Source organism: Tamandua tetradactyla, chromosome 10 (assembly GCF_023851605.1).
Source record: "Tamandua tetradactyla isolate mTamTet1 chromosome 10, mTamTet1.pri, whole genome shotgun sequence".
In the NCBI taxonomy this organism is placed as follows: Eukaryota; Metazoa; Chordata; class Mammalia; order Pilosa; family Myrmecophagidae; genus Tamandua; species Tamandua tetradactyla.
The window spans coordinates 89,821,971-89,894,059 of NC_135336.1; the positions used below are offsets into that span (position 1 = coordinate 89,821,971).

The window sequence follows — 72,089 nt, forward strand, 5'->3', positions numbered from 1 at the left end:
ACCAGAAATGGAATGGCTTTTAAAAGGGGAATTTATGGCATTACAAGTTCACAGTTTTAAAGCCATGAGAATGTCCAAATTAAGGCACCAAGAGAAGATCATCTACACTCAAAAAAAAAAGGCTGATGCTGTCAAGAACATCTCTCTTATCTGGGAATGCATATGCTGATGTGTGCTAGCTTTCTTTCCTGGCTTCTCATTTTCCCAGGGGTGTTTTCCTCCTGCATCTCCAAAGGTGTCTCTCTGTGTGGGCTCTGTCAGCTTTTATGCAACTGTTTTCCACGTTTCTGCATTGGTTAACATCTTTGTCAGTTCTTCCAAATCTTTCCCCTTTTAAAGAACTCCAGTAAACTAATCAAGGCCCATTTAGAATGGAAAGAATCACATCTCCATCTAATCAAAAGGTCACATCCACAATTGGGCATGGCACATCTCCATAGAGATAATCTAATAAAAATTGCTCAGCCTACAATATTAAATCAGGATTAAAATAAATGGCTATCCCTTCAAAACTAAGCCAGGATTCATGCATGGCTTTTCTGAACTACAGAATAAATTCAAACTGGCATAGTCTCCATACATCCAGTAAAACCACTGGGGCAGCCAGGAAGTAAGTATACAAGCACACCTATGACCTTAGCTCCTTATAAGCAAAATGAACAACTAAGTGCAATGTTTGAAGTTTTGCCCATTGAGAGAAATTCCCTTCACTACTATCCTTCAGTGATATCCAGGACAGGGACTCTTGTGCTGCAGCTGTCCACTTTTGCATGGACTTGTATATCATGCAAACCCATTGTAAATCAGGCCTTAGTTTCTTCTTCCTCAGTTAATTCTTCTCTTTCTCAGTCAACTAAGTGTGAGGAATTTCTAAAAAGATCATAGCTGTGGGCTGGGAAAGAGAAGGGAAAGTAGTAGGTGTGGAGGTCATGGGCTTTTGGGCTAAATTCTCATGTACCTTATGTGTGCCTTCAGGACCTGCTCAAATCATTTTTCATATATTACACTACCATTTTATGATGAAATGCTCCCATGTATCTCCAACTTTATGGCTTGATGGGTCAAGCAACACCCAGGTCGTGATAAACAACTCAGGTTTCATGGTGGCCATAACTTGGTGGCCCATGGTTAAATGTTCATTCTCTACTATGGCCCAGTAGTAGGCCAAAAGCTCTTTCTCAAAAGGAAAGCAGTTGTCTGCTGAGGATGACAAGAATTTGCTCCAAAATCCTAAGAGTTAATGGTGTGAGTCTCCTATTCCTATCAAGGACTGCTAAAGGTTCCAAACAGCATGTTCCTTTGCCAGTGACACTTTAATCCATAAAATATACTTACAGTAATAATTAGGCCCATGCTTTCTTGACCAAACAACTGGACATCACTTCCTGGCCAAGTTGATGCATGAACTCAACTGTCAAACTCTGGAAAACTTTCCATGACCCCTAAGACAAAGTAAGACCTTTAGTGTGAGTTATTTTGCCATCAAAAACTTCTCATTCCCAGCAAATAATTATTTTAATTTAATAATTTTCTGTTTAATATTCATTTTCTTTGTTTCCTTCTCAGCCAAAGGCAAAACGGAGACCACACATTTTCTTAATATAGCTTTCATTAAGGAGTAATAAACAAATACACTGTCCTTTAAAAATCTATCAATCAGTATACTACCATAGCACAGATCCAGGCTCATGATAAATGTTCCATGAATATTTGTGGAAAATGATGTTATTGACAGAATGTTTGACAGTGTGTTCTGAGACATGACTAAGAATAAACATTGAGAACAGGAAGTAGGGCAGACAATGCTGCTCTCCATATTAGCTAATGAGACAGAAAATAAATAAGATTTGTTGAAATCAAGTGCACAGAAATGATTCAGGAGAACACTTTCTGGAAAGCTGATTACATTAATTCTTGGAAATTAGAACTCCAAACTGGTTGGTAGACAGATAATCGAGAGCTGCTGGAATCATATATGTATGGACACTAAACTTGGCACTGGACCCTTGGATTCTAAAACTACAATGTTATGCGTCTGTCAGAGAATGCAATGGAAGTGACCTGGAAAATAGGAAGCCAATTGACATGAGCCATGTAAGTGATAGCTATCCTCCCTTTAGTCATGTAGATTGGGACTAACTTGGTAGGGCCTGGAATAGAAATAGAATACAATATGTATTCTGGAAAATTCAGAGTGTTGCTAGAGACTTGGAATGGGGGAGGCCGACAGTTTCCTAAGTGGTAATCAGAAGAGATCAGCTCAGGGGACATTATATTCCCGTTTAAAATAAAAAGGTGTCCTTATCTTTACTTTCAACTTTGTTAAGTAATATAAAATGGCCACCCGCATTGGAAGTTGCCAGGATCAATCCTTTTTGAAATTACAAGAAACATTTCAAAAGATAAGAACTGTCCAAGGACATATAGTGGTCCCAAAAAAGTTATAATTTTTCCACAATTAGTGATTAGCTGATCTTTCTCTGGTTGGGAAAGTCTATTCAAAATAGGCAAATATGCCATAGTAACCAACATATATGTTTCCTGCTTTGCAAAACCCTCATATGTAATGGCAAATTTAAATGTCAACCAATCACGGTAACATCCCACTTAGAGAGAAGTCCCCTAGTTGCATTTACAGACCACTATAACCTACTGTCCATTTTGAGAATTTCATTCTACTCTCCCCACTTTGAGATTTCCTTGTTCAAGAAGTCTTTCAATAAATCTGCAGCTTTGATTATGCTGATGACTTTGTGTCTTTTGACAACATGAAATGAGATATTATATAAAAATTCATGTACAGTTTATGTATTACAAGTTGTTGACCCAACAATGAATTTCATTATGTATTTGTGAGCCCTTCATCAATTATAATGTCTAATTTGAATGAAATAAATATCTGAATTATTTTTTTACACATTTGCTTGTTTAACAGTGTAACTGGCAGAAAAATGCCCTCTCTAAGACATCCATGCTTTAAAAGCTGGAAACTGTGACTATGTTACCTTTTATTGAAAAGGGGAATTGAGGTTGAAGATGGATGTAAGACTGCTAATCAGCTGGCCTTAAAATAGGGAGATGTTCATGGATGAACTGGGTAGGCTTAATTTAATCACAATTGTCCTTAAATGTGGAAGAGGAAGGCAGAAGTATGGATTAGAGAGATGTGATATGAGAATAACTAAATCCATGTTGCTATCTTTGGAGATGGAGGAAGGGATTCATGAACAAAGGAATGCAGGTGGCTTCTAGAGGATGAAAAAGACAAGGAAACAAGTCCTCTCATAAAACCTATAAAAGGAAACATAACCATGCCAACAACTTGATTTTAACCCAGTGAGACCATGTCAGACTTTTGGCCTCAAAACAATTTAATTGTGATATAATACTCTATGGCATCAATAGGAAACTAAGAGACCAGTGTATTCCTGAAAAGCCAGAAAAACACTCCTGTTTATGAAATCTTGATGTCAAAAGACACAAAATCACAAGCATAATCAGTGTTGCAGATTTATTGAAAGACTTCTTGAATAGGGAGATCTCAAACTGCCGAAGTTAGAACGAGATTCTCAAAATGGCCAGTAGGTATAGTACTTAGGTTCAGGTGTCCACTTGGCCAGGTGATGGTGTAGAGTTGATCTGTTGCTGTGGACTTAAATCATCAGCATGTGAATTATGTCTATGGCTGAATACATCTGTGGTTGGCCAAGGGGAGTGCCTACTTCAATGAATGAGACTTAAAAGGAGAGGTCAGAAGAGAGAGAAGGTGCTCAGCAGCCCAAGACACCTCAGCTCAGTACTCAGAACAGCTCAGACCCAGATGTTAGAGATGCAGAGAGGAATCAATCCTGAGAAAGCCATTTGAACCCAGAAGCCTGAAGGGAAGGCAAGCAGACATTGCTGTGTGCCTTCCCATGCGACAGAGAAAGTCAGAGGGAAGCCAGTTGCCTTTTCTCTGAAAAACTGTAAATTTTTAGCTAAATAAATCCCCTTTATTAAACTCAGCCCATTTCTTATGTATTGCATTCTGGAAGCATTGGCAAACTAAAGCAGACTTTGGTACCAGAGGAGTGGGCTGCTGCTACATTAGTAAATACCAAACATTTGTATTTGAAACAGCTTTTTAAAAGAATAAGGAGGAGATTCTAGAAGAATTGTGAGGAGCTTGGCAGAGAAAGCCTAGATTGCTTTGAAGACACTGTGGGTAGAAACATGAACTCTGCAGATACTTCCATTGAAGCCTTAGAGGAATGTATTGTTGAAAATGGGAAGGAGGTGACCCTTGTTTTAAAATGGCAAGGAATTTGGCAAAATTGAATCCTGCTGCTGGATGGAAAGGAGAATTTGAATGTGATGATCTGGCTGATTATCTTGGCTGAGGAAATTTCCAAGCTAAACGTGGAGGATGCAGCCTGGTTTCTCCTTGCAGCTTGTAGTACCATGGCACAAGAAAGGGATAGACTTTCAGTTTTTTGAACTTTTGAGTGCAAAAAACCAGAAATTGATGTACTGAAAATTCTCGACTTCTGAAAATTGAGACCCCAGAAAATAGTGCTCCACATGAACATTTAACCAAACATGGCACTAGTCAGCTATTACAAGGCAAGCCAGGATTGGATCATTAAAATGAAAAAAAAAAATTCAATGAAGTTTTGCAACAAGGAGGATTGAGTTAACAGAGGACTATACTATTTATCATTAAATATTTATAGTGCGATAGCTAATTTTTCCAAATTAAAAAAAATCCTTTAATATTTCTTCTAGCTGTATAGATACGTGACTAATTCCTAAATATAGTGGAGGAGGAGGAGGAGAATAAAGGAGATAGACAAAGGAAAGGAGGAGAATAGGGAAGAGGAGATAAAAGAGAATGTCACAGTGAATATAACAAAATAACTTCTTATAGCTCAACAAATGCTGAGTAATTAATCTTGCTTTGAGAATTCTATGTAACACCTCTGTGTTAGAATTTCCACCTCTGTAGAATAAGTAGGTTGAAATTGATGAGCCCTGTAACTCCTTTTAAAATTCATATTATTACATTGGGAATAGAGGAGGTCAGAGGATATTACAAGATGACTGTGATAAAAGACTGGGGCTTTTTCCAAATCTCTAATACTCTTTGAATTCCATTTCCAAATTTCAGGGAGTTTCAAGGATCTTACAGAATAAAGAATAGGAAAAACATTTGAACACTTACATATGTAAATATGTCCCCAACTACTGTCACACTACCGTAGTACTTTCTTTCATCACTTGGATATAAAAAAGCATAATGGTATACACAGTTCAAGTTATAACTGAAACAGTCATTTTAAATGATATACAAGGTTTGTTTTCAGTTAAATTCAGTTTATATGTTGGTAAAGTACCCTGGTGTAACCCTGCTGAAACTAGTTCCTCACATCTCAGTTTTGTTTCCTTCCTTTTTATACAAATGGGAATAATTTGAGCAGATTCAAAATACTGGTTTGGGTCCAGGGATTTAGCCAGTGAAAAAAATATGTGAACATATTGGACTATGATTACCTAACAATCACAAGCACTATTTTCTGAAAACTTTCACCAAACACTAGTCTCCCATTTTAATTTTCTTCCTGTATAGGCCTTCATACAAATCAAAATTTTGTTCCCTTTATCAAGGAATTGTCTGTTCATAGAAATGCATGGTACATATTCATTGAGTGAACAAATTCTGCTTAAGAGAAATGCTGTAATCGAAAACTATGGACATGCAGAAAATTTTTTCTTAAAGAATGGAAAAGAATAGACCAAGCCCTTTACATCTCAACATTACAAATTCCAAAAGGAACAATACCAGAAATCATAGCCAGTGCATTAGTGGTGAATAAGATTACCAACAGGATATTTGTTTACAGAATGGAGAGTTTATTAGAGTAAAATTATTTGACTTCCCATTTATTTTTGTGAGAAATGCCAAAACATAAATTCCATCAGACATGCAATTTGGGTTAGCCATTAATTTTGTAGATAGACAGAGTGAGCCTTCCAGACAGTGTTTCTGGGTCAGAGGGAAAAGAGAAGCTGATAATCAAGGAATATTAGGATAACTTTTAGTGGAGAAAACTAAGACAATAGATAATGTTAGTACAGAATATAAGAGCATTGCCCCAATCGGCTTGGCCAGTCAGCAGATTGATCAGTAGAAACGGAATCTACAGACTGGTCAGTAACAAGGTGACTGGCAACTTCTAGAAGCAAAGTAAGGTGGGCAGTAAAATCCAGATCGATATCCCAGGAGAGGGAAACTGCGGGTTCCACAACCCAGTGATCTGAAACCAGTGGTTCCACAACCCAGTGAGTAGCAGCTTCTTGCTCCATAGTCAAGAGTACAGGTGCTCCTCGGCCCACAGTCCAGCGGCCTCAGGTAAGTCGGCTGGCAGGGACTGCAGAGCACAGAGGTCCTGGGGCGGTAGCAGGATGTCTGGCAGGGGTTGGACACCACACAGGACACCCCACAGCTGCTGGGCTTGTAGCAGGTCTCCTGACAGCCACTGTAGAGAGAGGTGCTGGGAGAGCACAGGTCAGTGCTGTAGACCAGGTTGCTGGGGTAGGAAGAAACACAGGTGGAGCCTAGTTGCCGCAGAGAGCTCCCAAGGGAACAGGAGGAGAAGTTTCCAGAGCAGTATTTGGAATACATGTTGATGGGAGAAGTGAATTCAGCTGACTTCCAGTGAGAAGATCTGTGTTTTAATGTTACATTGTGGACCAGGGCATTTATATACTCTCTAAAATATGTGTGGAATCCTACAGGTTCATACTTTCCATGTTTATGCTCCCTCATTAATATATGTGCAACTAAATAATCTCTTTGTAAGTGCATTTGTCTAATTTCTCATAAATTATATTAATGGATGCTATAATTTTGTTGTTACATCACAAAGCCAATAAACTTCTCTTATGCCAGAAATGCTATGACTATTATACACTAATACTCATCTATCATGCCAGTATCTCCTTTTCCTCTTAGTATATGCTCCATATGTCATGTTTCTGGATATGCTGGTTGAAGATCTTTAATTAAAGGTGGGGAATTGATGCAATATCTTCCTTGAGTATCACTGGATTAGATGCATAACTTCTACCCTAATGAGGAACCAACTAAAGATTGACCCTACTTGTCACTATTCTTTCTCATTCTCCAAAATAATTGTTCTTTGATTATATTTTACCAAGTGTCTCATGCCCATTGGTAGAGAAACATATTAGTCAAGACAAATTGAAGGTTGGTGATGACCAGGATCTGAGACTATTCTGCACAAATACATGGTTATAGGAAGGGACTGAACTGTAATAGTCACAAATGGAAGCCAACTGGATCCTTTTGAAGAGCATCAAAGATCCTGATACAACTGAAATGAAGGAAAGAGAGAATTGAACATATCTGATTAAGTTTGTGGCCCAATCATGTTATCATCTGTACTTATGCCAAACCTGAGAATATATATCATAGTTCTTTAACTACTAGAGGTTTAACTGATCTGGCATGGTCTGAAATGTAATGATGCATTTGTGCTTGAGTATACTTTACACTGGCAGCTTCCAGGTAATGATTGAGTACAGCAAAGATAACAAGAAGCTTTTTCCTGGGACACAAAGAACTCTTTGACAGTCAACTTTGGCTGTAGCAATCCTTGATGACCTTAGACTGCCTGACAATCTCAGGCACTTCCTTTCATCCCTCCTTCGCTTGGTCAGACTTGGAGCACAACCTGAACTTTACTGGCTTTCTTTCATTTCCTAAAATGTTTTCTGAAAGACATTTCCACAATAAAATTATTGTACCTTTAAGTCTGTCTTTGTGTCTGCTTCTCTAAGATCTGGACTTAAACAATAAGTTATAGAGCTAAAATTTACCACCTATGTCATGTCTTGAGATTGCCGTCCTTTTGTTACTAAGAAAGCTGATCATTCTCTTTCTTAAAGTGAGAAAAGTAGGAAGATGTCTCACATATATGATAAAAAGGACAATAAATTGAATGTCGTGAGATATATTATTTTGAGTTTTTATTATGAAGACACTGAGATTAAGCAAATCATAGTTTAAGAATGTAAAAGAAGAGAAATCTGAAAGTCTTGGGTCTTCTCTGTTTTCCTGGTTCAAAAGTTTCCTCCCCTCATCACACAAGTTTCTTGTTCTTTGACCTTCTACAAATGTGTCCATATCAAACTTCCCTTGACTCCATTTCAATTTAGTCTTGTTTGATTATCTTACCTTTAAATACATGGCAAATTCTCTTTCTTGTTTCTAGCCATCTCTCAGTCTCTATGTTTTAGCTATTATTGATCTCTCTTCACTGAATGTCAGACATGCAGTGTGACAGCAGTAACTGGTATATTAGTTTGTATTGATTTTGTAACAGTTATCACAAACTAATTTTGATTAATGAGAATAAATGGTGGCAAGACAAATCATTTTTTGTGAAGGCTGCCCCTCTTTATGGAAGCCGTGCCTTTGAGCCATCAATCCTGAAGAATATTGATATTGTCTTATTCCTCTCTATTATGAAGACAAATTCCACCTGCAAAGCCTATGTAGGAAGACAGGAAGCATATACCAGAGGAAAAGAATTCACTTTCCTGGAAGGTGAATTAAGATAAAATAGTCATCTTTTCAAACATAGGCGTAGTTCACTGGCTTTGTACTTTAACAAAATTATAGCACCAATAAAATAAACATAATATGTGGGAAATCTAATTAAATGCAACTACAATTAGAGAGATTAGTGAGTTACACAAATATAAATGCATGAGTCAAAGGTAGGAACGAGGACCCTATAGTGCACCACACCCATGGGTGAGAGTATATAAATGCCCCAGTCCACAATGTAACATAAACACAGATCTTCTCACTGGAAGTCAGCTGAATTCACTTCTCCCATCAACATGTATTCCAAATACTGCTCTGGAAACTTCTCCTCCTGCTCTCTTAGGAGCTCTTTGCGGCACCTAGGCTCCACCTGTGTTTCTTCCTACCCCAGCAACCTGGTCTACAGCACTGACCTGTGCTCTCCCAGCACCTCTCTCTACAGTGGCTGTCAGGAGACCTGCTACAAGCCCAGCGGCTGTGGGGTGTCCTGTGCGGTGTCCAAACCCTGCCCGACTTCCTGCTACCGCCCCAGGACCTCCGTGCTCTGCAGTCCCTGCCAGCCGACTTACCCAAGGTCACTGGACTGTGGCACTAGGAGCACCTGTACTCTTGGCTATGGAGCAAGAAGCTGCTACTCGCTGGGCTGTGGAACCACTGGTTTCAGATCATTGGGTTGTGGAATCGGCAGTTTCCCTCTCCTGGGATATCGATCTGGATTTTACTGCCCACCCTACTTTGCTTCTAGAAAATGCTAATCTTTTTGTTATAGATCAACCTGTGCATTGGGCGTCTATCAGTCAGTTTGCTGAGTTTCTAGATTCTTTTGGCTATTGAAGTCAAATTCTGTTTTCATAGCAGCTATACTTTTCATTCACACCAGTTACCACTGTCTTTACTCTCTGGCATCTCCAGCATATTGTCTAGTCTCTGCCAATCAAGCATTGAAGTACTGGCTTTCAGATGACCTCTAATAGGGTCAGAAATTTATGATTAATTCATAATTAATCCTAATAACTGTACTGTTGCTATCTATGCTATACAATTTGCAAAGTCAATCTATGCTATTGAATTTTTCTCCAAGAGCAGCTAAATATCAAAATTTAAAGCTAATAAATTGATTCAGTCTGGAATTGAAATATGTTGTTTGCCTTATTATTTTTAAAATCTTGATTGACTAGTGTTTTGTATTCAATAATTTGGGGGGCTGAAATCAAGTCAATGTAACTATGCAACTGGATATTGGGCACTTACAATTTGAAAGATTTGAAAAACTTTTGTTGACATTAGGTAGATTCTTCATTGAAGTAATCATTTTATGGAAACCCCTGCTTTGTATATACAGACATTTCTCAACAGCAGTGAGGAATGCCTCGAAGTAGAAGACATGCATTTCTGCTGATTAAGAAAAACAAAGAAGTTGGTACATATACTAGGAATGCTTGCAGGAACAATTCGAAATACTTTAAAAGAAGTGCTGAATACATAGAAATTTGTTACATCTCAGATTGTGAGTTTCAGATTGTGAGTTTTTAATTAAGAGAGTAAATGAGGCTTAATACTCAAGGGCAGACAATTTGATCATTGTAGGTGAGGAAAGGTACAAGAATCCCTCCTTCCCTAGGTGAGGAATCCTTTAGTCTTAACTGTAAGCATGTGTGAAGAGACTTACGGTGGCACCAGGTGGGGAGTGACTGGGTGCAGGATGTGTGAGATTCCCTCCTCATGCTTCTCTAAGGCACCACCTGAATCAAGCTAAGAGCAGCATACACATTTTATTTCAGAATAAAATCTTTCAAGTTTATCTAAACAAAAATGTCATTTTTGGCTTTCACAGGTCAAGTGTTTCAGGAAATAATGAAGTACTAAGGATATTACCAAGTAGAAAGTTATAGTTAATCAAATAATAAAACATAACCATTACTATTTTAAATTTCTGAGCAGCATTGAGCAAGTTTTTCATTTGTTTTTCTGTTTTATCCCAATTCTTTCTGAGAGGAGAATTAAAAACAAGTATGTGGTTGCAGGCAATATATTCGGCACATGTTCCCAGGAAGCTTGTTGGGTGTGAGAAGGAAAGAGAAAATCCCATAAAAGTGCATGCTTTAAAAATCGATATACAGTGGACAACCGGAACTCAATCCTTCCAGGACTTTCTGGGAATGTATGCAATCACTCTCAGAATAATCTACTTCAGTATATGATCAACAGAGATAAGCATTTATCCATTAGTTTCTACCACCCATTGCTTGAACATTGTTCCACATGTATATTAACTTCCTGGAACTGCACAACTATGCAATTGAGGAGTCGACAGTGAGCTATTTCTCTTTTCTTAGTTGTGATCTGGGAGATGCACATATAGAAAATGAAAGAGCTCTTACATATGATTGATGAATGCGCAAAGTAAGTTGGAGTCTCCATGAAAGTTCTCACCATAGCTAGTCTTTAATGTTAGGTGAGTGTCTCAAGATTTAAAAGAGAGCCAAAGGAATATCTGGTATACCATTTTCAGTTGTTACTCAAACAGTCCTGTGAGAAAGCAAACATTATGTATTCAGACCTATTCAGACATGAAGAAATGTAGACTCAAGGGAGGATTAGACGCTTGCCAAAGGATAGAGATTAAAGAGCTCGCAGAAACCGTTCTCTTAAATGATCTTGTTTTGGCGTTATTTACAACACTTTTATTTTTAATTTTCAAATCTTATTTTAACCAAAGAGCCCTGAGTACCATTGGTACTACTGAAATTGCTTCATCTGAACAGGTGAAAACTCTTATTTGATCTAGACTCATGAGTGGTATACACAATAAAGAGGTAAAATAAAATGCAATTTAGGGAAAGAAGGTGAAGGAATGGTGAACTCATTTCTTTCCAAAACATTGTATGCATTACAATAACCAATTAGAAGCTGATAGAGAAATAGTTGATGATGGGCGGTTCAAAAGGAAATTTTTAGAGATCCTGAGGGTTATGAAAACTATTGTACTGTTGCTTTTAATTATCATAATTAGTGTTACTTAGTTTACTCAAATTAGGATTCAAGATGATAGGAATCAAGACAATTTCTTCCTCAATAACTAGCAGTATAGATAATTATAGTTAAGAAACCTTGGGCCTCTTTCTCATATCTGCACATTATGTATTCAACACCTGTAACCAAAAAATCTGAAGAGAATCAGCTTCTGGTTAATAAATTAAAATTAAAAAAGTAATCTAAGGAGATAAAGAACATTGTTATGTAACTTGACAGATTTCTTATCTTTCTTCTAAACTTCTAGTACAAAACACCTGTTATCTTAGAAAGGAGTCTCTAGAAAAAAAAACTGAAATTGCCTAACTCATGTGACATATCCCTAAGCCTATAAACTCCATTCTCATTTGTGTGAGAATATCTCTGGAATAGTGGATACCACCTGTAGAATGTCACTGAGAAGTTCTTGAGGAGAGGAATGTAGTAATACAGGAAGAATGAGTAACATAAGGTGTGCAAGAAAGATTGAGAATCTAAAATGGCAACACACACAGCCCCAGCAAGAAACAGGGTGAAATTACTAATAATGACCTAAAATCCACAAAAAACAGGCACAAAGTTATTAATAAAAGAAAAAACAGAAGTGCAAGGAGAAAATAACAAAGTAAGAAAAACATTGATTACCAAAATAGTTTATAATAGATGTTAAATAATGTTTAATTTTTTAAATTACAGCTTCCATTTTGACTGCTAGAATATAGCTTGATTGGATATAATTATGATTTACATGTTTTTCACAATTACAACTGCATTTCCATTCTATAGGAATCTTTCTTATTTGTTAACCATGATATTATCCATAACCAAAGTTTCATTTATTTTATTACTGAGACCACAAATAATTTTATCTTTAACTTTTTAACAGAATTTCATTAGATTCTCAAAATTCCATTTTAAATATTTGATAAATTTACTTTGATTCTTTGAAATGGATATAAAAATCAAACTGTTATTCGAATTAATTCATTTTCTTTTTGAAGTTTTTGACAATACTGACATAACGCTGGCTTCATCTAATTTGCTGTGAGCTTTTCCTTCTGGTAATGGAGGAACACTTCATCAGTGCTCTATTCATTTCTTTAGCTCATGCACAAAAACCTTGGGGTTTTTTTGGTGTGGGGGGAAGTGCAAGGTGCGGGAATTGAACCTGGGTCTCTCATGTGGAAGGCGAGCATTCTACCACTGAACCACCCATGCACTAAACCTTGGAATTTAACATGAGCTAAAATAATCCTGAATAGTTAATTGACCAGAATGAAAATATATGTGAGTGACAAATCAATGCACTCTGTAAAAGTACTAATGATAAATCATCATTTTTGCAAGAAGTATTCTTAAAATTTCAATTATTTGGAAGTAGACATTGATATTTCTTTAGCAAAGTTATGTCTTATGTTTCATGTGGAATGTTATCACTGAACACATTCTGGATAGTAAATACCATCAAATTTTTATATAAGTTATATATTCACCATCAGTATTCTTTAGCAATAGAAACATAGTACTAGAACTTTTCTTTTTGGCTCATTGCACCTGAAAGTACTTTGCAAATTGTTAGGTAGGGATACCTAACAATGAAATGAATGATTATACATGTATGCAATCCAATAAGTAGACAAACCTCCATGGCCATATAATGCAGATAATATTTTATATGTTCTAAAGCAGAAATTCTCATGCTCAATTTCATACATGTATTTCTTATAGTTTTAACCAGTAATTCTCAAATTTTGCACTTATTCTCCCTATTGGTGGCCTCATGACTATTGATACATCATATGGCAGACTATGGAAGTGTCCATAGCTGTACTGGCTAAACTAAGACAGCAAATGACCCACCACTGAAATTTGAAGGTTTAGCTTGTTCAATCCCTTGTAGTAACTGAAGTTAATTTGCTTTTTAGCAATTGTTCTCTAAGTTCTTCTTTAAAGGATGGTGTTAGTGCTCTTTTGTTTAGAAAAGGGGAGGGGAAAATAAAAGAGTAAGAAAGCCTTATCTTCTTTAGCAATTAACAATCCTTTAAAGTGAAAAATGTCTTCATGGTGTGTGTCTTATATCCCATTACATGGAAGGTAAGTGGCTGTTTCCTAAACCATCCATGGCTAATTAATGTAACTACTTCTGATTATAAATAAAAGTGAAAAAAATGTGAGACAATTGCCAAATGGGACAGGGTTCTGGGACAACAGGAATAAACCAAGATATGTGATTGCCTTCGAAGTAAGAATCTTTATCATTTGTAACTTTAGCAATGTTGTATTTGACTTGAGACTAAATATTTGGGGTGGGGGGTGTATTAGCTAGGATTCTCTAGAGAAACAGAATCATAAGGAGATATCCATAGCTATAAAATTTATAAAAGTGTCTCACATAACTGTGGGAATATAGAGTCCAAGATCTGCAGGGTAGGCCGTGAGTTGGTAGCTCCAACGAACTCTCAGGAGAGGCATGCATAGTCACAGAATATATATATAAGAAAATGGCAGCCTTAATATGGTAATGGGCATGATTTTTAGTATTTTAATGAGGTATAGGTCACATATAGTCTAAAGTTTAATCTACTATGCATGCCAGGAAAGCCACTTCTTGTTTGATCCAGTTTCATCTAGTCAGATAGTTTTGGAATTGGAGTGGGTCAGTTTTGGCTGACCCAAGGCCCATGATTAATACACATTAGATGCTGTCTTTAGTGATCATAAGACTCCAAAGTTGAAAAACAGGATAAGAGGGGTACAAGCGGGACCAGTCACAAGGTTTTTACAATCACAAAATAAAAGCTTAATAGATATACAATCATTATCAGAGATCAAGGCAGCTGAATTAAATTTCACTTATTTCAAGCATTTCCCTTTGTCTGTTCTAGTATACAAGAAAGTAAAAAAGAAATATCTATATAATGATTTGGTCATCATAATCAATTACTAATCCTAATTACCATTTACATATTTAAAAATGTTGGAATGTAGGAGAGTGTAAAGGGATACCTAGCACCCTCACCAATTTTTAACTCACTAACATCTAACTTAATGATAGTTTCACTCCAGTTTTTCATATATTCTACAAAATCCTATATATTTTTAAAGAGCAATCATTCTTCCATTATTATTAATAAATAAAATTTAATATTTCTTGTAACTTAATTTTATTTTCCATAAAAATATTGACTTTACTGACTCCTCACAAAACAAAAGCAAAACATTAATTTTTTGTAGCCTTAACAACTGTACTCTTGTTTTTATTTTGCCAAAGTGCTGATTGATAGAGGAAATAGAAAATAGGAAATCATTACTTCCATGTCAATAAGAAAATTGCATAAAAAAGTTAAAAATGGTAAATATAATGTATAGCAAAACTTCAGACAAATACTTGGAAGTAGATTTGAAAACACAAAATGAACATATGATTTTAAAACATGTGTATATGTCATATAACATTTATATTTAAACACAACATTTTTGTCAATTTTAAAGTTGAAAAAAATGTCCTGTGGGAAATGAGCAGAAGATATATTAAAAAGAAATATGCTTCAGTATTTCATATTTGTACTATTAGAGGGAAGCACCTTGTCATCTTTCTCTAAAGAATACATTTTCCATTTACTGTAATTCAGGTTATAACTAACCTATGGTGGTTACCAGTACAAGTCAAATTTACATGCTAATAATAAGAGATAAGGTCAATACATGGGTAGTTCTTGATATGAAGGTATTAGGTTTAAATTTCTGGATTATAAAACTCATGATTACTATAAGCCAGATGCACAAACTGAGTGGTGAAAAAGAAATGGGCAGCCTCTAGAAGAGTAACTTGGGCAGCAAAAAGTAGATCTAAAATTTAGAAACAAAAAGTGTTGGGACAACAACCTCCTGATTGGAAACCACAGGATCCAAGCAAAGTCCAGGTATGGAGAGTCAGAATTAAAAGTCTGAAGTTCAATGGACCAAAGTGTAGAGGCCCAGCGTAAGTCATTTGGCAGGGACTGCACAAGTTGTAGGACCTCTGGTGCTAATTAAGCATCTGGAATGGAAAGGACATGACATGATATGTGGCAACTGCTGAGCTCACAGTTCTCCTGATAATCACTGAAGAGAGAGAAGCCTAGCAAGCAGAGCTTGGAGAGCAGATGTCAGTGCTGTAGATCAGACTGCAGGGAAGGAGGAGCCACAGAAGAAGTCTAGGTAAAACATACAATCCCCAAGAGAGTGAGAAAAGATACATATACATATATAGTGTAGTAGTTGGGTAAATCTCCCATTGAAGTGAATTTCAGCTCAATTACACTAAGAAGATTCTGAGTTTATTGTCATTACCTGGACTGGGCTTTATATACACTCAGCAATAGGTGTGGTACCCTAAGGGGTCAAGTTTTCTATCTTTGTGCTCCTTCATTTGCATATGTGTAACTCACTAATCTCTAATTGCATTTATGTAGTTTCCCATAAATTGCATTAATAGGTCTATAATTTAGTTATTGCCAAACAAAGCTAATGAGCTGCTCTTATGTCAGAAATGCTATGATTATTACACGCTAATGTTCATCCTATCTTGGTCAGGAACGCCTCTTCTTTTCTCCTTGGTGTTTCATGTACCTTGTTTCTGCCTGTGTGGGGTGAAGACGTTTATTTACAGTGTGAGGAATGTGATAACGTATCTTTCTTGATTATCAATGGATTAGATGCAAAACTTCTACTCTAATGAGGAACCAATTAAGATTGACCCTATTTGTCACAATTTCTTCTTATTCTGCAAAATAGTTGTTCATTAATTACACACCATTACCAAGTATCTCATGTCCAATAGGTAAGGAAACATTATCCAAGACAAATTGAAGGCTGTTGATGACCAGGACCTGAGAGAATTCTGGATAGATATTTAAAGACATGGCTACAAGGAAGGGACAGAACTGAGATAGTCACAAATGGAAACCAACTGTGGACCTTATGAATATCATCACAGATCCTGACACTATTGAGGTGAAGGAACGAAACAATTGAACATATCTCATTTGAGCCACGGTCCAATCATGTTATCATGTGTACATGTCCAGCCCTGAGAATGCACTTTTCATATTTTCAACCACAGGGAGTGTGATACCCAAAGATTGGCACTTAGTATGGTCTGAAATGTAATAATGCATTCGTGTGGAACCTCTCAGGCACAGTGCGCTTTGGGGATAGCAAAAATTCCAGGGAAGCATGTTCCTTTGAGACAAGGGACCTCTCTAACAGCAATCTTTAGCTTGACTATTTCCTGAGTTCTCTGAGGGATCTTCTTTAAAGTGCACAGCAGCCTCAAGCACCTTCTCCCATCTCTCCCCCTTTTGGCCAGACTTGTATACATTCTGATAATTCTACTAAGTGCCTCCATATGTAATATGTTCTTTTACCCTTAAGTCCATCTTGGTGTGCATTTCTTGAAGTATCTGAAATAACATAATAATTTATGGAGCTAAATTTTGACAGCCCACTTCTGTTTCTCCATAGATTGTTAATCAATATTTTACCAAGAAGTCTGATTATCATTACTGATCTCGTATTTTAAATGTGGTTTTCTCCACAGTAACTTCTACTCTTACTTCTTTTATAAACTCTTTTTGCTTAATTTGTGTGAATGTACTTACCCATTTTAACTCCTTGATATTGACCTTAGATCATGATGTTCAGACTTTCTTTTTTAAAATGTATGTGTTTAAGGCTATAACTATCTCCTTTAGAATGGTTTCATTGCGTAAACTTTATATTTTCATTGTGCTGTTTCCTTTGATCATGGATGATTTAGAAACACAGTAGTTAATTTTTAAATACATGAGGATTTACTCTTTGATTTTGTTGCTGCTGTTTTGGCTATTGCTTTCTAGCTCAAACCCCTATGATCAGGGAACTTACTCCACTTATGCTTTTCTTTTGAAATTTGGCAAAATGTGTCCTTTGGCCCAGCATAGTATCTAATTTGGTAAATGTTCTGTGGACTTGAAAAGAATGAATACTTTGAAGTAGTTGAGCACAGTATTCTAATCATTTCCATAAGTCAGAAAATCACATTGTTCATATATTTTTTATCCTTATATTTTGTTTGCTTGTAGTTCCCATGTGAGTTGATATCTTTCATCAATTTTGGTGAATTCTCATCCATAGTCACTTCAAATTTTGTTTCTGTTCTCTTATCTCCTTTTTCACTTTCTTAAATTTAAAAGAAAGGTATGTTAACTATGTTCCATGTGCCTCTTAGGCTCTTTATTTTTGTATTTTCAATGATTTTGTTCTTTGTTCTTTACCTTGGGAATTTCCTTCTGTTCCTCTTTTCAGTCACTAATTGTTGTACAATTATGTCTAATCTCTTAAGCCCATCCATTGGGTTTCTGAAATCAGTGATTATAGTTTAAATATCTAAAATTTCTAATCTGTTCCTTTACATTGTATTCAGATTTGTGCCCAAATCTCTAAAATATTTTTAATTCTTTTTTTTTTTTTTTAAACATTTTCTTATTTTATTATATTTTGTGTGTTTGTTTTTTACATGGGCTGGGGCCGGGAATCGAACCGGGGTCCTCTGGCATGGCAGGCAAGCACTCTTGCCCGCTGAGCCACCGCGGCCCGCCCCTATTTTTAATTCTTTAACCATAATTATTTCTTGAAAATAGTATTTTCCTACTTTTAATATTAATTTCATTGATTTTTCATGTCAATTATCTAAACTATCTGCGTAAGATTCTATTTTTTGGTTCTATCCTTTCATATATCTACCACATTTTGAGAGTGCAGTCGATATTTCTTATTGAAAGACTCTGAATGATTTTATCTTCCTCTAGATATGATTTACTTATATTTCTGGAGGGCTGCTAGGATCAGATATTTAGATGCTTTAAACCTGGGCTTCAGTCCTTATAAGGGGTTGTCTATTAGCAATTCAATTTTATTTCTAGGAATTAATCCTCCAAAGTTTAGAATGTTTCCCTGGGCTCCAACTACTTGTTAGGACCTGAATTCCAATTTTTGTCCCCTTTCTATAAATTTCCTATTTACCACTTTCAAAATTAATATGTAACTTTAAGGGGGAAGATAATTCAAAATAGCAGAATGATTTTTTTTTTACTTAAATAGGTTCCTTATAGTATCTTTACAATTCTGATATGCTTTGTTATTACTCAGGTGCTTTCAAAAGAGACATTACTTTTCATTTTTTAACAAACTTTTCTCTGTTCTCAGTGTGAGGATGGGGTTCAGATTTTTAAGCAATGTTGAATTGCCAATATTATATAAATGTGATAGATTTATTTTCATTTCAAAATATATAGAAGTGATTTAACATGTGATTAACTACAATGAGGATGGCCATTTTCATGTCTAAAGGATTTAAATGGTAGTAGATGAAACCTACCAAAAGTTAGGGCATTTAAATGCATTTGTATGACAAGAATCTACCAGTCTAAACCTGCTTCCTATTTCTATATCAAATGTACCTTCTTTAAACTATAACTCAGTATTGCAATATAACCTGATCTCACCACATGCCTTCAAATATTTCTTTGTTTTGCTCATTCCATTTTATCTATTCACTGTGACTTCACCTTATTCTCATCCCTACTGCTTGTATCTTTGCTTTTCAAAGCAATACCACACCCTTTGCCTCTATCTCCTGTATATTCTGAAGGCAGATCACTAAGGACATATGTAAACTCTGCCTAAGGATGGTTTTGCCTCACTAGAGTTTGTGGTACTCCTGTTTAAGGAATTTTCTACTAGAATTGAGCTCCAGTTCTCTGCAGTGGTACCTGACTTAATGCACTCATGTTGTCATTCTTTCATTCCTAGTAACATTTTCCTACTCACCTACTGGCATTTCCTGGGATCACCTAATAAGTACAGGACATGCATTTGAATCTACATTCTCAATCTTTGGTATCTGGATGCATTATAGAAAAACATATGCTACTTGGCTGCTTCATTAAACAGAATTATTCAGAATCTTTAACGTTTCTGAAGCATGAAAAATTTTAACTAAAAATATCACCGTAGAAACTACTAAGAATATATTATAAGAATAAACATGCATATAGCACATTTCAGAAAAATAGCCATGACTTCCTTCTCTAGTGAAAATTATTTCCATAATATCATACTTAAAACCCTCAAATATACGTTGGATAATAGGAAAGATATTTTATGGTAAAGTACATTTTATGGTTACTGATTAGTGATGCATACTAAATAAAGAGGATAATTGGATTTAAGTTATTGAGCTTCTAGCTGAGATGATTAGTAAAAGTGAGATCCTGGCATGTTAGTAGTAAGTTGACTGCAATTTTTTTAGAAGAGAAATGAGTGGGTATTCAAAGTTGTAACTATAAACCATGGATGAGATTCTGTTGATCATACACGCCAAAGATTAAAGACATTCTGATATATAGCCCAGAGATGGAAGTCCATAACCAAAACATCGGAAGCCACTGGGTGCATAGGAAAGTCATAAGTTTTATATAAAATACCACAATTTTGAATACTTGGTAAATAACACTGTTAAAAAATGATGTTGTTGTCCAAATAATATAGAACAAATGACATAATATCTGGTCTCAATTTATCCCAAGGTTGGGGAGCTCACAAACTCTTCTTAAATTTATATCAACTTAAAGTGAATGAAAATTTAGAGATTTAAATGTAAAAGGAAGAGAAAAATGCCTCCTGCCATGTTAACTGGTTCAGATGAGAACCTTGAACAAAGGGTACAGTCAGTCAAGACAAATTCAACTCCCCAGTCTGTTCTGAGCAATTTCTGTTTCCCCTTTACCTCTTAAGTTTTGTCATGGAGATATTTATAAATAACTCTGTTTGAAAGCAGAAAAAATAGGGAAGGGATAGTGTTCATGGTATTGTTTGATCAGACACATACTATATTTGTTAGGCCATAAAGTAAAGAGAAAAGAATTAAGAACAGAAAATACTCACAGAACAGCCATTTGAATTGGGTCCAATTGCTTCTTTCTTCATTCCTGTTCCTTTTAGAAGGTCTACAAAGTATTATTTTTTAAAACTTGAAATACGTTTTCATTGAAGAAAATGAAGGATTTTTAACATTATTGTTGCAAGTTTTACAAAACGTTAAGATTGAGAAAATAAAATATTGCCATTAACAGTTATCATAATTGTTCCTAAATATAATTGATTAAAGTGGTTGTATTTTATCATTGAACATTTTGTGAATGAGCTTAGAAGCAGCTGGTAAAGCTTTATGAAAATAGATACATCTAACTTCGCTCCATCCCTTCAACTGCAAAGCCATTGTTCATCAGGGACAAACCAAAAACAAAAAGAAACCCCATAAGCAAAAGAAGTAAAGGAAAAAGAAAATAAAAATGAAAAACAAAATTAAATCACAAAGCAGAAAAATCTTGGAAAGAAAATGAGAGAGAGAGTGAGAAAAGAAAGAGAGGGAGAATTTCTGGAATTTAGCTTAGGAAATCAGGAAGACAGACATTAAAATAACTGCTATCTGAGGTGGAGAAGTGTATGTCCTATGACTCTTTAGACATACCATCTCTAAGGTTCTTTAGAGAGATCTTGTGAAAGGTAAACAGTCCTTCCTGCAGAAGAAAAGAGGGCTCAGAAAACAGAAACTTCTTATATAGCAAGAAAAATGTCAGATGGTATCTGGGTCTAGAAGTGTCAGAAATTTATTCAAAGCATGGCCGTGTGAAGCTAGAGACATTCTAAGAAGGACTTAACCTCTGAATATTTACAGATACAGATAATAAAAAAGGAAATAAATTGAAATTCATAATATATACTAATTTTGAAAGTTTTGGTTATAAAGATCTCGGGATAAATCAACCATTAATTAAGAGGGCAAGAGAAAGATGTTTGAAACTCCTGGGACTTCTCAGTGTTCTTCATTCAAATGATTCTTCACCTCATCACATAAATGGCAGACTATTTGGAAAATGGACTCAGATTGATCCTCCCCAAGACTCTGTTACAATTGAACCCTGTTTGGTCACTTTGTTTTGAAATACTCAGCAAATTCTCTTTCTGTTTATACTCATCTCTCAGTTTGTTTCAGCTACTATTGCCATCTGCACCTTGGATGTAAGGAGCACTGTGTCACAGCAGTGTGGGATGACATGGGCATTCATGTACAACAGTCATCATTTATGACATAGGTGTAGTTCATTAGCTTTACCCATCACAATAAAATTATAATACCAATAAGCTCAATTTGTGGAAAATCTATTTCAACACAAGTGCAATTTGAGAGGTTGCTGAGTTACACATATGCAAATGAGGGAGTCCAAGGTCAGCACCATGGCCCTGTGTTGTGTCACACCCACCGGTGACAGTATATAAATGCCACGGTCCCGAAGGGAACATGAAAACGCAGATCTTCTCACTGGAACTCAGCTGAACTCCCCTCACCTGTCACCATGTACTCCAACTGCTGCTCTGGAAACTTCTCCTCCTGCTCTCTTGGGAGCTCTCTGCGGTACCCAGGTTACTCCTGCGGCTTTTCTTACCCCAGCAACCTGGTCTACAGCACTGACCTCTGCTCTCCCAGCACCTCTCTCTACAGTGGCTGTCAGGAGACCTGCTACAAGCCCAGCAGCTGTGGGGTGTCCTGTGCGGTGTCCAACCCCTGCCCGACGTCCTGCTACCAGCCCAGGACCTCCGTGCTCTGCAGTCCCTGCCAGCCGGCTTACACAAAGTCTCTGGGCTGTGGCACTAGGAGCACCTGTTCCCTTGGCTATGGAGCACGAAGCTGCTACTCCCTGGGCTGTGGAGTCACTGGTTTCAGATCACTGGGTTGTGGAACCCGTGTCTCCCCTTTCCTGGGATATGGTTCCGGATTATGCTGCCCATCCTACTTTCCTTCTAGGAGCTGCCAGCCTTCTTGCTACAGACCGACCTGTGGATCGGGCTTCTATTGTTCAACTTGCTAAGTGCCAGATTCTAAAGAATCTGTAAGTCAAAATCTATACCCAGGGCAGCCATTCTTTTCATCCACACCCATTACCATTATTCTTACTTTCTTTCATCTCCAGCATATCAACGTGTCATGCATTGAAGCACTGGCTGTCAGGCATCTACTGACAACTCTGAAATTGATTAACCCAAAATCAGGTTCTAAGAATTTCAGTGTTGATAGAATATGTTATTGAAACCTTCTCAAAAAACAGCTGAAAATTAAAATGAACTCAATAAATATTCAATCTTTCATTGAAATACATTGTTTGCATTATTATTTTAAAAATATTTATTTGATTAGTGTTTTGATATTCAAAGATTTGGGAGATTAAATCAAGTCAATATAATTGTGCAACTGGATGTTAGCACTTACAATTTCATTAATTTGAGCAAGTTTTTGTTGAAGCTGGATAGATTCTTGACTGAAATAGTCATTTTATGGAAATCCCTATTTTGTATGTACAGACATTTCTCAATAGCAATAAGGTATGCCTCAAGATACAGGACATGCATTTTTGTTGGTTAAGGAAGACAAACAAGTTAGTACACATACTAGGAATGTTGGTAAAAATAATGCAATTTGAAACGGGTGTTGAATACAGAATTTTTTTTAAATGTCTAGTATTAACTGTGAATTTTCAGTTAACTGAAATTATGAGGCTTGCTCAACTCCCAGTGCATGCGTCTTGCTTATCATAGATGGGGATAAGTTCCAGAATCTCTGTCTTTCCCAGGTTAGGAATCCCTTAGCCTTAACTGAACGCATGTATGAAAAGACTCACAGCGGTACCACCCGTTAGTGACTGGGTTCAGGAGGTTTGAGATTGCCTCCCGAAACTTCTCTAAGAAGCGAGGTGGATCAAGCTAAGAGCAACACACACTTTTGATACAAGAAATATTTTCATGTTAACCTCAAGAAAAATGGATTAAATAATATTTTTTAGCCCTCACTGGTTAAGTGTTTCAGGAAATAAAATATGAAGGATAACAGCAAATACAATGTTGTAATAAATCACATAATAAAACATAAACATTACTATCTTAAATTCCTGAGCAGAGTAGAACAAACAAATATATACTTTAGCCTTAGCCTGATTCCAACAAAAGGCAGAATTAAAAACAAATGTATGGGTACTGGCAGTTTATTGGGCACATGGTCCCAGGAAGCAAGTGTGAGTGTGAGAAGGAAAAAGAAAATCTCATAAAAATGCACGATTATAAGTGGATTATATAATGATGCTCAAATCTGCCAGGACTTTTTTATTTTTTGATTGTGTAGAATGACTCTCAGCATTGTCTACCACAGTATCTGTTCAACAGTGATAAGCATTTAACCATCAGTATCTATCTCTCAGCTCTCGAACCATGTTCCACATATGTATTAATTTCCTGGAACTTTATAACTTGCAAAGGAGAAATCACAGTGACCTACTTCTGTTTTCCCAGTTGTAAACTCAGAGATGCCCAGAAGAAAGTATAATAAATGTTGCATATGATTGACAAAAGATGTTATTGGTGCAAAGTAAGTTGAAGTCTGCATGAAACTTCTCACCACAGCTTGTCTGTGATCTAGGTGAGGCCGTTAAGATTTAAAAGAGTTCAAAACGGATATCCGATATATCATTTTCTTTTGTGACTCAAACAGTCCTGTGTGAAAGCAAACATTAAATACTATAGACCTAGTGAGACAATGAGGAGAGAGAAACTCAATGAGGATTAGAGGTTGGCCAAAGGATTGATAAAAGAGTTTACAGAATCTGTTCTCTTAAATGATCCTGCTTTTGGTGTTCTTTACTAAACTTTTATTTTAATTTTCAAGTCTTATTTTAACCAAAGATCCCTGAGTATCATTGGTACTAAAGAAATTACTTCATCTGAACAGGTGAAAACTCCTGTTGGGTCTAACCTCATAAGTAGCATTCATAATAGAAAGTATAAATAAAAATAATACATAAATCAGGTGAAGGAGCATAAAGAATGGCAAACTCATTTCTTTCCAAAACATATCATATATTATAATAGCCAATTTTCAACCTATAGGGAAATATTTGATGATGAACAATTCACAAGGAAATTTTCAGAGATCCAGAATGTTATAAAAAATCTTATATTGTTAATTTTTATTATCATTATTAGTGTTACTTAGCTTGTTTAGATTAAAGTTTTAGTTGATAGGTGTCAAGACAATATTTTTCTCAAAAACTAATACTATACATAATCATAGTTAAGAAACATAAGCCTTGTTTTCATATCTGCCCAATGCATTCAACACCAGCAATGAAAAAAATGAAGAGAATCAGTTTCTTATTAATAAATTGAAAATAGAAAAGGAACCCAAATAAGTAAAATTATTATGTACTTGATAGATTTCATATATCCTTGCTAAATCTCCCTATAAAAACACTGTTATCCTTAGAATGAATTTTCTTGGGAAAAAAATCAAAACAAAACAGAAGTTTCCAAAATATGTGACCTCTCCCTAAGCCTGTAAACTACATTCCCATTTTTGTGAGTTACATTGTATAATAGTGGAGGAATCCCACAGAATATCACTGAGAATTCCTTGAGTAGATGAAACTAGTATTATAAGATGGAGAAGTAACTTAAGGTGTGGAAGAAGGATTGAATATCTAACATGGAAAAATATATAGCCCTAGGAAGAAACAAGAGAAAATTACCAGTAATGACTTTAAGTCAACAAAAAGTGCTGAAATCCTTAAGGAAAGAACAGATAGAAAATAAAGGGAGATTAACAAAGCAAGGAAAAAGTTTGATTCCCAAAGTAACTCACTCTAAATATTAAAGAATGGTATTATATTTTAAAACTTCAGCTTCCATTTTGACTGGTAGAATACAGTTTGCTTGGATATAATTAAGAATTATGTGTTTATCATAAAACAACTACATTTCTTCCCTATAGGATTCTTACTTATGTTTACCGATGATAATATACATAACCAGAATTTTTATTTATTTTGTTTCCTGGACAACAAATAATTTTACCTTCAATATAAACTTTTCGACTGAGTTTACATTAGAATTCTCAGAATAACATTTTTAACATTTGACAAAACCTCACAGTAAAAAATCTAGCTTACTAGCACCCTCACCAGTTCGTAACTCACTAACATCTAGCTTCTTACTGGATATTCTCATTCCATTTCTCACACATTCTACAAAGTCATATATTTTTTAAGGGCAAACTTTCTTCCATTATTATGACAAATAATTTAATATTTCATGCAACTGGAATTTATTTTCCATAAAAATATTGACTTTTCTGACTCTCTACAAAAAGAAAGGCAAATAATTATCTATTTTTACTCTTAACAATTAGTACTCTTGCTTTTATTTTGCAAAGTAGTGGTAGACTGAGGAAATGTGAAATATGAAATAATTCCTTCCATTTCAATAAGGACATTGGATAAAATTTTACTCTTTAGAGTCAAATATTTAAAATGATTATCATAAGATATAGCAAAATTTCAACCAGGTACTTAGAAGTAGTTTTGAAGACCAAAAATAAACAAAGGCTATTGGTGCACATATGCATAAGTCATTTAACATATTTGTATTTAAACTTATAGCATTGTTTTCAATTTTAAAGTGGAACTAATCTGCTATGGGAAATAACTAGAAGGCACATTAACAAGAATTATGCTTCAGTGTTGTATATAATTAGAGGGAAGTATTTTTAGCATCTTTCTCTAATGAATACACTTTCTAGTTACTGGAATTCAAATTCTACCTAACCTATGGTGGTTTAGAGTAAAAAGATCCAACTTGTAGACTAACAACAAGGCCTGAGGTCAATAGATGGCATAGTTCTTGATGTAAAATGTATTAGTTTAAATTTCAGGATTATAACACTCATTATTAATTGAAGCCAGATGCACAGGCTGGTTGGTGAGAAAGAGATTGGCAGATTTTAGAAGAAAATCAAGTTGGACAACAAAACCTGGATCTACAATATAGGGATGCAAAGTATTGGGTCCACATCGTCTGGAATCTAAAGGATCCAAATAATGTCCAGGTATGGGGATTCACAGCCAAAATCTGAAGGCCTGTGGACCAAAGCTTATAGGCCCAGCATAAGTCATTTGGCATGGATTGCACAAAGCAGAGGTCCTACGGTAGTAACAAACATCTGAAATGGGCAGACATCACAATGGATGTCTGGCAGCTGCTGGGCTCAGCAAAGGTCTCCTGACAGCCATTGAAGAGAGATGAGCCCAAATGGCTAGTGTTTGGAGAGCAGAAATGTGGTGGTGTGAAAAGATTTATACACCCTAGAAAAGTCATGTTTTAATCGTAGTCAATCTTGTGGGAAACAGTTTCTTCTAATCCCTATTCAGTACTATAGGTTGGAAATCTGATTTCATTATCTCCATGGAGATATGATTCAATCAATTCAAGGTATTAAACTTGATTTTATGGCAACAACTTTCCACCCATTGCATGTGGTTCTGATTAGTTAACTAGAATTCTATAAAAGAGGAGACATTTAGGAGACAGGGTTTTTTTGTTTGTTTGTTTGTTTGTTTTTGAGAATGACAAGAAAGAAAGCCCTGAGATTCAGAGAGAGAGTCCACCAGTCAGTGACCTTTGGAGATGAAGGAGAATGCCCCTGGGGAGCTTCATGAAGCAAGAGGCCTACAAACAAAGCTGGCAAATGTCACATTCACCATGTATCTTTCCACTAGAGAGAGAAACCCTGAACTTCATCAGCATTCTTGAATAAGGGTATCTTTCTCTGGGTGCCTTAGATTGGACATTTCTATAGATTTACTTTAATTGGGACATTTTCATGAGCTTAGAACTGTAAATTTGTAACTTCCTAAATTCCCCTTTCTTAAAGCCATTCGGTTCTGGTATATTGCATTCTGGCAGCTAGAAAACTAGACCAAGAGATCAATGCTGTAAACCAGATTTTTGTGGTAGGAAAAGCCACAGAATGGAGCCTGGTTAAGACAGGCAAGCAATAACAGAGTGAAAAAAGACATTTCCAGATTAGAAGTTGGAAGAAATTTGATAGGAGAAGTGAGTTTAAACTGACTTACACAAAGAAGATTCTGGGAGGTTCCAAGATGGTGGTTTAGTGAGGTGTGGAATTTAGTTCATCCTCCAGGGCAGCTAGTAAACAGCTAGGAACAGAACAGAACAACTGCTGGGACCACATTAGTGACAGGACACACAGCAAACTGCAGTATGGACAAGCTGGTCCAGCTGTAATCCTACACAGAACTGTAAGTCCCCCAAGCTGAAGAGGCTGGTACCCTCCCCAACAGGCTGGTTCCCAGAGGGAAAAGGAAAGAGACTTTACTAGCAGCAGGGGCTTAGCTGAACCAAGCTCCAATTATAGAATTAATTAACAAATTCTGACTACTGAAAATAGGTCCCTAGCTCAGATAAATCTCAAATAAGAGCTAAAGGTACTATGAGTTTTTGCCCTGGCACAGAGGGGGCAGGGCTGATGGGAAAACAAACAAACAAACAAAAAAGAGGCTTTTTGGATCAGAGGGCACAAAATACTTGAAAAGGGCTGGACCTTAAAAAAAAAGGGTGCGTGGGTGGGGGGGGAGACACATAGAACCTGGAGATACATAGAGCAATGTACCAACTTAAGCTCTTGATTAACAAACCCGAAGAATAGGGGTCCTGCTCTGAAAATGATTTTTTTTCTGTTTCTATTAATTAATAATTCTTTAGATAGAATTGCAAGATTTCTCAGTCTCCAACTGCCCAAGGCAAGGGCAGAAATGAGGTTGTTTGAGAGACAAAGAGGCTGGTCAGGTGAAAGGAGTTAATTCCTGGAGACTGTGCCTTCCCTAGGAGAGGGATGGGGCCCAGCATGGGTAGAATCCCTCAGGTAATTCAGACACCAGGGACTGGAAAACTAAAGCAATTAAAGTCAGCCTACAACCTCTCCTCTGTCTCAACCACCCACCCAGCAGGGGGAGTCTGCTGAAGTTAAAGACACTGTATTACTTTATATTAGTGGGAAACCACAGGCAGACAAGCACCACATACTGGGCAAGATAGGAAAAACACAGAGTCCAAGGGCTTCACAGGAAACTCTGTCAACATACTGAGTCTCACCCTCAGGGAAAACTGATGCAGCTGACTCTTTCCTCCTGAGAGCAGACCAGTCTGGTCTGGGAAAATCTGACTGGGGTCTACAAGATCTAAGTAGACCCTCCTAAAAATAAACAAACAAACAAACAAACAAACAAGCAAGCAAACAAATAAAGCCTTTATAGGCAAGGCATGAAACAGAAAAACAAGAACTGAACATTTTTTCTGGTATGTTAAACAAACCCTATGCCGGAAGTTCAAAATAAGCTCAACTGAATGTCAAAGAATACATAGAGAACAAAGCCATACAGCAAGGAATTCATAGGTAAAACAATCTCCAGAATAAACTAATTAAGGAAATCAAATGTCTAGATGCCAACAAAAAATAGTGAGGCACACTAGTAAAAATGAAGATATGGCCCAGTCAAAGGAACAAACCAACAATTCAAATGAGATACAAGAGTTGAAACAACTAATTCAGGATGTTCAAACAAATATGGAAAATCTCATAAAAAAAAATCAATGAGTTGAGGGAGGATATAAAAAAAGCAATGGGGGCGGGCCGCGGTGGCTCAGCGGGCAAAGTGCTTGCCTGCTATGCCGGAGGACCTCGGTTCAATTCCCGGCCCCAGCCCATGTAACAAAAACGGAGAAACAAAATACAATAAAACAAGAAAATGTTTAAAAGATGTTTCCCTTTCTTCCTCCCTTCCTTCCTTCTATCCTTCCTTCCTTCTCTCTGTCTTTCCTTTAAAAAAAAAAAAAAAAAGCAATGGGTGAACAAAAAGAAGAAACTAAGTTTGAAAACACAAATTACAGAACTTATGAGAATGAAAGGCGCAGTAGAAGAAATGAAGAAAACAATGGAAAACTACAATGTCATATTTGAAAAGGCAGAAGAAAGGATTAGTGAGCTAGAGGAGCAGAATTCTGAAATCCAACACACAAAACAAAATATAGGGAAAGAATGAAAAAATATGAACAAGGACTCAGGGAATTGAATGACAACATGAAGCACATGAATATATGTATTTCAGGCATCCCAGAAGAAGAGAATGGAAAAGGAGGAGACTATTGGAGGAAATTATTACTGAAAATTTCCTGTCTTTTATGAAAGACATAAAATTACATCTCCAAAAAGTGCAGTGTACCCTAACAGAATAGATCCAAAGGGACATACTCCAAGACACTTACTAATCAGACTGTCAGATGTCAAAGAGAAAGAAAGAAATTTTGAAATCATTAAGAGGAAAGCAATCCATCCAATACAAGGGAGACTACATGTAGATTTCTCAACAGAAGCCATGAAGGTGAGAAGACAGTGGCATGATATATTTAAGATCCTAAAAGAGAAAAAACTGCCAATCAAGAATTCTATATCCAGCAAAATTGTTCTTCAAAAATCAGGGGAAAATGAAAACATTTTTAGATAAAAAATCATTGAGAGAATTTGTAACCAAGAGATCTACTCTGCAAGAAATACTAAAGGGAGCACTAAAGGCAGATAGGAAAAGACAGGAGAGAGAGGTGTGGAGAAAAGTGTAGAAATGAAGACTATCAGTAAAGGTAAAAAGAGAAAACACAAATGTGACATACAAAATCCAAAAAGCAAAATGATAAATAAAAGTACTGCCTTTACAGTAATAATACTAAATATTAATGGATTAAACTCCTAAAAAAAAGACATAGACTAGCAGAATGGATTAAAAACCAGGAGCCATGTGTATGTTCTGGACAGGAGATTCATTTTAGACCCAAGGATAAACATAGGTTGAAAGTGAAAGGTTGGGAAAAGATGTTTCATGAAAAGAACAACCAAAAAAGAGCAGGAATAGCTATACTAATATATGACAAATTGGACTTCAGATGTAAAACAATTAAAAGAGACAAAGAAGGACACTATGCATTGTTAAAAAGAACAATTCAACAAGAAGACATAGCAATCATAAATATTTATACACTGAGCCAAAGTGCTCCAAAATACAGGAAGCGAACACTGAAAAAACTGAAGAGAGAAATAGACATCTTCACCATAATAGTTGAAGACTTCAATTTCCCACGCTCATCAAAGAATAGAACATATAGTTAGAGGATCAATAAAGAAACAGAGAATTTGAATAATGCAATAAACAACCTAGATTTAACAGACATTTCTAGAACATTATACCCCACAACAGCAAGATACAACTTTTTCTCAAGTGCTCATGGATCATTCTCAAGGATAGACTATATGCTAGGTCACAAAGCAAGTCTCAATAAATTTGAAAAGATTGAAATCATACAAAACACTTTCTCAGATCATAAAGGAATGAAGTTGAAAATCAATCACAGGTAGAGGGCCAGAAAATTCACAGATATATGGGGGCTAAACAACACAATCTTAAACAACCAGTGGGTCAGGAAGAAATTACAAGAGAAATCTGTAAATATCTCAAGGCAAATGAAAATGAAAACACAACATATCAAAAAGTATGAGATGCAGCAAAGACAGTGCTAAGAGGGAATTTTATTGCCTTAAATTTCTATATCAAAAACAAGAAAAAAAGAGCAAAATTGAGGAATTAACTGTTCACTTGGAAGAATTAGAGAAAGAACAGCAAACTAACACCAAAGCAAGCAAAGGGAAAGAAATAACGAAGATTAGAGCAGAAATAAATGAAATTGAAAACATGAAACCAATTGAGAAATAAAACCAGAAGTTGGTTCTTTGAGAAAATCAATAAAATTATGACACTTAACAAGGCTGACAAAAAGAAAAAAGAGAGAATATAAATAAATAAAATCAGAAATGGTAGAGGAGACATAACCACTGACCCTGCAGAAATAAAGGAGGCAATGAGAAGATACTATGAACAACTTTATGCTGATAAACTAGGCAATGTAGATGAAATTGAGGATTTTCTAGAAAGGCATGAACAGTCAACACTGACTCAAGAACAAATAGACGACCTCAACAAACCAATCACAAGTAAAGTAATTGAATCAGTCATCAGGAAGCTCCCAAAAAAGAAAAGTCCAGGACCAGGTGGCTTCACTTGCGAATTCTACCAAACATTCAAGAAAGAGTTAGTACCAATCCTGCTCAAACTCTTCAAAAAAGTTGAAGAGGAGAGAAAGCTATCTAACTCTTTGTACGAAGCCAGCATCACCCTCATACCAAAGCCAGACAAAGATATTACAAGAAAAGAAAGCTACAGACCAATCTCTCTTATGAATATAGATGCAAAAATCCTCAAAAAAATACTTGCAAATCGAATCCAGCAGCACATTAAAAAAATTATACACCATGACCAAGTGGAATTTTTTCTAGTAGTTTTATTTTATTTTATTTACATGGAAAGACACCGGGAATCAAACCTGTGTCCTCTGGCATGGCAGGCGAGCATGCTTGCCTGTTGAGCCACCGTGGCCCGCCTGACCAAGTGGAATTTGATCTCAGCTTTGAACCGATGATTCAACCAAAGAAAATCAATTATGTAATACACCATATCAAGAAATCAAACAGAAAACCACATGATCATCTTGATTGATGCAGAAAAGGCATTTGACAAAATTCAACTTACTTTCTTGATGAAAACCCTTCAAAGGACAGGAATAGAAGGGAACTTCCTCAACATGATAAAGGGAATATATGAAAGACCCACAGCCGACATCATCCCCAATGGGGAGAGACTGAAAGCTTTCTCCCTAAGATCAGGAGCAAGGCAAGGATGTCCACTGTCACTATTGTTATTCAACATTGTGTTGGGAGTTATACCCAGAGCAGTTAGATAAGAAAAAGAAATACGAGACATTAAAATTGGTAAGCAAAAAGTAAAACTCTCACTGTTTGCAGATGATATGATATTGTATGTTAAAAACCCCAAAAAGTCCACAGCAAAACTACTAGAGCTAATAAATGAATACAGCAAAGGGGCAGTGTACAAGCTCAACGCTCCCAAATCAGTAGTGTTTCTATACTCTAGTATTAGCAATCTGAAGGGGAAATCAAGAAAAAAATTGCATTTATTATTGCAACTAAAAGAATAAAATATTTAGAAATAAATTGAACTAAGGATACAAAAGTCCTATACATAGAAAACTATAAGAAATATCTAAAAGAAATCACAGAAGACCTAAATAAATGAAAGTGCATATCATGTTCATGGAAGAGTAAATATAGTTAAGATATCAATTCTACCTAAATTGATTTATAGATTCAATGCAATATCAATTAAAACCCCAAAAACTTATTTTGTGGAAATAGAAAAGCCAATAACCAAATGTATTTGGAAGGACAGGGTACCCTGAATAGCTCAAAATATGTTGAGAAAGAAAAACGAAGTTGGAGGTCTCATACTATCTGACTTTAAGGCATATTATGAAGCTACAGTGGTCAAAACATCATGGTGCTGGCATAAAGATAGATATACTGGTCAATGGAATCAAATAGAGTATTCAGATGTGGTCTCTCTCAAGTATGGACAATTGATCTTTGATAAGACAGTCAAGTCAACTCACCTGGGCAGAGCAGTCTCTTCAATAAATGGTGCTTGGAGAACTGGATATCCATATGCAAAAGAATGCAAGAGGATCCATACTGCACACCTTATATAAAATTTAACTCAAAATGGATCAAAGTCTTAAACATTAGCGCTAAGATCATAAAACTTTTAGAAGAAAATGTAGTGAAATAGCTTATAAAACTTTGAATAAAGGTGGGCTACAGTGGCTCAGCAGGTGGAGTTCTTGCCTGCGATGCTTGGAGACACAGGTTCAATCCCCAGTGACTGCCCATGCAAGAAAACAAAAAGCAAAAACAAGAAACACTTGTAATAAGAAGTGGTTTCCTAGATCTTACACTTTACACTCTAAGCACAAGCATTGAAGAATGAAATAGATAAATGGGATCTCCTCAAAATTAAACATTTTTGCGCATCAAAGAACTTTGTCAAGAAAGTAAAGAGGCAGCCTATGTAATGGGAGACAATATTTGGAAGCCATATATCAGATAAAGATCTAGTATCCAGAGTATATAAAAAGATTCTTCAACTCAACAACAAAAAGGCAAACAACCCAATTAAAAAACTGATGCAGGATAGTTTTCAGAAGAGGAAATACAAATGACTAAAATGCACATGGGAAGATCCTCAACTTTACTGACTATTAGGGAACTGCAAATCAAAACCATGATGAGATACCATCTGACACCATTAGAATGGCCATTGTCAAAAAAAAAAGGCAACAACAACAAAAGAAAACAAAACAAAAAAAACAGAAAATAATAAGTGCTGGAAAGGATGTGGAGAAAGAGGCGCACTTATCTACTGTTGGTGGGATTGTAAAATGGTGCAACTGCTGTGGAAGGCAGTTTGGCAGTTCTTCAGGGAGCTAAGTGTAGAATTGCCATGTGAGGCAGCGATATCATTGCTAGGTATCTATTCAGAGGACATGAGGGCAAGGAGACAAAAAGACATTTGCATACCAATGATTATAGCAGCATTATTTACAATTGCAAGAAATAGAAACAGCCCAAATGTCCATCAACAGATAAGTGGCTAAACAAACTGTGGCACATATATGCAATGGAATACTGTGCAGCGGTAAGACAGAATAAAGTCATGAATGTGGATGGACCTTGAGGACATTATCCTGAGTGAAATTAGCCAGAAACAACAGGACAAACACTGTACAGTCCACTGATATGAACTAACATTAATGAGTGAACTTGGAGAATTACAGGCTATCAGGAGATAGAAATAAGGTAGAGATTGGGTAATTGGTGCTGAAGGGATACAGATTGTGCAATAGGACTGACTGTAAACATTCAGAAATGGATAGTACAATACTACCTGATTGTAGCTCAATGATATAAGTAGATTGAATGAAGCTGAATGTGAGAATGATTGAGGAAGAAGGGCTGGGGGCACATGTGAAACCAGAAGGAAAGATAGACAATAAAGACTAAGATGGAATAATTTAGGAATGCTTAGAATGTACAATCATAGTGACTAGTTGTACAAATTAAAAACTGTTTTTGCATGAGGAAGAACAAAGTAATGTCAATATTGCAGAGTGTTGAAAACAGATGGTCACTCATATTTTAAAACTTCAACTTCTGTGTGAGACTAAAGCAAGAAATGTTTATTTGGTGCAAAATTTATATTTTGAGTAGTGCATTTCCTAATTTAACTTATATGGACAGTTTAATTGAACACCATAAGTATGTGGAACCTTGAATACGGCATGAGATTTTTTAGATTGTCCAGGTTAGTGTGATGCCATGATAAATCTCAGAGTGATTTGAACAGTGAATAAAAAAAATATTTGCAAAATTCCCTTGGGGAGATGGGGAGAAAGGGAGAAAAATTCAACTTCCCCATTTGGAGAATTCCCACAAGCAGTGGGAACAACCAAATCAATAGGTAAAGCCCTCAATCTTAGGATTTACCCTATGAAACTCATCCCTGCAAAGGATGGGCTAAGTGTACTTAAAATTAGGCCTAAGAGTCACCCCCAGAGAACTCAGATGTGGCCTCTCATCCTCTCGCTCAGCCAATATGGCAAGCAAACTTACTGCCCTCCCCCCTGTACATAGGACATTACTCCCAAGGGTGTAAATCTCTCTGGCCATGTGGGACAGAAATCCTAGGATGAGCTGGGATATGGCATCAAGGGATTGAGTAAAACTTCTGGACCAAAAGGGGAAGAGGGAAATGAGACAAAATAAAATGTCAGTGGCTGAGAGATTTCAAACAGTCAAGAGGTTATCCTGGAGGTTATTCTTGCAAATTATATAGATAACCCCTTTTTAGTTTAGGGTGTATTATAATGACTAGAGAGAAGTACCTAAAACTGTAGAGCTGTGTTCCAGTAGCCATGTTTCTTGAAGATGACTGTATAATGATATAGTTTTGGCAATGTGACTGTATGATTGTGAAAACCTTGTGTCTGATGCTCCTTTTATCTATGGTATGGATAGACGAGCAAAAATATGTATAAGAAATAAACAAATAATGGGGGAACAAAGGTTAAAATAAATTGAGTAGACAAATACTAGTGGTCAGTGAGAGGGAGGGGTAGTGGGTTTGGTATGTATGCGTTTTTTCTTTTTTCTTTCTTCTTCTAGAGAGATGCAAATGTCCAAAAAAAATGATTATGATGATGAATACACAAATATGTGATGATATTGTGAGCCATTGATTATTACCATGTCAAGAATGTTTGTATGTCAAGAATGTTGGTATGTTTGCTTGTCATTTACAATAAAAATATCTTAAAAAAAGATTTCAAGTTTTAATGTCATTATCTAGATTCAACTTTATATGCACTCAGCTATAGGTGTGGTACCCTAAGGAGTAAAGCTTTCTATCTTTGTGTCCTTCATTGACATATGTGTAACTCAGTAATCTCTGTAGCTACATTTATATTGTTTCCCATAAATTGTATTAATGAGTCTATAATTTTCTTACTGCAAAACAAAGCTAATAAACTGCCCCTGTGTCAGAAATGCTATGAGTATTTTACACAAATGTTTATCCATCATACCAGGAAAGCCTCTTCTCCCCTTGATATATGCTTCACGTGTCTTGTTTCTGGCTATGCTGGGTAAAGACGTTTATATAAAGTGTGGAGAATGTGATATAGTATCTTTCTTCAAACTGTGTCTTTTTAATTTTTTTGGCATGGACAGGCTCCAGGAATTGAATCTGGGTCTATGTCATGATAGGCAAGAATTCTGCCACTGAAGCACCATCGCACCACCCAGTATCTTTCTTTAAATGCAATGGATTAGAGGCATGTCTTCTACTCTAATGAGTAACTTACTAAAGATCAACCCTACTTGTCACAATTTCTTCTTATTCTTAAAAATAATTGTTCATCCATTACATACTATTACCAAGTGTCTCGTGTCCATTGGTAAGGAAACATGTCAGCCAAGTCAAATTGAAGGTTACTGATGACCAGGATCTGAGAGAATTCTGGGCAAATATTTAAAGACATGGTTGCAGGAAGGGACAGAACTGAAAGAGTCACAAAGGAAACCAATTGGGGTCCTTATGAAAAATATCCAAAATCCTGACATAGTGAGTTGAATAAAGAGACAATTGAACATATCTAATCTAAGCCACGATTCAATCATATTATCAACTGTACATGCACCTATCCTGAGAATGTACTCCTCCAATCTTCAACTACAGGAGAATTATTTGACAAAGGGGGACACCTGGTATGGTCTGAATGTCCTGTTACAGTTTTACTGAATCCATGCTTTACACTTGCAGGCACAGTGCTGATTGAGCATAGCAAAGATTTCAGGGAAGTCTGTGCTTGTAAGAAAGGAGACACCTCCTATTTCCAGGGCTATTTGGAATATTTCCTTATAGCCTTTAAGACTATTCTTAGGATGCAGAGCAGTCTCAAGCATTTCCCTTTTTCTATTCCTCTGCCAGTATTGCCCCATCCTCTAGCCATTTTCTCCCATAAGCAGTTCCCTAATATACTTACTTTACCCTCATGTCCATGTTGGTGTCTACTTATTGAAGCATCTGAACTAATATAAAGTGAACTTTTATATAAAAGTTATATAGAGTGAACTTTGCCAGCTGACCTGCATTTCTCTTTAAGCTGACTGTTTTCCCAAGAAGTCTGATTATCTAGTTTTACTGATCTAACATTTTAAATTTAATGCCCTCCCCAAGTAATTTCTACTCTTACCTCTTTCACTTCACTCTTTTTCTTTCTTTTGTTGTGTTAATGTGATTTTCCATTTTAACTCCTTGATATTGACATTAGATCATGATTTTCAGAATCCCTTCTTTTAAAATGTGTGCTCAAGACTGTAACTTTCTCCCTAAGAAAGATTTAATTGTATATATTTTATATTTCACTTTTGCTTTTTCCTTTGATCATGGATAATTTAGAAGCATTGTGTTTAATTTCCAAATATGGGATGATCTCCTAGATAATTTTGTTGTTGCTCTTTTTGTTGTTGTTTTCTAGTTCAAACTACTAAGGTCAGGGAACTTATGCCACCTGTTCTTTTCTTTTGAAATATGGTGAAATTTGTTTCTTGGCCCAGCATAGTTTCGTAGATGCTCCGTAGACTTTTGAAAAGAATGAACATTCTGAAGTTGTTGTGTGTAGCGTTCTAATCATTTCCATTAATCAAAATTTTAACATGCCATTTACATCTTTTATCAATAATTTTGGTAAAACCTCATCACTTCAAATTTTGCTTCTTTCCACTTATCTCCCCATTTTTATTCTTAAATTTCATTAAAAGAAAGACATTTTATGCTCTTCTTTTTTTAATATGCCTTATACTCTTTTTTTTTTTTTTGGTATTTTCAAACTTTTGTTCTTCTTCTTTACTTTGGAAATTTCCTTCTGTCCCATTTTCCAATCACTAACTATCTATTCAGTTATGCCCAATCTCTTCTTCAGCCCATCCATTGAGTTTTCGAAAGGAGTTATTATATTTTTATTTTTCATTTTTTTTTACATAGGCAGGCACCAGAAAGGGAACCCCGAGTCTCCAGAAAGGAAGGCAAGAACTCTGCCATTGAACCACCATTGCCTACCCTATATTTTTATTTTTAAACTTTCAAATAGATTCTTTTATGTGATTTTCAGATTACTGCCAAAATTCTTAAAGTGTTTTTAGTTATTTGAACATAATTATTCTTGAAAATAATACTTCTACTTTCTATCATTAATTTCTTCATTGATTTCATTTATTTTTGGCTGGTCAAGTATCTGTACTGTCTGGATCAGATTTCTATTTGGTGGTATTCTCTTGTGTCTAGTTTTATGCTCTCATATACTGCTTTGGTTTGCTTAATGCTGCCAGAATTCAATCTACCACAAATAGTTTGACTTCTATAAAGGGGATTTATTAAGTTGCAAAAATACAGTTTTAAGGCCATAAGGAAAGTCCAAACTAAGGCATCCAGAGAGAGATACCTTGACTCAAGGAAGGCCAATGCCTGTCACATGGGGAGTCACATGACTGGCATCTCTTGGTCCTTGTTCCTGGTTCTGTTACTTCCAGATTCTGATGCCCATGGTTTCACCTCTAAGTGTCTGTGGTCCTTTATTTAGTGTCTCCAGGGCAAAATTTTGTGTTCTGGCATGCTTGCTCCTCATGGACAGAGCATGGTGATATCTTCTGGGCCTTGTCACTCCAAACCACCTTGTCTAGCTGTCTACTCTCTCTGTTGGCATTTCACACATCTCCAAATATCTGCATTTATGTCTGCTCTAAGCAACTTCAAAATGTTTCCCTTCATAAAGGACTCCAGTAAACTAATCAAGCCCCCTTTGAATGCTAACCTCTTTTTTCCAGTCAATTCTGCCAATGCCCAATGTGCTCATGAAGATAGCGGTCATAGTAGAAGGGATGTAGTTTATGCACAGGTTCAAAGACAAGGGCTTCCATTCCCCAGGGCTGACTTGGCCATAGCTTCTGCTGAGTGCCCAATCTGCCAGCAGCAGAGACCCACACTCAACCCCTGATATGTCACCATTCCCTGAGGTAATCAACCTGTTACTTGATGGTAAGTTGACAACATCAGACCACTTCCATCATGGAAGGGGCCACAATTTATCCTAACTAGAATAGATATATAACCATGATTTCTTCTAGCTAGAATACATACATAATCTGCATATGGATTTGCTTTCCCTTCATGCAATGGTTTTCCAAAAACTACATCCTTGTACTTACAGAATGCCTTATCCATCATCATAGTATTCCGCACACAGCACTGCTTCTGATCAAGTAACCAACTTTATAGCAAATGAAGAGTGGGAATAGGCACATGCTCATGGAATTTTCTGATCTTACTATATTCCCCACAATCCTAAAGCAACTGGATTGATAGAATGGTGGAGTGGCCTTTTGAAGACTCATTTATGGTACCACCTAGGTGGCAATACATTGCAGAACTAGGACAATAATCTCTGGGAGTCTGGGTATGCTCTGAATCAGCTTCCACTAATTGGCGCTTTCTCTCTTAGACAGGATTCACAGGTCCAGGAATCAAGGAAGTTGTGCCATAGGATGATTTTTGCTTCCTGTCCCTGTAACCTTGAGTTCTGCTGGTCTACAGGTCTTACTTCTACAAGGAGTGCCTTCACCAGCAGACACAACCATTATCCCATTGACCTGGAAGACTGTGACTTGGTCATTTTGGGTTCCTCATGCTTCTGAATCAACAGACAAATAAGGGGAATATTGTACTGATTGGGATCATCGAGCCTGATTTTAAAGGGTAAACAGAAGTACATCTACACCATGGAGGTAAAGAAGAGATTTCCTGAAATACAGGAAATCCCCTAGGATGTCTCTTAGTACTACCATGCCCTGTGATTAAAGTCAACAGAAATTGCAACAACCCAAGCCAGGCAGGGCTACCAATGGCCTACAAGCTTCAGAAATGAAGGTTTAGCTCACCCCAACAGACAAAGAACTAAAGGGAAGATTGAGTGGGTAGTGGAAGAAGGTAGTGATAAATATGCACTATGACCACATGACAAGTTACAGAAATGAGGACTGTAATGGTATGAATATTTCTTCCTGGTTTTGTTATGAGTATGTTTGTATTTGTACATAAAGCAAATATATTAGTTATTCTCTAACTTATGTCTTCATTGTATGAAATAAGTTGTATTATTCATGTCACAATATTGATGCCAATAGGATATCAAGTTTAAGAGTGACTATTTCTCAAGGAATTGCACCTTATTCTGGAGAGGTTTAGTACATTGCCAGTTATACACAGGATTCTTGAGTATTGTTAGGTGAAAAAATATGTCTAAATTGTTTTTTATTTAGAGATTAAGCATGGTATAAGCTAATATATATAGCTGCTAATTTGACAAGGGATGGACTGTGATGGTTAGGTTCAGATGTCAACTTTGCCAAGTGATGTTGCCCAGTTTTCTGTTCAAGTAGACACTGGCCTATCTGTTGCTGTGAGGACATTTTGTAGACTTAAACCATCACCACGTTGATTGTACTATGGCTGATTACATCTGCAGTCTGCTAAGGGGAATGTCTTTGGCAATGAATGACATTTAATCTAATCAGTTGAAGACTTTAAAAGAGAAGTCAGAAGAGAGAACTTATCTCTCTCCACTTCAGCCAGCCAGCCTCTCCACGGGTATTCATCAAAAATCTTCATTGGCTTTGGCAGCTCATAGCTTTCGTGATGGAATTTGGACTTGTGCATCCCAACAGATGTGTGAGAAACTTTTATAAAATCTCACATTTACAGATACCTCCTTTTGGTTCTGTTTCCCTCGAGAATGCTGACTATGACAGTGATTATTAATGCACACTAAATAAAGAGAATAGAATGGATTTTACTCATCAAGTTTATGACCGATGAGTAGTAAAAGTGAGATTGATGGCAAGTTAATGATAAATTGACTGATAATTTCTAGAAGTGAAATAAATGTGTTTAAAAAGTAATTATTACTAAAGTACATTCTTTTGGAAATAAACTCCAAAGACAAAAGATCATCTGGTGTATAGCCTGGAGACAGGAATTCATAACTAAAAGATCAGAGGTAACTGGATGCATATGTTTTATATGAACTATTCTAATTTTGAATTCTTGATACATAAAAACAACAATAAGAAAGATGATTATTAAATGAAATATTTTACTTTTTCTTTTTAAATAAAAGAACTCAAAACATCATAATGCTGAAAATTTCATCAAAACAACAAGTAAATGGTGGGTTCTAAATTGTGCAGTAAAAATGACATAATCTCTGGGCTTTATTTAATCTAAGGTGGGAAGTTTATGAACTTGTCTCAAATTTATATCAATTAAGAGTGGATGAAGATTTAGTGATTTAAATGCAAAAAGAAGAGAAAAAAAATCCTCTTGATATACTAACTGGTTCAGAGAAAAAAATCTGAGCAAAAGCTATAGTCACTGAAGACAAATTAACTCCCCAATTTTGTCTGAGCAATCTCTGCCTCCCCTTTAACTCTTAATTTTTATGACAATGATATATATAAAGAACTCTGTTTGAATGCAGAAAAAAATAGGAAGCACATGGTGTCCGTTTTATTCTTTCATGAGACAATTACCATAGTAGCTTGCACATAAGGCAGAGAAATGAATTCTGATTTTCCAGAGTAGAAAATGTATGGGTCACAGAACAGCCATTTAAATTGGATTCAATGCGACTCTCCTCATTCTTCTTCCTTTTCAAAGTTTTACACGGAGTGACTATTTAAAACTGAAATAAACTTTAATTGAGGAAATACAAGATGCTGAGCGTTATCATTGAAAGATTTTAATAAGTTTATTTAAAGAGAAAAAGTAAAAAATTTCCACTAACAGATGTCTTAATTTTACTTAATCATAAGTAAAATTTAATGAAATGTTGTATATATCATTGAATATTTTGTGAATGAACTTAGAAACAGAGGGAAAGCCTTTATGAAATAAATCTATACAAATTTTTTTTCCCAACAGAAAAGCATAGTTGAGCAGAGGCAAAACACAAACAAAAAGAAATGCAATAAAAAACTAAGCAATGGGAAAAGAAAACAAAAGACCCCAACCAATATCAAATTTAAATGCAGAAAAACCTTGCAAAGAAAACAGGAAAGAGATTGAGAAATGGAGGGAAAGAAGGGATTTCTGTCATTTAGCTTAGTAAATCTTTTGTCTTCTTATAATGGATCCAAATAAAAGGTTTAAGGTCCATCTTGAATGAGGTGGATCACATCTCAACTGAAATAACATAATCAAAAGGTCCCACCTACGATAGGTCCGCATGCACAGGAAGGCAATTAACCGTTCTGAACATGACTTTTTCTGGAGTAAACACAGCTTCAAAACATCAAAGGAGAATTGTGTGACCTATGACCCCAAGAGAGAAACTTCATAAGAAGTAAACTGCCTTTGCTGAAGAGGACAAGAGGACACAGGAAAAAAGAACTCAGAAAAAAAGGAACTTCCTATTTAGGAAGGAAGATGTAAGGTTGTACCTAGTTCTAGAAGTGATAAAAGTTTTTCAAACCTTGGCCAGGATGCAGCTAAAGATATTCTATGAAAACTGAACTCCTGGATATATACAAATACAAATGACATAAAATAAAACAAATTGAATTTCAAAAAATACATTACTTTACAAAAGTTGTGATTATAAAGACATGGGGATGAAACAAACTATAGATTAAGAAGGCAATGGAAGAGAGGTGCGGAAGTGCTGGGGCTTCTGCCGTCTTCATTCAAATCATTCTTCCCTCCTCACACAAGCGGCAGATTGGCAGATACGTTCAGATCAATTTTCCCTGAGACTCTATTGCAATTGAACACTTTTTGATCCATTGTTTGTGATCAAGTTCTTCTTCAGTTTATACTCAAATCTCAGTCTCTTAGTTTTAGCTACGATTGCTACCTGCACCTTGGATGTAAGGAGCACTGTGTCACAGCAGTATGGGATGACATGGGCATTCATGTACAACAGTCATCATTTATGACATAGGTGTAGTTCATTAGCTTTGCCTTATCAAAGCACAATTATAACATCAAAGCACAATTATAACATCAATAAACCCAAATTGTTGAAAATCTATTTAAACATAAGTGCAATTAGAGAGGTTGTTGAGTTACACATATGCAAAGGAGGGAGTCCAAGGTCAGCACCATGACCCTGTGTGGTGCCACACCCACTGGTGACAGTATATAAATGCCACGGTCCCGAAGGGAACATGAAAACGCAGATCTTCTCACTGGAACTCAGCTGAACTCCCCTCACCTGTCACCATGTACTCCAACTGCTGCTCTGGAAACTTCTCCTCGTGCTCTCTTGGGAGCTCCCTGCGGTACCCAGGTTACTCCTGCGGCTTTTCCTACCCCAGCAACCTGGTCTACAGCACTGACCTCTGCTCTCCCAGCACCTCTCTCTACAGTGGCTGTCAGGAGACCTGCTACAAGCCCAGCAGCTGTGGGGTGTCCTGTGCGGTGTCCAACCCCTGCCCGACTTCCTGCTACCGCCCCAGGACCTCCGTGCTCTGCAGTCCCTGCCAGCCGGCTTACGCAAGGTCTCAGGACTGTGGCACTAGCAGCACCTGTTCCCTTGGCTTTGGAGCAAGAAGCTGCTACTCTCTGGGCTGTGGAGTCACTGGTTTCAGATCACTGGGTTGTGGAACCCGTGTCTCCCCTTTCCTGGGATATGGTTCCGGATTATGCTGCCCATCCTACTTTCCTTCTAGGAGCTGCCAGCCTTCTTGCTACAGACAGACCTGTGGATCCAGCTTCTATCGTTCCATTTGCTAAGTGCCAGATTCTAAAGAATCTAGGGTCAAAATCTATGCTCAGAGAAGCCATTTGTTTCATTCCCATCTATTACCATTATCCTTATTTTCTCCCTTCTCCAGCATATCAATGTGTCATGCATTGAAGAGTGCTTCTGTCAGGCAGCTTCTGAAACTTTCAAATAAAATAAACTAAAATCAAGTTCTAAGAACTTCAGTGTTGGTAAATATAAGTTATTAGAATTTCCTCAAAAAGAAGTTGAAAATTAAAATTGCATTCTAATAAAATATTTAATCTTACATGGAAATATATTGTTTGCCTTGTTATTTTTAAAATAATAAGTGTTTTGATAGTGTTTGCCATTCAAAGATTTGGGAGGTTAAAATCAAGTCAATATAGCCATGTAACTGGATTTTGGGCACTTAACATTTTATCAATTTCAGCAAGTTTTGGTTGACATTGGTTAGACTCCTAATTGAATTAGTCATTTTATGGAAATCCCTATTTCATATGTACAGACATTTCTCAACAGCAATGAGATATGCTTCAAAATACTGGACATGCATTTCTGCTCATTAAAGAAAACAAAGGAGTTGGTACATACATTAGGAATACTAGAAACAATAATGCAATAAAATTAAAGGGGTGTGAACACATAGAAAGTTTTTACATAGCTCATATCAGATTGTGAGTTTTCCATTAATAGAAAAATTGAGGTTTAAACAACTCCCAGGGCAGACACTCTGCTCTTTGTAGGTGGGAAGAAGTGCCAGAATCCCTACCTACCCCAGGGGAGGAATCTTTAACCATAACTGTGTGCATGTGTGAAGAAAATCGCAGTAGTACCAGGTAGGGAGTGACTGGGTTCAGGAGGTGTGAGATTCCCTCCTGATGCTTCACTAAGATGCAACCTTGGTTAAGCTGAGAGCAACTCACATTTTTGATATCAGAAATATCTTTCAAGTTCATCTCAGCAAAAGTGGGATTAAATAATAATATTCTTAGCTCTCAGCAGTCAAGTGTTTCAGGAAATAATGACATACTAAAGAAATCTGTGTGTACAATGTTTTAATAAGTCAAACAGCAAAACATAACCGTTACCATTTTAAATACCTGAGCAGGTTGGAACAAATGTGCATATCCTTTAGTCTTAGCCTGATTTCTGTCAAAAGCAGAATTAATAATAAGTACAAGGTTGTAAGCAGTTTATTTGGCACATGATCCCAGAAAACAGGCGTGAGGGTAAGAAGGAAAGAGAAAATCCATGACAAGTGCATTTTTCAAAAATTGACTATGTGATGTGCAATTGTGAGACAATCCTATTGGAACCTTTTCTGGAATCTATAGAATGACTTTCAGAATTGTCTACCCCAGTATCTGACCAACAGAGACAAACTTTTAACCATTAATTTTTATTTCATAATGCTTAAACATTGTTCCATATGTGTATTAACTTCTTGTACCTCACAACTGTACAAAGAAGTGGAAGTGAGCTACTTGTTTTCCTAGTACTGATCTCAGAGATGCAAGGTAGAAGGTGAAATATGTTTTCATATGACTGAATGAAGGTGCTTTTTGTGCAAAGCAAGTTGGAGTCTAAGTGAAATTGTTTACCATAGCTTGTCTGTGATCTGGGATGAGGGCATCAAAATTTAAAAGAGGGCAAAAAGGGTATCTGATACACTATTTTCATTTGCTACTCAAACGCCCCCATGAGAAAGCAAACATTATGCATGATAAACATATTCTGACATGAAGACATGGTGACCCAATGAGGATTTGAGGCTTGCCAAAGCATATAGATTAAAGAGCTTTCAGAATTTGTTCTTTAAAATGAGCTTGCTTTGGTATTCTTCACTGCAGTTTTCTTTATAATTTGCATGTCTTAGTTTAACCTAAGAACTCTGAGTACCAGTGATACTATAAAAGTGTTTCATCTGAACAGGTAAAAACTCTTATTAGATCTAGAGTTATGAATGGTATACACAAAAAATGTAAAATAAAAATGAAATACCCAATTACCTATTATCTTACCCTGTTTCTAACTCCTGCTGGTCTCTGTTACCAATGACATATTCCAAGTTTATTCTCGAATGTCGGTTCACATCAGTGGGACCATACAGTATTTGTCCTTTAGTTTTTGGCTAGTCTCACTCAGCATAATGTTCTCTAGGTCCATCCATGTTACTACATGCTTCATAAGTTTATTCTGTCTTAAAGCTGCATAATATTCCATCGTATGTATATACCACGGTTTGTTTAGCCACTCATCTGTTGATGGACATTTTGGCTGTTTCCATCTCTTTGCAATTGTGAATAATGTTGCTATAAACATTGGTATGCAAATGTCCGTTTGTGTCTTTGCCCTTAAGTCCTCTGAGTAGATACCTAGCAATGGTATTGCTGGGTCGTATGGCAATTCTATATTCAGCTTTTTGAGGAACCGCCAAACTGCCTTCCACAGTGGTTGCACCATTTGACATTCCCACCAACAGTGGATAAGTGTGCCTCTTTCTCCACATCCTCTCCAGCACTTGTCATTTTCTGTTTTGTTGATAATGGCCATTCTGGTGTGTGTGAGATGATATCTCATTGTGGTTTTGATTTGCATTTATCTAATGGCCAGGGACATTGAGCATCTCTCCATGTGCCTTTTGGGCATTTGTATTTCCTCTTCTGAGAGGTGTCTGTTCAAGTCTTTTTCCCATTTTGTAATTGGGTTGGCTGTCTTTTTGTTGTTGAGTTGAACAATCTCTTTATATATTCTGGATACTAGACCTTTATCTGATATGTCATTTCCAAATATTATCTCCCATTGTGTAGGCTGTCTTTCTACTTTCTTGATGAAGTTTTTGATGCACAAAAGTGTTTAATTTTGAGGAGCTCCCATTTATTTCTTTCTTTCTTCAGTGCTCTTGCTTTAGGTTTAAGGTCCATAAAACCGCCTCCAATTGTAAGATTCATAAGATATCTCCCTACGTTTTCCTCTAACTGTTTTATGGTCTTAGACCTAAGGTTTAGATCTTTGATCCATTTTGAGTTAACTTTTGTATAGGGTGTGAGCGATGGGTCTTCTTTCATTCTTTTGCATATGGATATCCAGTTCTCTAGGCACCATTTATTGAAGAGACTGCTCTGTCCCAGGTGAGTTGGCTTGACTGCCTTATCAAAGATCAAATGTCCATAGATGAGAGGGTCTATATCTGAGCACTCTATTCGATTCCATTGGTCGATATATCTATCTTTATGCCAGTACCATGCTGTTTTGACCACTGTGGCTTCATAATATGCCTTAAAGTCGGGCAGCGTGAGACCTCCAGCTTAGTTTTTTTTCCTCAAGATACTTTCAGCAATTCGGGGCACCCTGCCCTTCCAGATAAATTTGCTTATTGGTTTTTCTATTTCTGAAAAATAAGTTGTTGGGATTTTGATTGGTATTGCATTGAATCTGTAAATCAATTTAGGTAGAATTGACATCTTAACTATATTTAGTCTTCCAATCCATGAACACGGTATGCCCTTCCATCTATTTAGGTCTTCTATGATTTCTTTTAACAGGTTTTTGTAGTTTTCTTTGTATAGGTCTTTTGTCTCTTTAGTTAAATTTATTCCTAGGTATTTTATTCTTTTAGTTGCAATTGTAAATGGAGTTCATTTCTTGATTTTTCCCTCAGCTTGTTCATTGCTAGTGTATAGAAACACTACAGATTTTTGAATGTTGATCTTGTAACCTGCTACTTTGCTGTACTCATTTATTAGCTCTAGTAGTTTTGCTGTGGATCTAATATCATTGGATAAGGGTAATTGGAGCTGAAGGGATACAGACTGTGCAACAAAACTGGATACAAAAACTCAGAAATGGACAGCACAATACTACCTAATTGTAATGTAATTATCTTAAAACACTGAATGAAGCTGCAACTGAGGTATAGTTTTTTTTGTTTGTTTGTTTGTTTTTTATTTTTTATTTTTTTATTTTTTTCTCTCTATTATCGTTTTATTTCTTTTTCTGTTGTCTTTCTATTTCTTTTTCTAAATCGATGCAAATGTACTAAGAAATGATGAATATGCATCTATATGATGATATTAAGTATTATTGATTGTATGTAGAATGGAATGATTTCTAAATGTTGTGTTAGTTAATTTTTAATTAATAAAAAAAAATGAAATATAATCCAAGGGGTAATGATAAGAAATGGTGACTCATTTCTTTCCAAAGCATTTTATGTAATATAATAACCAATTATATAAAAACAAAGAACTATTTGATGATGGACAGTTCACAAGGACATTTTAGAGATCCTCCCTTTTATGCCAAATTTATATTGCTAATTTTAATAATCATAGTGTCATTCATCCAGATTTATAATTCAGATGATAGGTGTCTAGACGACCTTTGCCTCCATAACTAATAACACTATAAATAAGGATGCTTAAGATACTATAAGCCTCTCTCCAGTATCTTCAACTATGAGTTCAAAACTATATCCCCAAAATTAAAAGAGAACCATTCTTGTTACAAATTAAGAACAAAAAAAGAATCCAAGGAGATTAAATTATTAGATACTTGAGTCATTTATTATCTTCCTTCTAAAACTCCCTGCCCTTAGGATGGATTCTCTAAAAAATAGAAAAGGAAATTGCCGAACACGTGTTACATCTCCCTAATCCTTAATCTCCATTCCCATCTTGGTGAGTTACACTGAATAATAGTGTAGGCAGCCCACTGAATGTCACTGAGAAGTCCCTGAGTAGAGGAGAGTAATATTTTAGGATGGAGTAGTAAGATAATATGTAGAAGAAAGATTGAATGTTTTAACGTGGAAAAATATATAACCTCAGCTAGAAACAGGAAAAAATGACTAATAATGACCTAAAATTTAAAAAAGCTCAAAGTTGTTAATAAAGGAACCAATGTAAAAGGAAGGGGAGATTGACAAAGCAAAGCACAAAATTTTGATGGCACAAATAAATTACTCTAGGTATTAAAGAATGTTTTAAATTGTTAAAAAGAGAACTTCCACTTGAACAGTAGAATATGACTTGATTGTATATAATTATATTTCATTATCATATATACAACTCTATTTTTACCCCATGGGAGTCTTACCTCATTTGTTTACTGTGATATTATGTATTACCAACATTTTTATTTATTGTATTACCGAGACAAAAAATAATCTTACCCACAATATTATCTCTTTAATGGAACTTACATTAGAATTATCGAAATAACATTTTATACATTTGACAGACCTACTTTATTCTTTGAACTGAATGTAGAAATAAAACCATTATTGAAGTTAATTCATTTTCTTTTTGAAGCAATTAGCAATATTGATTTAAAATTGGCTTCGTCTAATTCTTTGAAAACTTTCCCTTCTGTTACGAGGGATGCTTGATCAGTTCTCTCTTCCTTTGTTTATTTCATGCACAAAAAACCTTGTATTTCAACATGAACTAAAATAATTTTGAATATTTATCTGATCAAAATAAAAAAGTATGTATCCGATTGATATATTAATATACCTTGTGCAAGTACTAATGATACATCATCAAATCTGCAAGAAATGTAATTTAAGAAACTATTTTGAAGTAGACACTGATTCTTCCATAGCAAATTTTATTTTTTGCTTTTCATGTAGTCAGTGATAGCACCTGGCCCATGCATTAGATAATAAATATCATAAAATTTTGGTACATGCTATGTACCAAATAAAAATAAAATAAAGATACATCAGTATCTTTAGTAATAAAAATGTAGTGTTAGCTTTTTTCCGCTCAATATGACTCTTGTTTTTGGCTTATGGCTCCTGGAAGGACTTTGTAAAGTTTTAAAGAGGAAGATATCCCTAACAATAAAATTAAAAATTGTATATTTACACAATCCATAAGTAGTCAAAGGCAATATCATGTAGATAACTCTGTATATGTTCTGAAGCAGAAGTTCTCATACAAAATTTCATGCACGTGTTTTGTGTGGTGTTAACCGGTATTTCTCAAATTTGCCACTGACCCTCCTACTGATGGCCTTATGACTATCGGTATATCATTTGGCAGAATGTGAAAGAGTCCATAGCACTATTGGTTAGATTAGAACAAATGACCCACCACCCAGATTTAACTGTCTAATCCCCTGTATCTGAATATAATTTGCTTTCTAGCAATTGTTCTCATGCTGTCCTGAAAGGATAGCTTTAGTGCTGGCTTTGCTTAGAAAGTTCAAGGGGGTAAAGAAGATGGGATAAGCTTTATCTTCAGGATTTAATAGTCCTTTAAAGTGAAAAATGTATTTTAACTTTATGAAAAGTGGTTTATGTGTCTTATATCCACTCCATGAAAAGTGAGCAATTTTCTCCTAAGCATTCAAGGCAAATTTTTAGTGCAAGTATTTATGACTGTAAATAAAAAGTGAAAGATCTGAGACAATTGCCAAATGGGACAGGGTTCTGGGACAGCAGAGATAAACCAGGACATATTATTGACCTGATCATAAGGAGTGAGGCCATTTGTAACTTTAGTAATGTTGTCCCTGACTTGATGAGTACATAGTTTGGGGGGCAATTGCTGATCCATGGATTTTCACCTGGAATTTTAGCTGAATTTTGCAATAAGAGAATATATGCACTGGACAAATATTTGGTTTTGAGTTTTGTGGGGTTTATGTTTGTTTGTTTTTATATACATGTGACACCAACTGAACAACTTTAAAAGAGAAAAAAATGGATTTCATCAAACTTATAGAACTGGTATATGAAAAAAACGTCGAGGCAAATGAAACCAGTTAAAAGTGGCGGATTCTCTGCCTGCTCCACTCAATAGACCAAGTCCTGAGATTCCTGGTTTTCAAAGAGAGAAGGAGTTTTTTGATACTAAAGCAGGCGATCAGATCAACTACTCAACTAAAAATCTGTCTCTCTGACCTGCATTAACTCTAAAATTTCTGCAATATCAAAAGATAGGCAGATTTTAGGATACTGAGCACAACTGCCTGAGATGAATAGGTATGAGATGATCTCATTACCGAGCATGCACACCTTGATTATGTGCTTAATAATCTCTGTAACTGCATTTGTTTAGCTTCCCATAAATTGTATTAATGGGTCTATAGTTTTGTTATTGCAAAACAAAGCTAATGAATTGCTCTTATGTCAGATATGCTGTTACTGTTTTACACAAGTGCCCATCCCTTCATGACCAGGAAGCCTCTTCTTTTCCCCTTGGTGTGTGCTTTTGCCCTTAGTATATGCTTCATCTGTCTTGTTTCTGGCTAAGCCAGAAGAAGACATTTCAGAAGAGTGTGGAAAGTGATACTGTATCTTTCTTGAATATCATTGGATTAGAGGTAGAACATTTACACTAATGAATAACCCACTTGACACAATTCCTACTTGTCACAGTTCCTTCTCATTCTACAAAATAATTTCTTTCATTCCTTACATACTATTACCAAATGTCTCATGTCCAATAGGTAGGGAAACATTTTACTCAAGACAAATTGAAGATTGTTGATGACAGGACCTGAAAGAATTCTGGATATAAATAAACAAAATCATTTCTGATTTTTTTTCTTTTCTCTCTCTTTTTTTCTTTGTAAGTCTTGCTAGTGGCCCATCGATTTTATTGATTTTCTCAATAAACAAACTTTTGGTTTTATTGATGCTTTCTATTGTTCTTTTGTTCTCCCATTCATTTAGCTCTGCTTTAATCTTTGTTATTTCTCTTCTTCTATTTGCTTTGGGGTTAGTTTGCTGTTCTTTCTCAAGTTCCTCCAGGTGAGCAGTTAAGTCCTCAATTTTTGCTCTTTCTTGTTTTTTAATATAGGCGTTAAGGGACCACAAATTTCCCTCTCAGCACAGCCTTTGCCACATCCTATAAATTCTGATAGGTTGTATTCTCATTTTCAGTTGTCTCCAGATCTTTAACCCACTGGTTGTTTAATCTCCATATATTTGTGAAGTTTTCATTCTTTGCTGGTTATTGATATCCAGCTTTATTCCACTGCAATCAGAGAAAGTGCTTTGAATAATTTCAATGCTTTTAAATTTGTATAGACCTGCTTTATGCCCCAGCATATGATCTATCCTGGAGGATATTCCATGAGCACTAGAGAAAAATGTGTATCCGGTGTTTTGGGGTATAATGATTTATATATGTCTGTTAGGTCTAATTCATTTATCTAGTTGTTTAAGTTATGAATTTCCTTGATCTTCTGACTGGTTGTTCTATCTATAGAGGAGAGTGGTGTATTAAAGTCTCCTAACATGATTGTTCAAGCATCAGTCACTCCCTTCAGTTTGCCAATGTCTCTCTTGTGTACTTTGGTGCTCCTTGATTGGGAGAAAAAGCATTTATGATTGTTATATCTTCTTGGTGAATTGGCCCTTTAATTAATATATAGTGTCGTTCTTTGTCTCTTATAATGTCTTTACGTTTAAAGTCTATTTTGTCCAATATTGGTATAGCTACACCTGCTTTCTTTTGGTTACAACTTTCATGGAACATCTTTTTCCATTCTTTCACTTTTAATCTATCTGTATCCTTGTGTCTAAGATGAGTCCCTTGTAAGCAGCATATACCTGGAGTGTATTTCTTAATCCATTCTTAATCCAATATGTATCTTTTGATTGGCAAATTTATCTGTTAACATTAAAAGTTATTACTGAAAAGGCATTTCTTGAATCCACCACAGTATCTTTTGGATTTTATTTGTCTCATCTATATATTATTTTCCCTCTTTCTCTTTGTATCTTTTAAGTTACCCTTACTGGTACTCTTCAGTTCTCTGCACTCTTCCAGACCTCCTTTTCCTATCTTTTTTTTCAACTGGCAGAACTCCCTTTAGTATTTCTTGTAGGAGCAGTCTTTTGTTGATAAATTCTTTCAGGATTTGTTTGTCCGTGAAAATTTTAATCTCTCCCTCAGTTTTGAAGGACAATTTGGTTGGGTACAGAATTCTTGGCTGGAATTTCTCTTTCAGGATCTTAAACATATGCCACTGCCTTCTTGCCTCCATGATTCCAGTTGAGTCATCAGAACTCAGTTTTATGTAGTTATGCTTGTTTTAGTAGATTGTTTTTCTATCAGGTTAGGATTAATATAATTCAGAACAAGGGGTAAGGAAGACATTGTCTATATTTTAGAACCTCAGCTACTCTTTGAGACCAAAGGAGGAAAGTTTATTTTGTCTGGAACCTAAATTTTCTGTAGCACATAATCTAACTCAAGCTATCTGGTTAGCTCATTTGAACAATTTGAGCACAGGGAGCCAGAACTAAGAATGAGAGACTTTAATCCTGTATAGCTTAATTTAACACCTGGATACATCTTAGAATATATTAAACAGATAATCAGATGTGTTCGCAAAGTCCCTTGAGGGATGGGAGAAAAAAATATGGAACTATTAAACTTTACCTTCAGAGAATCCCCTGATACTGTGTCAAACATTAGGGACACCCAAATCAATAGGCCAAGCCCTTGATCTTGAGGCTTACTCTTGTGAAGCTAATGTAGGTAGTGGAGAAGTTCGACCTACCTATTGATATGCCAAAGAGTTACTTTTGGAAGATCTCTTTTGTTACTCAGATGTGGCCTCACTCTTTCTAAGCCCAACTCTGTAAGTGAAATCATTGCCCTTCCCAGTACATGAGACATGACATCCAGGGGTGAAAGTCTCCCTGGCAGCATGGAAGAGGACTCCTGGGGATGAGTCCAACCCTGGCACCATGGGAGCAACAATTCTATCCTGACCAAAAGGGGGCAAAGAAGTATAACTAATAAAGTATCAGTGGCTGAGAGAGTTCAAATAGAGTCCAGAGGCTACTCTGAAGGTCACACTTACTCAAGTTTCAGTTAGACATTGCTACCTATCATAGCTTGCCAACCCCCAACCAAAACCATTCCGATGAATCCTAAAGAACATCTAGGGCAATATATAAGATTCTACAAAGGTTCCATGCACTAGTATAACATTCCAGAAACCTACAACCTCCAGATGGTTCCCTGGACCAGATAAGTCCTGAAACCTAGATGGGCCAGCCTCTCCAGAACATCAGCTAATTCCATCTCTTTACCCTATACTATTGACAGCCCCTTCCAACATGAAAAAGTTAAAATGGCCATAGCTCAAATACCTCTAAAGAGCGGGATAGAAAGACCAAAGTAATAGTGGAGTTATACAGAGAAGGTAGGGTTTACAAATGAATATTATTGCTGAATCATTATATTGATATTTCTTTTAGTCTCCAGTACCTTAGAGGAGCTAGAAGTAAAAACCTAAGATTGTAGAATTGTAACCCATACAAAACGCTGAAATTTGTTCTACAGCTAATTGCTGTGCTTTGGAATTTATTGCTTATTTGTACATATGGTATTTTTCACAAAAAAAAAGAGAAAAAAGTCAATTGTGATGATAAGTAATATATTTATTCCTTCTAGCCTCCTATATTCTGGAGCAGCTAGAAGGAAAAATCTGAGAAGATGGCAGGGTAACCCACGACAAATGTGGAATCCGTCTCGTAACAGCTTGTTGAAGAATATTTTGAAAACTATTCTTTTTTCTTCCTTTGCTTTGTATATATGCTGTTTTACACAATAAAAAAGTTTTTAATAAAGACTGTATAATGAAATTCATAAGATGTACTAATTTTCAAAAAATTTGGATATAAAGACATTGGAACGAAAGAAACCATAGACTAAGAGGGCACCAAGGGGGATTCTAAATCCTGGAACTTCTCTGTATTCTTCATTCAAAACATTATTCCCCTCATCACACAAACAGCATATAGACTGAGATTGATTTTCCCTGAGACTCTATTGCAACGGAGCCCTTTTTGAACACCTAGTTTTGATCTTTGTTGTTTTTTTTTTTTTTTTTGCATGAGCAGGCACTGGGAATCGAACCCAGGTCTCTGGCATGGCAGGCAAGAACTCTGCCTGCTGGGCCACTGTGGCCCACCCTAATCACCTAGTTTTAAATACTTGGCAAGTTGTCTTTCTGTTTATCCTCATCTCTCAGTCTCTTTCTTTCAGCTACTATTGCCATCTGCACCTTGGATGTAAGGAGCACTGTGTCACAGCAGTGTGGGATGACATGGGCATTCATGTACAACAGTCATCATTTATGACATAGGTGTAGTTCATTGGCTTTACCCAATCACAGCAAATTATAACACCAATATACCCAAGTTGTGGAAAATCTATTTAAACCCGAGTGCAATTAGAGAGGTTGTTGAGTTACACATATGCAAATGAGTGTGTCCAAAGTCAGCACCATGACCCTGTAGTGTGCCACACCCACTGGTGACAGTATATAAATGCCACAGTCCCGAAGGGAACATGAAAACGCAGATCTCCTCACTGGAAGTCAGCTGAACTCCCCTCACCTGTCACCATGTACTCCAACTGCTGCTCTGGAAACTTCTCCTCCTGCTCTCTTGGGAGCTCCCTGCGGTACCCAGGTTACGCCTGTGGCATTTCCTGCCCCAGCAACCTGGTCTACAGCACTAATCTGTGCTCTCCCAGCACCTCTCTCTACAGTGGCTGTCAGGAGACCTGCTACAAGCCCAGCAGCTGTGGGGTGTCCTGTGCGGTGTCCAACCCCTGCCTGACGTCCTGTTACCAGCCCAGGACCTCCATGCTCTGCAGTCCCTGCCAGCCAAGATCACTGGACTGTGGCACTAGGAGCACCTGTTCCCTTGGCTTTGGAGCAAGAAGCTGCTACTCCCTGGGCTGTGGAGTCACTGGTTTCAGATCACTGGGTTGTGGAACCCGTGTCTCCCCATTCCTGGGATATGGTTCCGGATTATGCTGCCCATCCTACTTTCCTTCTAGGAGCTGCCAGCCTTCTTGCTACAGACCGACGTGTGGATCCGGCTTCTATCGTTCAACGTGCTAAGCGTCAGATTCTTTAGACAATTGAGGTCAAAATCTACTCAGAGCAGCCATTCTTTTCATTCCGCTGTATTACCATCATCCTTATTTTCTCCCGTCTCCAGCATCATACATTGAACCACTGGCTGTCAGGCAGCTTCTGACAACTGAAATTTAACAAATGAAAATCAAGTTCTAAGATTTGAGTGTTGACGGATTATGTCATTGGAATCTCCTCAAAATGCAGTCGAAAATTAAATTGTCATCTAATAAATATTTAATCTTTCATTGAATTACATTGTTTGCCTTATTATTTAAAATATTTATTCATATTATTTTCATATTCAAAGATTTGGGGGGTTAAAATCAAGTCAATATAATTGTGCAACTGGATGTTGGCACTTACAATTGATTATTTTGAGCAAGTTTTTGTTGAGGTTGGATAGATTCTTGATTGAGGCAGTCATTTTATGGAAATCCCTATTTTGTTTATACAGACATTTCTCAACAGCAATGAGCCATGCCTTAAATAGGGGACATGCATTTTTGCTGGCTAAGGAAAACTAACAATTTATACATATACTAGGAATGCTGAAAAGAAAATAATGCAATATAATTAAAAATGGTTTTGAACGCATGGACTTTTTTATATGTCTTGTATCAAATTTTGGATTTCAGTTAACAGAAATTTTGAGGCTTAAACAATGCCCAGGGCAGGTGCTTTGCTTATTGTAAATGGGAATAAGGGCCAGAATCCCTGCCTTTCTCAGATAAGGAATCTCTTAGCCTTAACTGAATGCCTGTGTGAAGAGATTCACAGTGGTACCAAGTGGGGATTGAAGAGTTCAGGAGTTATGCGAGCCCCTCCCGGTGCTTCTCTGAAGTGCAAACCTGGATCAAGCTAAGAGCGACACACACTTTTGATACAAGAAATATTGTTCATGTTAATCTTAAGAAAAGTGGAATTAAATAATATTTTTGAGCCCTCTCTGGTCAAATATTTCAGGAAATAATAAAATAGTAAGGGTATCAGCAAGTTCAATGTTATGATAAATCAAATAATAGAGCATAAACATGCCCATTCTAAATCCTGAACAGGGTAAAGCAAACATGTATATACTTTAGCCTTAGCCTGATTTCAACCAAAAGCAAAATTAAAAGCAAGTACATTGTTACTGGCAGTTTACTTGGCACATGATCCCAGAAAGCAAATGTGGATGTAAAATTGAAAAAGAAAATCCCATAAAAGTGTATGATAATAAATGGATTATATACTGATACTCAACTCTGCCAGGACTGTTTTTTTTTCTTTTTTTCTTTTGGATTGCCATGAATGTCTCTTAGCATTGTCTACATAATTTCTGTTCAACAAAGATAAGCATTTAACCATTAGTTTCTATCTCTCATTACTTGTACTATGTTCCACATGTGTATCAACTTCCTGGAACGTCATAACTTGCAAAGGAGAAGCCACAGTGAGTTACTTCAGTTTGTCTAGTTGTGATCTCCGAGACGCAGGTAGAAAGTGAAAGAAGTGTGGTATATGATTGGTGAAAGATGCTATTTGTGCAAATTAAGCTGAAGTCTCCACGAAACACCTCATTTGCCTGTGATCCTAGGAGGGACCATCAAGATTTAAGAGTTAAAAAGGAATGTCTGATATATCTTTTTCACTTGCTACTCAAACAAGTTTGTGTGAAAGCAAACATTAAGTATTATAGACCTGTTGGGACAAGAAGATACAGAGGACCAATGAGGATAAGAGCCTTGCTGAAGGATATATATGAAAAAGCTTTCAGAACCTTTGTTCTTAAATGATCCTGATTTTGGTGTTCTTTACTAAACTTTTATTTTGATTTTCGAGTCTTATTTAACCAAAGAGCCTTGAGTACTAAAGAAATCACTTCATCTGAACAGATGAAAACTCCTATTGGCTCTAATCTCATGAGTAATATCCACAATAGAAAGTAAATTAAAATACATAAAGCAGGTGCAAAAGAATAAGGAATGGTGAACTCATTTCTTTCCAAAACACTGTATACATTGTAGTAAATAGAGAAAGAGTTTATGGTGAACAATTCACAAGGAAATTTTCAAAGATTCAGAGTGTTATGAAAAATCTTATATTGTTAATTTTAATTATCATTATTAGTGTTATTCAGCTTGTTCAGATTAAGGTTTAATTGATACATGTCAAGACAATATCTTTCTCAAAAACTAACACTATACTTTAGTATTGTTAAGAAACATAAGCCTCATTCTCATATCTGCCCCATGCATTCAACACCAGCAATGATAAAATGAAGAGAACCAGCTTCTTGTTAGTAAATTGAAAATAAAAAAGGAACCCAAATAAGTAAAATTATTATGTACTTGACAGATTTCATATATCCTTTCTAAATCTTCCTATAAAAACACCTATTACTCTTAGAATGAATTTTCTTGGAAAAAAGATAAAAAGAAAACAGAAGTTTCCAAAGCATATGACCTCTCCCTAAGCCTGTAAACTACGTTTCCATTTCTGTAAGTTACATTATAGAATTTTGGAGGAATCCCACAGAATATCATTGAGAATACCTTGAGAGATGAAATTAGTATTACAAGATGGAGAAGTAACTTAAGGTGTGGAAGAAGGATTGAATATCTAATATGGAAAAATATATAACCCTAAGTAGAAACAGGAAAAAACTACTAGTAATGACTAAAATCCACAAAAAAGTGCTGAAATTCTTATGGAAACAATAGACAGAAAAGAAAGGGGCTATTAACAATGTAAGGAAAAAGTTTGATTCCCAAAATAACTTACTCAATATTAAAAATGTCATTATATTTTAAAACTTCACCTTCCATTTTGACTGCTAGAATATAGCTTGCTTGTATATAATTAAGAATTATGTGTTTATCATAAAAACAACTATATTTCTTCTCAATAGGATTCTTACTCATATTTACCATGATAACACACGTAACCAAAGTTTTTATTTATTTTATTATTGAGACAACAAATAATTTTACCTTCAATATTAACTCTCTAACTGAATTCACATTGGAATTCTCAAAATAACATTTTAAACATTTGACAAGACTACTCTGATTCTTTGAACCGATGTAGAAATCAAACCATTATTGGAATTAATTTATTTTCTTTCTGAAACATTGGACAATATTGATATAAAGCTGGTTTCATCCAATTTTTTTGTGAAGTTCTACTAACAGACTGACACATCATCATCTCTTTCTCATTTCTTTAGCGTATGGCAAAAAACCTTCAAATTAAACGTGAACTAAAAAGTTTTGAATACTTATTGGCCATAATGGAAATGCATGATCAGAGTGACTTATTAATACACCTTGCACAAGTATTAATGCTAAATTATCATCTTTTCAAGAAATATTCTTTTAATTTCAACTCTTTTGATGCAGACACTGGTAATTCTTTAGCAAAATTATGTCTTTTATTTTTCATATTGTCAATGATATCAGTGGCATCTGTGTTGGACAGTAAATATAAAATTTTTGTACAAGTTATATGTTCACCATTAGTATTCTTTAGTAATTGAGGTGTAGTACTAACTTCTTTCCATTAAATGGAAACATTTCTTTTTTGGATCATGGCCCCTGAAGAGAGTTTGCAAAAATATCAACAAGAAAGGTATTCCTAACAATTAAACAAATAATTTTATATTTATGCAATCCAATAAGTGATAAAACTTTTGTGGCAATATCACGCATATAATTCTTTATATGTTCTGAAGCACAAATTCTCATGCTCAATTTCCTGCACATGTTTCATAGAGTTTTAACCTGTAATGCTCAAATTTCCCACTCATCCTACTTACTTGTGGCCTGATACATATTGATGTATCATCTGGCAGGCTGTGGAAGTGTCCATAGCACTACAGGCTAGATTAGGAACAAATGACCCACCACCCAAATTTGAAGGCTTAGCCTGTCCAGTACCCTGTCTCTGAATGTAATTTGCTTTTGAGCAATTGTTCTCTATGCTTTCCTTGAAAGGATACTGTTAACGCTGTTTTGTGGCCCAATGGGTAGAAAGGGTAGGATAAGCCTTATCTTCTTTAGGATTTAACAATCTCTTAAATTGGAAAGTGTGCCTGTTTTATGGTATCTTATATCCTACTGGATGGAAAGTAAGTGGTTGTCTCCTAAACCATGCATAGTTAATTTTTAGGGCAACTGTTTCTGAATATAAATAAAAAGTGACAAATCTGAGATAACTGCTAAATGGGACAGGGTTCTGGGACAACAGGAATAAACCAGGACCTGTGAAGGCTCTGGGTGTACAGATCAATGTCATCTGTAACTTTGGTAATGTTGTCTCTGACTTCATGAATAAAAGAGTTTGGGGGGACTTGCTATTGCAGATCCAAGGACCTCCACCTGGTTGGTAGTTTCATTGAGTTCTAGAACAACAGAGTATTTGCCTTGACTTGCCACGAGAATATTTAGTTAAGGGTTTTATGGTGTATTTTTGCACACACGTGGTATCCAGTGAACAACTTAAAAAGAGACAGAAATGGGATTTCATCAAACTTCTAAAACTGATGCAAAAAAAAATAAGTTTAAGCTAATTAATACCAATCAAAAGCAGTGGGTTCTCTGCCTGATGTGCTCGAATAACCAAATCCTGAGACACCAGGTGTTTGAAGAGAGTTTATTGGTTAGTAAAAAGCAGGAGATCAGATGGCCTATCAGCATCAGAAACTTGCTTCCCAGAACTGCAGTAATTCTGATAGTTATATAGTATCAAAAGATGTGCCTGTTTTAAGATAATGAGCACAAATGGATCCAGATAACAACAGTAGAGATGATCTAATTATTGAGAATATGCAGATTACTTACATGCTTATCTGTGAATGTTTGTAAGAAAATGGTGGCATTAATATGATGATGAGCATGATTTTTAGTATTATAATGAGGTATAAATCACGTATAAATTTAAAATTTAAGCTTCTACGCACGTCAAGTGGGTCAATTATGGTTAAATCCAGCTATATCTAGTAAGAGTGCTTTGGAACGGGGTGAGTTAGTTATGGGCTGTCTTAAGACTTTTCATTAATAAACATTAGGGGCTATATTTAGTGATCATAAGATGCCAAAGTTGGAAAATAAGATAAGGATTTACAAGTAGAGGCTAGTTACAATGTTTTACACTCAAAAAATAAAAGCTATATAGTTATGCAATCATTATCAAATAGTAAGTTAGCTGGAAAAAACAGTTAAGTAATTTGAGGTATTTCCCTTAGTCTAATATACAAGAAAGTGAAAAGAAATATTTATATAAACATTCAGTAATCATAATCACTTGTTAAATTCTAAATCCTCAGTTAAATACTTAATAATAAATGTTAGAATGTGGTAGAGTTATCATTTTGAGACTTGATTGATCTCTTACCTCATAGTAAAAGACTTAGCTTACTAGCACCCTCACCATTTGTAACTCATCAATATCTGGCTTCTTATTGGATATTCTCATACCATTTCACACAAATTCTACAGTCTTATTTTTTAAAAAAAAAACAAACTTTCTTCCATTATTATGTCAAATAATTAATTTAGCATTTCTTACAACTTGAATTTATTTTCCATAAAAATATTGAAGTTTCTGACTCCCTACAAAACAGAAAGCAAATCATCTATTTTTTACTCTTAACAGTGTGTATTCGTGCCTTTAATTTGTAAAGCAGTGGCAGATAGAAGAAACATGAAATATGAAATAATTTCTTCCATTTCAGTAAGTAAATTGGATAATTTTAATCTTTAGAGTACAACATTGAAAATGATCATTTTAAGATATAGCAAAATTTCAGCCAGGTACTTAGAAGTATTTTTAACACATAAAATAAAGAAGACTATTAAAACACATATGCATAAGTCATGTAACATATTTTATTTAAGTGATAGCATTGTTTTCAATATTAAAGTGGAAAAAATCTGCTATGGGAAATAACTAGAAGGCATATTAAGAAGAATTATACTTCAATATTGCGTATCTGTATACTTAGAGGCAAGTAGTCTTAGCATCTTTTTCTAACGAAAACATTTTCTAGTTACTGGAATTCAAATTATACCTGACCTATGGTGGTTTAGAGTAAGGGTCCAATTTGTTGGCTAATAACAAAGTCAATAGATGGTGTAGCTCTTGATATAAAGTGTATTAGGCCTTCAAACTTTGGGTTGTGGCTCCCCATACGTGGACATTATTCGGATCCTGTAGTTTCCAGTGGGATGTGGGCCCAACACTTTTCACCCCTAAATTGTAGATCTAGCTTCTTCAGCCCCACTTATTTCTCTTCTAGAAACTGCCTGTCTCTTTCTTACCAACCAGCTTGTGCGTCTGGCTTCAATTAATGAGTTTTACAATCCTGAAATTCAACCTAATACATTTCATATGAAAACCTATACCATCTAATTATACAGAAATGGACAGAACGTCACAATGGATGCCTGGCAGCTGCTGGGCTCACAGAAGGACTCCTGACAGCCACTGAAAAGATATGAGCCCAGATGGCTGGTGCTCAGAGAGCAGAGGTCAGTGCTGTTGACTAGACTATAGGGTAGGAAGAGCCACAGAAGAAGTCTGGGTAAAACATACAACCCTCAGGAGGGTAAGAAGAGATACATGTAGTGTAGTAGCTGGAAGAAATTTATCCATTGAAGTGAGTTTCAGCTGAGATACACTAAGATTCTGAGCTCTGATTTTATCTACTGAACTGGGCTTCCTGTATACTCAGCAGTAGACGTATTATCCAAAAGGATCAAGCTTTCTGTCTTTGTGTCCTTCATTGACATGTGTGGTGCAATTATCTCTATAACTGCATTTGTATAGTTTCCCATAAACTGTGTTAATGGATCTATAATTTTGTTATAGCGAAACAAAGCTCATAAACTGCCCTTATGTCAGAAATGCCTTTACTGTTTTACACAAATGTTCATCCGTCATATCAGGAAAGCCTCTTTTTGTCTCCTTGGTGTATGCCTCATGTGTCCTGTTTCTGGCTGTGCTGAGTGAAAACATTTATTTAAAGTGTGGAGAACATGATATAGTATCTTTTTTTAATAAATGGATTAGAGGCACATTTTCTACTCTAATGGTTAACCTACTAAAGCTTGACCCTACTTGTCACAATTCCTTCTCATTCTGAAAAATAATTGTTCATTTATTATATACTGTTACCAAATATCTCATGTCCATTGGTACAGGCATATGTTAGCCAAGTCAATTGAAGGTTTTTGATGACCAGGAACTGAGAGAATTCTGGACAAATATTTAAGGACATGGTTACAGGAAGGGACAGAACTGAAAGAGTCATAAATGAAACCATACAAAAAGTATCCAGAATCCTGATACTACTGATTTGAAGAAAAGACACAATTTAACATATCTGATCCAATCATGTAATCATCTATACAAGTGTCTGTCCTGAAAATATACTTCTCCAATCTTCAACTACAGGAGGATTATTTGACAAAGGAGGGCACCTGGTATGGTCTGAAATGTAATGATGCACCTGTGCTGAATCTATGCTTTACGCTTGCAGGCACAGTGCTGATTGAGCATAGCAAAGATTCCAGGGAAGTCTGGAGTTGTGAAATAGGGAACACCTCCAATTTCCATCCCTATTTGGAGTCTTTCCTAATAGCCTTGAAGATATTCTTAGAATGCAGAGCAGCCTCAAGCACTTCCTTTCTTCTCTTCCTCCACCAGTCATACCCCATTCCCTATCCATTTTCTCCTATAGGCATTTCTCTAATACATTAATTTCACCCTTATGCCCATCACGGTGTCTACTTATTAAAAAATCTGAATTGATGTAAGTCATATAGAGTGACTTTTTGCCAGCTGTCTTACATTTCTCTGTAGGTTCAATGTTTTCCCCAGAAGTCTGATTATCCAACTTTACCTATCTTGCATTTTAAATTTAATCCCCCACCCCCAGTAATTTCTGCTCTTACCTCTTTCACTTCACTCTTTTTGCTTAATTTGGGTTAATATGATTTCCTATTTTAACTTCTTGATATTGACATCAGGTAACAATTTTCAGACTTCCTTCTTTTAAAATATGTTGTCAAGGCTATAACTTTCTCCATAAGAATGGTTTATCTGTATATATTTTGCATTTTAATCTTGTTTTTTTCCTTTGATCATGGATAATTTAGAAGCATAATGTTTAATTTACAAATTACAAATACATGATGATTTCCTAGAAAATTTTGTTGTTGCTTTTTTGGCTGTTGTTTTCTAGCTCAAAGCACTATGGTCAGGGAACTTACTCCACCTGTTCTCTACTTTTGGAATTTGGTGAAATTTGTTCTTTAGCCCAACATAATGTCTAATTTGGCAAATGCTCCATAGACATTTGAAAAGAATTAATATTCTGAAGTGGTTGTGTGTAATGTTCTAGTCATTTCCATTAATCAGAAATTTTAATGTCATTCACATCTTTTATAACTTTATACTTTGTTTGTGGTTCCCATATGAGTTGATGCCTTTCATTAATTTTGGTTAATTCTCATCCGTAGTCACTTCAAATTTTGTTTCTTCCTTCTTATCTCCCCATTTTCATTCTTAGAGTTAAATGAAAAGAAAGACATTTAAACTATGTTCCATATGCCTCGTACGCTCTCTCTGTTTTTTTTTTTTTTTTTGATACATTCAATCTTTTTTTGTTGTTGTTTTCTACCTTGAAAATTTATTTCTGTGTCATTTTCCAATCACAAATTATCTGTTCTGTTATTCCTAATCTCCTCTTCAACCTATCCCATTATATTTTTTAATAAGAGGAATTATTCTACTTTTAATTTAAATTTTCAAATAATTTCTTTTATATGGTTTTCAGATTTGAGTCAAAATTCTTAAAATATCTTTATTTCTTTAAACATAATTATTCTTGAAAATAATGCTTCCTATTTTCTGTTGTTAATTTCTTCATTGATTTCATTTATTTTTGACCTGTCAAGTATCTAGACTGTCTGGATCAGATTCTATTTTGTGGTATTCCCTTGTGTCCAGTTTTATCCTCTCGTATACTGTTTTAGTTTGCAAAATGCTGCCAGAATGCAATATACTAGAAATGGGTTGACTTTTATAAAGGGGATTTATTAAGTTACAAATTGACAGTTCAAGAGCATAAGAAAAGTCCAAACTAAGGCACCCAGAAAAAGATATCTTGAATCAAGAAAGGCCGGTATCTGTCATATGAGGAAGCACATGGCTGGTATCCTTCCGTCCTTGTTCCTGGTTCCCTTGCTTCAGCTTCTGATGCTCATGGTTTCTTCTCTAAGCATCTGTGGTCTGTAACTTAGTTTCTCCAGGGCACAATTCTGGGTTCCAGCATGCTTGCCATCTCATTGGAAGACACATGGCAACATCTAATGGGCTTTGTCACCAAACGTCCCTGTCTAACCATCTGCTCTCTCTGTTGGCACTCCAGTTATCTCCAAATATCTGCATCTCTGTCCTGCTCTGAGCAACTACAAACTATTTCCTCTTTTATAGGACTCCAGGAAACAAACAAGACCCACCCCTTGAACGGGTGAAGTCACAGCTCCATCTAATCAAAACAGCAAACCCACAATTGAGTGCATGACATCTCAGTGGAAGGAATCTAATCAAAATTTACACCCACAATTAAGTGGGCCATATCTCAATCAACACAAACACATCAAGAGGATCCCACCCTACAATATTAAATCAGGATTAAAGAATATGGCTTGGGTTCATATCAGTTTCAAACTAGCACAAACAAATACATTTTGAGAGTATAGCAGATCTTCAAATAAAAGGGTTCTGGATGATTTTACCTTCTGTTGCATAGGATTTATTTAAATTTCTGTCAGGCTGCTAGAATCAGCTATTGTTATGCTTCAAACTGTGGTTTCAGTCCTATAAGAAGTTTTCTAATAGCAATTCAATTTTATTTCTAGTAATTGGCCATCCAGTGTCTGGAATGGTTCCCAGGGTACCCCAACTTTTTGGTAGGCCCTTACTTCCAATTTTGTCCGCACACTCTCAGACTCTTATTTGTTATTTTCAAAATCAGTATATACCTTTAGAGGAAGAATAACTCCAAATATCAGGATGATTTCTTCTAACTTCAAATATGACACATATTGGGTCTCTGTAACTCAGGTTTCTGAGTTGTTTTCTCAGAAATTGTCAAAACAGATATATATTTTCTGTATTTTAATGAGCATTTTGTTTGTTTTCAGTGGGAAGAATGGTTCTGATATTTTCGCCATATTGAATTGCTAATATTGTGTAACTTTGATTACTTTTCCTTTTGAAATATATAGAAGTGATTCAACAGGTGATTAACTATAGTGAGGGTAGCCGTTTAGATATCCTAGAGTTTCAATGGTAGTAGATAAAACCTACCAAAGTTCAGTGCGCCTGAATGCTGCTTCCATGTTTATAAAATCTGCCTTTCCAAATCTCTCTTCAATTTTATTCCACTTGCACCTTTTTTAAACTATACCTCAGTGTTGCAATATGATCTGAACTCAGTACATCTTCACACATTTCTTTTTTGCTCATTCCAATTCATCACTTAAGACTCCACCTTATTTCCATCTGTACTTCTTGTATCTGTGATTTCAACATGACACCCACCCTCTTCCTTCATCAACTCGATATTCACCTCACATTCTGAAGACTAACGACAAAGGACATCACAGCCTAAGGACTTTTTCATCTCAGAGTTTTCTGTACTCCTGTTTAAGGAATCTTCCACTAGATTAGGCTGTAGTTGTCCATATTGGGAACCAGTTCATGAAGACTCTCTTGTCATTCTTCTATCACATATAATATTTTCCTACTCACTTACTGGCATTTCCTGAGATCACCTAACAAACGGACTACTTACATTTTAATCCATGTTCCCAACCCTTGATTCTGGATATGTTACATAAAAAGACATGCTACATTCTTAGATGCTTCATTAAATATGATTATTCAGAAACCTTCAATGTTTTACCAGCATGAAATTATATATATATATACATATACATAATTTATATACATATATATACATTTATATATATATACATATATAATTTATATACATTATATATATATAATATATATATACCACTATGGAAATAAAACTGAGAACATATTACAAGAGTTAAATGTGCTTTAATATTGCATTAAGCATATTTCAGGATACAGTTATGACATCCTTCTCTAGTGAAAATGAATTCCATAATATGGAACTCAGAAGCCCTCAAGTATATGTTGGGTAATATTAAATAATGTTGTATGGTTAGCTCATGTGTCAACTTTGCCAGGTGATGTTGCCCAGTTGTCTGATCAAGCAAGCTCTGACCTATTTCTGTGAAGACATTTTGTAGACTTAAATCATCAGCTGCTGGTAACATTTACAGTTAGCCAAGGGCTGTGTTTTTTGCAATAAGTGATGTTTAATCTAATTAGTTGATGGCTTTAAAAGAGAAATCAGAAGACAGAACCTATCTCCCTCCACTTTAGCAAACCAGCATGTCCTGAGGAATTCATCAAAGACCTCCATCAGATTTGGCAGCTTGCAGCATACCCTATAGAATTTGAACTCATGCATCCCTAAAGTTGTATGAGGAAGTGTCCCAAATGCCAAGAGCCCCAACTACTGCCACATTACCTTCTCATTTGCAGCCCTCAGTTATGGCCTTTTGGGGAATTTCTTACAGTCAGTTCCCTGAGGAAGAGAATATTTGGGCCTGGTCTACAGATCATCCTCCATAATATACAGGTACCACCCAAAAGTGGACAGCCGAAGCACTGCAGACCCTTTCTGGAATTTCCTTGAAGGACAGTGTTGAGAGGAAATCCTCCCAGTGGACAGAACTTTGAGTACCGGTTTGTCTGCTAATGGTTTGGTCAGGGACTTGGGTGGAGCATGCTTAGAAGAATGGTGACAAAGAGTCTAGGGAAGAGGAATGTGGATAGAGCTTTCTCATGGGCATCAACTGAAGATACTAATGTCTCAAGTGAGTGCTCACCAGAAGGAGACTTCAGCAGAAGGTTTTAATAAGCAAGTGGATAAGATGACCAGGTCTGTGAATACAAGTCAGCCTCTCTCTTCAGTCAATTCTGCCATCAACCAATGGGCTTATAAAGACAGTAGTCATGGTCGTAGGGATGGAGGTTATGCGCGGGTGAACATGGACTTCCACTCTCCAAGGCCAACTTGGGCTGAATGCCCAATCTGCCAGTAGCAGAGACACAGCCCTGTAATGGCACCGTTCCCCAAGCTACTTTCTCTAACTGAAATGGACATATAACTCTGTGATTTGTTCTAACTAGAATTGGCACATAATCTGCGTATGGATTTGCCTTCCTCGTATGCAATGATTCTGCTAAAACTACCATCCCTGGACTTATGGAATGCCTTATTCACCGTCACAGTATTCCACGCAGCATTGCTCCTGATTCAGGAACTCATTTTACAACAAATGAAGTGTGAGAATAGGCACATGCTCATAGAATTCTCTGATCTTACCTTGTTCCCCATCTTCTTAAAGCAGTTGGATTGATAGAATGGTGGAATGAACTTTTGAAGACTTATTTATGGCATCAACTAGGTGGCAATACCTTGTAGGGCTGGGCCAATATTCTTCAGGAGACTGTGTATGCTCTGAATCAGCAACCACTAATTGGTTCTGTTTCTCCCATAGCCATGATTCACAGAGTAGAAATGAGAGTTGCACCACTCACTATTACCCTTAGTGATCCACTAGGAACATTTTTGCTTCCTGTCCCTGCATCCTTGAGGTTTGTTGGTTTACAGGTCTTAATTCCAAAAGGAGTGCTTCCACTAGCTACCCTTAGTGACCCACTAGGAAAATTTTTGCTTCCTGTCCCTCCATCCTTGACCTCTGTTAGTCTACAGGTCTTAATTCCAGAAGGAGTGCTTCCACCAGCAGACACAACAATATTCCATTAACTTGGAAGTTAAGATTGTGACCTGGGCACTTGTGCTTCTCATGCATCTGAATCAATAGACAGATAAGGGGATTACTGTATAGGCTGCAGTGATTGATCCTGATTTTTAAGGATAAATAGAAAAGCAACTTCACTGTGGAGGCAAAGAAGAGATTTCCTGGAATGCTGGAGATCCCCTAGGGTGTCTCTTAGTACTAACATACAGTGTGATTAAAGTCAATGGCAAATTGACTTTACCCAAACCATGTAGGACTACCAATGGACCAGAAACTTTAGGAACAGTTTAGTTCACCTAACCAGGCAAAGAACCAGCCAGCTGAGATGCTTGCTGAGGGTAAAGGGAACATGGAATGGATAGCGGAAGAGGGTAGTGATAAATATGAACTGTGACCACATGATCAGTTACAGAAATGAGGACTGTAATAGTATAAATATTTCTTCCTTGTTTTGTTATCAGTATGTTTGTATTTGTACATAAAGCAAATATATTTATTTCCTTCTCTATCATATGCCCTGATCATATGGCATAAGTTGTATTGTTCATATCATAGTGTTTAAGTTATAGGATTCAAGTTTAATAGTGAACATTACCCAAGGAATTACACACTATTCTGGAGATATTTAGTGCATTTCCAGATACATATAAGACATTTGAGTGTCATTAGGTAAAAAACATATATATTGTTTTTCTTTATTTAAAGATTACACATGATTTCAGCAGATGTTTATAGCTGCCAATTTGACAAAATATGGGCTGTGATGGTTCGGTTCAGGTGTCAACTTTGCCAAGTGATGTTGCCCAGTTGTCTGATCAAACAAACACCTTTCTGTTGCTGTGAGAACATTTTGTGTACTTTAGCACACTGATTACATCTATGACTGATTATCTGTAGTTGGCTAAGGAGAGTGTCTTTGGCAATGAGTGACATTTAATCTAATCAGTTCAAGACTTTAAAAGAGAAGTTAGAAGAGAGAAACTATCTCCCCCCATTTCAGTCAGCCAGCTTTTCCTAGGGAATTCATCAAAGACCTTCATTGGAGTTGGCAACTTACAAATTGTCCTATGGAATTTGGACTTGTGTATCCCAACAATTGCATGAGAAACTTTTCTAAAAACTCATATTTACAGATATCTCCTTTTGGTTTTTCTCTAGAGAATCATGATTACTATAGTTAATGATTATTAATGCATACTGATTAAAGAGAATGGATTTGATTTTATTTATCAAGTTTATAAAACAGATGATTAGTAAAAAATGAGATTGATGGCATGTTAATGATAAATTGCTAGTAATTTCTAGAAGAGAAATAGTTGTGTTTAAAAAGTTGTAATTATTATAGAAGTTTTTTTTTTAGTTAGACCTAAACAGTCACCCCCAGAGAGCATCTTTTGTTGCTCCAATGTGGCCTCTCTCTCTCTCTCTCTAAGCCAACACAACAAATGTCCCTCCCTGCTGTGTGGGACATGACTCTTAGGGGTATAAATCTTCCTGGCAATGTGGGAAAGAAATCGTCATTGTGGGATGAGCCTGGACCTGGCATCAAGGGAGTGAGAAAACCTTCTGACTTAAAGGGGGAAAAGAGAAATTAAACAAAATAAAGTGTCAGTAGCTGAAAGATTTCAAGCACAGTTGAGAGATTATCCTGGAGGTAATTTTTATACATTATATAGATATCCCTTTTTCATTTTATAGTGCTTTGGAGTAACTAGAGGGAAGTACCTGAAACTGTAGAGCTGTGTTCCAGTAGTCATGCTCTTTTATTTATTTATTTATTTATTCATTTATTGTTTTACACAGCACTACAGTTTCTGGCACTTCCCTCTAGCCTCTCTAATATCAGGAATTCTCTAAATGGGGAAGTAGAATTTTCCCCCTTTCTTGCCATTTCCCCAAGGGGACTTTGAAAATGCTTTTTTATTCATTGTTCAAATCTCTCTGGGATTCATTGGGACATCACTCCGGAAAAACCTACAAAATCTCATGCCTTCTTTCAGTTTCCATGTACTTATGGTGTTCAATTAAACTGTCCATTAAGTTATTTTAGGAAATGCACTAGTCAAAATATAAATTTTGTACCAAATAAACATTTATTCTTTTGTCCCACACAGAAGTTAAAGTTTTAAAATATGAATTACCATCTATTTTCAACACCCTGCAGTATTGACATTCCTTTGTTTTTCCTCATGTTTCTTAATGTGACTGTGATTGTGAAAACTTTGTGTCTGATGTTCCTTTTATCTAGGATGAGTAACAAATATGGATGAAAAAATAAACAAACATTAGGGGAAACAAAGATTGAAGTAAATTGAGTTGATTGAAATAGATTTCTATAATTTAGCTAAGAAAGGTTTGTCTTCTTATAATGGGCCCTAGTAAAAAGTTTAAGATCCGTTCTGTATGAGGGTGTTCACATCTCAATTGAAAAAACCTAATCAAAATGTCCCACCCACAATAGGTCTGTACCCACAGGACTGCTAACTGATGTTTCTTAACATGACATTTTCTGGACTAAACACAGCTTCAAACCACATCAGAAGGAAAACTATGTTACCTATGATCCCAATTTACTTAGAGAGACTTCATGAGAAGCAAATTGTCTTCACTGTAGCAGACAAGAGAACTCAGAAAAAAAAAAATGGAACTTCATATTTAAGAAAGAAAATGTTGTACTTAGCTCTAGAAGTGTCAGAAAATTTTTTGAAACTTGGCCAGGGTGAAGCTAAAGATACCGTATGAAGACTGAGCCCCTGGATATTTATAAATACAGATGATATAAAGGGAAATAACTTGAATTTCATAAAATATGCTAATTTTCAAAAGTGGTGATTATAAAGATACTGGAATAATACAAACCATAGTTTAAGAAGGCAATAGAAGAGAAATGAGAAAGCCCTCTCTCCTTCATTCAAATGATTCTTCCCCCTCACCACACCGGGGCAGACTACTTGGCAGACAGGCTCAAATCAATCTCCCCTGAGACTCTACTGCAATGGAGCCCTTTTTGATCACCGTTTCTTTAAATACTCTGCAAGTTCTCTTTCTGTTTCTAGCCATCTCTCAAGTTTCAGCTACTATTCCCATCTGCACCTTGGATGTAAGGAGCACTGTGTCACAGCAGTATGGGATGGAGTGGGCATTAACATACAGCAGTCATTTATGACACAGGCATAGTTCATCGTTTTTTGCTCTATCACAACAAAATTACAACACTAATAATCACAAAATGTAAAACATCTATTTAAACACAAGTGCAATTAAAGAGATTGTTGAGTTACACATATGCAAATGAGTGCATCCAAGGTAAGCACCAT

At 36.0% G+C, this 72,089-nt stretch overlaps 5 protein-coding genes across 5 annotated transcripts; 4 read left to right on the top strand and 1 right to left on the bottom strand.

Annotated features, from left to right (window-relative positions):
• Positions 1 to 5,868: 5,868 nt before the first annotated feature.
• LOC143648043 (keratin-associated protein 13-2-like) lies at positions 5,869 to 6,700 on the bottom strand. The gene has a single exon (XM_077117654.1). The coding sequence runs from the start codon at positions 6,659 to 6,661 to the stop codon at positions 6,188 to 6,190; it is 474 nt and encodes a 157-aa protein (XP_076973769.1). The 5' UTR covers positions 6,662 to 6,700; the 3' UTR covers positions 5,869 to 6,187.
• A 2,170-nt stretch (positions 6,701 to 8,870) lies between these two features.
• Positions 8,871 to 9,747, top strand: LOC143648044 (keratin-associated protein 13-1-like). The gene has a single exon (XM_077117655.1). It carries the CDS (start codon positions 8,908 to 8,910, stop codon positions 9,364 to 9,366), a length of 459 nt encoding a protein of 152 aa, XP_076973770.1. The 5' UTR covers positions 8,871 to 8,907; the 3' UTR covers positions 9,367 to 9,747.
• A 12,127-nt stretch (positions 9,748 to 21,874) lies between these two features.
• Positions 21,875 to 22,831, top strand: LOC143648045 (keratin-associated protein 13-1-like). Its single transcript, XM_077117656.1, has one exon. It carries the CDS (start codon positions 22,063 to 22,065, stop codon positions 22,573 to 22,575), a length of 513 nt encoding a protein of 170 aa, XP_076973771.1. The 5' UTR covers positions 21,875 to 22,062; the 3' UTR covers positions 22,576 to 22,831.
• Positions 22,832 to 43,247: 20,416 nt separating this feature from the next.
• On the top strand, positions 43,248 to 44,245 carry LOC143648046 (keratin-associated protein 13-1-like). Its single transcript, XM_077117657.1, has one exon. It carries the CDS (start codon positions 43,453 to 43,455, stop codon positions 43,963 to 43,965), a length of 513 nt encoding a protein of 170 aa, XP_076973772.1. The 5' UTR covers positions 43,248 to 43,452; the 3' UTR covers positions 43,966 to 44,245.
• A 10,863-nt stretch (positions 44,246 to 55,108) lies between these two features.
• LOC143648047 (keratin-associated protein 13-1-like) lies at positions 55,109 to 56,108 on the top strand. Its single transcript, XM_077117658.1, has one exon. It carries the CDS (start codon positions 55,337 to 55,339, stop codon positions 55,838 to 55,840), a length of 504 nt encoding a protein of 167 aa, XP_076973773.1. The 5' UTR covers positions 55,109 to 55,336; the 3' UTR covers positions 55,841 to 56,108.
• Positions 56,109 to 72,089: the final 15,981 nt, after the last annotated feature.

Coding starts and splice junctions, on each gene's coding strand:
- LOC143648043 (XM_077117654.1), bottom strand. CDS start 6,661: ATGTATTCCAAATACTGCTCTGGAAACTTCTCCTCCTGTTCCCTTGGG.
- LOC143648044 (XM_077117655.1), top strand. CDS start 8,908: ATGTATTCCAAATACTGCTCTGGAAACTTCTCCTCCTGCTCTCTTAGG.
- LOC143648045 (XM_077117656.1), top strand. CDS start 22,063: ATGTACTCCAACTGCTGCTCTGGAAACTTCTCCTCCTGCTCTCTTGGG.
- LOC143648046 (XM_077117657.1), top strand. CDS start 43,453: ATGTACTCCAACTGCTGCTCTGGAAACTTCTCCTCGTGCTCTCTTGGG.
- LOC143648047 (XM_077117658.1), top strand. CDS start 55,337: ATGTACTCCAACTGCTGCTCTGGAAACTTCTCCTCCTGCTCTCTTGGG.